The following is a 72,089-nucleotide window of genomic DNA, read 5'->3' on the forward strand; positions in this document are numbered from 1 at the left end:
ATTAAAGAGGAATACCAAATGAAAGATGAGTAGGTACTAGTTGATATTGTGTGAATTTGTCTATATGATAAGCAGGAGAAAAAATGAGAAGTTGAGAGTAAGCAAACAAGAGAGAGCAAGTCCAACCCACAGCTAGAATAGTATTAGGGGAAATAAAGTAAATGTTCTCTGACCACTGGATTATCAAATGTTGCCTTTGTGCCTACTAAAATAAATATGTATGGTGAAAATCAGAACTATATTCTAATTGTTCTGAATATTTGTTTGGGGGACTCAGGATTTTTTTTCTTTTCTCCTTCCCATCTTTGGAGAAGATATGAATTTGAATTTGAGCATTTTTCCATCTTATAACAGTGATCATCCATTTAGTATGCATTAGAATTCCTAGGATTGGTTCATAAAATTAGCAATTAAAAATACAATATCAAAGCTTGGTATCTGTATCTCACCCCTCTATCACAGATAGGAGTCTGGGATCTCAGGATCTCAGTTTTGAAGCCAGCTCAAGCAGAAAGTCTGTGAGACTCTTTTCTTGAATTAACCAGTAAAAAGTCAAAAATGGCTAGGTCTTAAGTAGTCGAGTATCAGCTTTAAGAGAAAAAGCTAAAGGAGAGCACCCAGGCGCTGAGTTCATGCTCCAGGACTGGCAAATACAAAAAAGTGTTAAGCTAAATTTAAACATGAAATAGGCTGTAATTATTCTGAATATTTCAAGAAACGGACATATTAAAATTATTTTTTCTCTGAAATTCAAATTTATCTGTGTATTCTATATTTTATCTGGCCACCCAACCTAGGAATTTGTTAAAAGTGTACTGTTTCTATTTCTTGTTTATTTGGGTTTTTTTTTTGGGGGGGGGGTCCGGTCATGGGGCCTGAACTCTGGGCTTGGGTGCTGTCCCTCAGCTCTTCAGCTCAAGGCTAGCGCTCTACCACTTGAGCCACAGCACCACTTCCAGCTTTTTTCTTTCTGCTTATGTGCTGCTGAGGAATCAAACCCATGGCCTCATGCATGCAAGGCAAGCGCTCTACCACTGAGCCACCTTCCCAGCCCCATACTGTTTCTATTTCTGTATTCTAATTCTAACATGGGTTTGAAATGGAGCCTTGAGATACTCTAGATGATTCACTGTAATATGTTCTTAAACCTCTAAAACTATGTTAATAAAACTTGGAAAATGCAGAATGGGGAATGAAAGATTTCAGGAGCACAAGAATAAACCCAGGGAAATAAAAGGGTTAAATGAATAGCTGTAGTGATCTAAAGATCTGTTGAAGAGCCTCATCTTTGATTGCCAGCAGAAATAGCCTTATTGAGTCCCCCAACTGTGCCATTTTGTCCTCTCAACAACCACAAGAGGAAGCTAACTCATCATCTCCATCTCTCTAGAAAAGTTAAAAGTCAGGATTATTCAACTTGTCCAAAGCCATAAAAGGAAATTAGGATTTGATCCAAGACCAATAATTATTTTCAATGCCAATGTTATTTTGAACCAATCTTAGGCAACAACAGTTGGTTTGAAGAATTTTGCCAATACATTTTTTTACCCCATTTTAGCTTTCCAAAGGTTTTCAGGTTAATTAAACTAATGGTCAAGGATTTGCCATACACCTTCTGAAAAGTGCTCAAAGACTTATTTTTAAATACATAAAGTATCTCAGAGACCACTCTTATGTATATAATCATTAGCAAAGATATATACATATATTTGAAAAAATAAAAATATTGGCAGCTCAAAAAGTTGCATAACCTCTTAAAAAGGGCTCTGTTTAATGAAAGCATTTTTGCCTCAGCCAAACCCTTATCTTGAAGGAGTGCACACCAAGAGATTCTCCTTTGGAAAATAGATTGGGGCTGGGAAGATGGCTCAGTGGTAGAGCGCTTGCCTTGCATGCCTGAGGCCCTGGGTTCGATTCCTCAGCACCACATAAGCAAAAAGAAAAAAGCCGGAGTGGCGCTGTGGCTCAAGTGGTAGAGCGCTAGCCTTGAGCTGAAGAGCTGAGGGACAGCGCCCAGGCCCAGAGTTCAGGCCCCATGACCGGACCCCCCCCCAAAAAAAACAAAACAAACAAAAAATAGATGTACAGGCTTCTCCCTGGATGACCAAGACAGCTGAATATGCTCTGGAAAGGATGCTGGGTGAGGCCACTACGTGCATATAACAGAGGAAGTGGATGAAGCCTATTAGAAAAAAACTAAAAAATAAATTAAAATTGCTGATGATTTGTAGAGCTGGCAAAAAATAACAATGAACATGAATCACAATTTGAATATTAGTCGGATAATGTGTTGAATTAGTGGATAATTAGTTGAGTCGGATAATGTGTTGAATTAGTGGATAATTAATTGAATATGTGGCAAAGTATGTGATTATTCAAAGTATCCTCTGCCTTTCTCTGGATTGTCTTTTCACGTGTTCTTCCTTATGAGAGGAGACCATGTGACTTGTTTTGACCAATGAATGGTTGGACAGAAATGTCTTAAGGAGGGGCTTTCTATTCAGTCCGAATCCCAAGAAGAGGGCTGCAATAAGCACATGGTGTCACCAAGAAAGTCTTTTTGATTTTATGTCACTAACATTTCAGTGACTTTTTTTTTTACTATGGAAATGTTTGCATTACACTCTATAAATTTCAGAATTGACAAAGGTTGGAGAACTCATTCCTCTCTCCCCACCCTGAAGGAATGAATTCCCTACACTGGAAATGTTCAAACACAACTACAAGACCACTTTGGATCTCATCAAAACAAAAATGAGTGGAGAAGTAAGTGTCAATCTTGGCTGAGTATTTGAACCTTCATCTTTCCAGATATGAGATACTATGCTATTAATAGGTGGTAAAGCCAGGTACAAAATGAGCAAGGCCAACTTTACATATCCATGCTTCCAGTGGTGACATTAGAGTAGATTAACTCAATTTGTGGTTGCTGAAACTGAAGGCTAATGTGTTAGTGTTTGAAAACAAGCTTCTGGAATGTAACTAAAGGGAGAATTAAATATTTATATGGTATGAGATTAACCACTAAAGACTTTCAGGGGCACTTTAGAACACAAGAATTGCTGGAGAGGGTGTAAGTCAGTCACTATCGTGAGCTTCTCCCCTGGAACGATACTAAATGTAGAGAGACAATGCCAGATAACATTATTCTTGGCAAGAGACCTGCGATCACATGTTCACAGTAATATCTTACTGTGAACCAGGTCAGTGCACCCAAGGTAGGACAAACACCCAGTGGTCACTCTCAATTTTTTTCCCTTCTCTGTTTATATTTTTCATAATCTCAGGCTTTTCCTCTTCTCTTCTAACCTTTTGTTTACCTTTGACTTTTTAATTTTATCTGTCTTCATAATCTTAATTCTGCTGAGGATATATTCAGTGGTTAGGTGATGCTTAGCTCATGTGAGACCCTGAGTTCAATTTCCAGGACATACACCAAAAAAAAATGTCAGAGATGATCTTGTTGCTACCTACCTATTTACCAAATTCACCAAGGAAAATATTAGAAATATAAAAGGGTCAAATGCAAAAGAACATAAGGTTTTTCTCTTATGAAATTATTTACTCAGTACATAGTATTGAGTGTGTAGGCAAGTAGGTCTTTGGGAAAAAAGAGAATTTGTCCAAAGTTTAGCTTCATGGCTGAAGGTCTTGGGTGATCTGAAACAAATTACTTTGCCTCTTAGTGTTTTGTTCCCTCATTCCTTGTGTGTGTGTGTGTGTGTGTGTGTGTGTGTGAGAGAGAGAGAGAGAGAGAGAGAGAGAGAGAGAAAGAGAGAGAGAATGAGAGAGAGAGGGAGAGAGAGACAGACAGACAGAGAGACAGACAGAGACAGAGAGAAAGAGAGAGAGAGGGAGAGAGAGAGAGAGAGGGAGAGAGAGAGAGAGAGAGAGTGTCCTGGGGCTTGAATTAAGGGCCTGAGCACTGTCCATGAGCATTTTTTGCACTTTATTGCTTGAGCCACAGAGAGCCACTTCTGGTTTTTGGGTGGTTAATTGAAGATGAGAGTCTTATGTACTTTTCCTGTCCAAGCTAGATTTAAACCGTGATCTTCAGACCTCAGCTTCCTGTGTAGCTGGGATTACAAATGTGATCTACCAGTGTCTGGTGATTTCTTCAGTCTTAAAGGTATTAACCATCTAGCTTGGTTATTGGGAAGATTAAAGAAAGTAGAATATGCTACATTAGTAATACATAACAGAAGCCAGGTAACAGATCAAAATTAATTATATAACACTTGATTTCTCTTTGGATTTTATTTACAACTTCATCTCACCTTAAGTAGATTAGAAGCTCAACTACCAACTTTCTGTTGGGAGTTATCAGTCTACAATTTTGGGTGGGGGGTTACAGGAAAGTATAAAAGATGCCCTATGGTATGGAAGCAAAACCTACTCCCAGGCATATTCTGTATTTCTTTTAATTTCTTTTCATCTATATTATATCTTATGGATGAAAGTACTTGCATCCCTTAAATTACAATGCTGAGCCCCTAACCCCCAATGTAATAGTATTTGAATGTAGGATCTTTGAGAGATGATTAGGTTCAGATTAACAGTGGAGAATGGGAACTTCTTTATGGGATTGTTTTCTTTATAACAGAGGAAGAAAAACAAGAGTACATTCTCAGCAATCATGTGAAAACACAGCAAGAAGGACTTTGAAAATTAAGAAGAGGACTTTCACCAGACATGGAATTGGTTAGTACCTTGATCCTGGATTTCCTATCTTTTAGAACTCTGAGAAAACGTTTTCTGTTACTCAAGCTGCTCCATTGGTGATATATTGCTATAGGAGCCTGGGTTGACCAAGAATATGTTTATGTGTAGACACTTTCCAGTTTTGTATAACACCTGTCATATCAATGCAACAGAGTGAAATCTGGGACCCTTGGAGTTGATATATAGCATTTGTAGTGTCAAAATTTTTTGTTTTGACCTAAGTCCTGTATATAAGAAAGAGAATAGACACAATCCCAGTCTTTAAAATAGTTACATTTGAGGTGAATTAGAGCATTTTAAGAAAACATCTTTATTTTTCTTTCTGCTTTCTACCAAGTATATCCATTCCCCTGTCTTTGCCAAAATGACTTAAGAATTTATTTGAATTGTCAGTATACCCATCCTTGGTGATGTCTCACAATAGGCTAAGTCAATCACAAGAACCTTGTTTCTTGCTTTCCCAGTCTCCTTTGAAATTTGTAGTGGCTTTGAGATGTACCCATCGCTAAGGGTACTTGTGGGAAAGCTTTTACACATCTGACAAGAAGAGAGAGATATGGCAAGCAGCCTTTCTTTCCTTTTCTCCTAGCTTGATCATGCAAGAATGATACATTGAAGACAATAAAGTAGAAATATAAAAAAGATTATATTTCTGAAATTACTGAACAAAAGGCAGCAACCCCATATTTCAGAATTGTTACATTAGGTGGGGAAAAAAACCTCTCTTTAAGTCACTCTTAGTCAATTTTGGGTGTAAATTTCAGCCAAATATAATCCTAACAAATATCAGATAAGAGGATATGCATAGCAGAATTGCTGCTACTGTAAAATTTCAGGACATGAAAACAGGAGGTGAAATATCATTGGCATGGAAACAATAGAAAAAGAAAGCTTCTCTAGAAGCTTTCTTGCATAAGCATACATTTATTTAAGCAAAACAACATCCTCACATTGCTAAGAAATAGCGATGAGTGGATTCACCCAAGAGTGGATAGTAGCGTTTAATAGGGCAATAATTAAATCTTCAACATTTAGAATATCCTTAAACTAGATATATTAGGGAAAATAAAATCTGCTTTTTAATTTTGTAAAAAGAAGGAATATAGAGTAGCTACATTAAAAAACAAAACATTCTGTAATGCTAGGTGTGTTTGGTTATCTGATGATGAAAAATGTTATTTTGGCAAATTTTTACAGTAAATATTAGTGAAATTGTATTGTCAACATAATTTTACTGTCTCTCCATTTGTCAATATATGTGTTGAGGTGTTTAAGGGAAAACATGCATCAGTATAGTCCATTTAAATGTTTTTACATTTAATTGCAGTCTGATTTCTCATTTCTAACTAATCCCTCCCATCTAGTTATGTGAACTTGATTTGTCCTTGGAATGCTTTGTGTACTGATAATTTCTACTGAGACACTTTATTTCAAGATTAATTCCATGATCTTTTTGTCTCTCGTTTTGTTGTTATTATAAGGGCGATACAGTGGGGTTAAGGTTATACAAGTCAGGTAATGAGTACATTTCTTTTGGGACAATGTCACCTCTTTCTTCACTCTCTTCCAGATTTTTCCCTCCCATCTCCACCCATCAACTGTATAGTTCATTTTCAACATGATAGCTAGTGAGTACCTTTGCTGCATTTGTTTACCTTTTATCCCTCTTTGTTTGTTTTTTAAGTTTACATTTCAAAATCTATATTAAAAAAAACCTTTAATATAAGCAGCTCTCATAGGGAATTTTAGTTGGAGGGGCAATGTTAGGTAGTAAAAATAGATAAATAGATAGATTATGGAAAAATAGACAGAGTGATGTAGATACATTGTATATTATACATTATACTATATTAGATATATGATGTATACTTGATATCTACTATCTATCCATGTATGTATCTTTGTAGAATCTTTTAGATTGGGCTTCTATATTTTTAATGCTTATTTGTTCATTATAGAGCTTTGCAGTTCAAACACCCTTTGCTATATGCATAGAAATCAGAGCTGAATTCAGATCTGTGTAGTCACAGCATCATTTTTGATTGTGCAGCTAATAATTAATGTGTATATGTGTTTCCTTTCTGAAATTGTTCAGAATTCTATCGTGGACTGGCACCTTAAATAATCAAATAGAAATGGTGATTGATTAATTATTAACATAGTTCTGAGGTTTGAACCCAGAGTCTCTTACATTATGGTAAATACAGGCTCTACCACTGAGATTTAGCTTCCAAACAACAATTTTAACAGTATTGAGGGAAGTTTTCTTTATTAGAAACCATTGTTGGGAAAATGTTTTCATCTGTGAACATTCTTAATGAAATTCAGGTACATTAAATTAATCTTTGAAAATGTATTATTTAAAGGCAGATTTAAAATGCTAGTATAAACAAATTATCCTGAAATAAATGTTTACTTTTAGAATACGGATGACAGTACAGGACTAGAAAAGGTGTTGGGGATGTACACAAGTATATGTAAATGTATTAACCAAGACATTGTATTTGGAGGAAAGAAATCAAATGATGTAATTTCTTAGAAAGGCCAATTCACAGTCCAACAAAATGGGTACTTAATAAATGGGGGGTGAGGTCACAGGGAGAGGGGTAGATAAAGGGAGAGAGGAAGGGGAAATGCAGCCATAAAATTTAATATCCTACAGATTTAAGAAACTTGGGGTGGGGAAGGGAGGGATGTGGAGAATGATGAAATGGGTGACATTGATCAAGATGTACTGTATTCATAAACTGCTTTTGTGAATGGCAACTTCTTTGTACAACTATTAAAGTGAGGAGGAGGAGGAAGAGGAGGGGGAAGAGGAGGGGGAAGAGAAGGAGGAGGAGGGGTGGAGTAGGACGATGACGAGGAGGACGAGGACAAGGAGGAAGAAGAATAATTATTACAGTATGGAAGACAAAAACCAATGCACCAAATTCTGAATTTTTGTTCCTTTTTCATATAAATATACTTCTCAGGCTCAGGGAATATTAGTCTTTTTTTCTCCCCATCATCCTAGAACAGTTATGTGGAAGTGACATAGATTGGTCTCGTTGGCTCTAATATAAATGTTATTAAGTAAATAATGCTACTTGTTGCTTTAAAATCTATAGTGGCTTCCCCTACCCCCAACACACACACCCACACACACACACACACACACACACACACACACACACACACACACACTGTCTATTTATCACAGATTCCTCACTTTACCACCTGAGTATGCTTTATACAAACTCTGTCCTGTCAAAATCAGAATTCAACAGATTGTATGTAAAACCTATCTAAAACCTATCTAAAGCTTTTTATCTATAGGACGTGCCTACTGCAAAATCCTGACTACTTCATCCTTCTCCTAAAGATTCATAGTATCATCTTTTCAGAGATTCATCCCTTCAGCCAAGAGGGTTTCTACCTATGTACATCAATATAGTCTGTCTCTGATAACACATATGCTTCTGATTGTGTTTACATGCATGCCTTATTCCCCAGTAAACACTATAAGGCCCCTGGGGAAGAGGAATAATAAATGAGACCTGGCACTACTTGCCCATGGCAAAGTGAACATGAGGGAAGCTCATTTGGAGTCACATATGTAAGTGTTGCTTATTTCTTAGAGATCCCAGATGTGAGGACAAGGCACTAATAGAATATACTTCCTATGAGAGTTGCACAGGGTGATTAAGGACACAGTTTCTTACATCAGTCCATGTGGGGTAAATTCTCACTCTGCTGGTCAATGGATTCATAATCTTGAGTAAGTCACATAATTTTCTGAGCCTGTACTCCTCCTCTGTAGCATGATATTAATATTATCTATTTCTGGAGCATTTTTTGAAAATTAAATCAGATAAAGCATATAAAATACTTAGTATCCATAAAAATTTTCATTAATATTCACTCAATATTATTATTTGAGTTTAAGGTCTTTGATTCTTTAATGGCTGATATGCTTGCTTTGCAATATTTGATTATAGATTAGAAAGCATGGTTTACCCGAGTAGCTCTCCAAAAGCAAAGGAATAACAATGACCAAATAATTAGAACCCAATATATTTACTTAGAAAACTTCTGTGATTCTCCATTTAATTTGCAATAGATATGTTTGTATTCATATTATTTAATATTCAATAAACTCCTTATTAAGTTAGTAGCAATGGTTGCTTACAAATGTCTCTGGTTACTTATTCAGTATGCATGTAGTATATGAATGCATGCACAGTCCTACTGAAAGGAACACAAAATGAAACACCCAAGCCACTATATCTTAATTGCAGGATAGGATAGACCATTAGGCACACACATACTAATCAGCAGAGCACAAGAATTAATAGGATACCACTCAAGAAACTTTCAAGATTATATTAGCATTTGCTCAATTCTAATTTACATGATTTGGGGCTCTTATAACATTGAGAAGGTTTGAAAAAATAATATGTTTACAAAAAGGAAGTATAATAGACACCCTTATTTTTTGTATTTTGCAAATGTTTTTTTAAAGAACAACTCATTCTTGTTAGCCTGCATTGATTAAAGAAATTTTATTAGATAAAAATGAAAAGTGTGTGCTTCTGGTGATATTGTACCCAGAGGACTTTAAGTAAAGCCTAAGGCTTTAGAGTATTTGAAATATACCCAACAGGCAGCTCATGAGTCTTTTTCAACTTCAAGTATGCAATTTTGTTAAAAGAGAATAAAAGTACCAAAAATTTTATGGGGTGATATACAGACATACATGCAGATAGATATTTAGATAGATATAGATATAGATATTTAAGCTATTATATACATAATATATCTATATATTTAAACTATTCTCCATTGTTCCATTACGGGTGATTTTTAGGAGTTACAGTTGAAGAAGTACAGTCCATCCCTGAAATTGGTTTCTTGCATAGCACATTACTAAATGTCACCAATCAGCCCTTGAATGTATTTAGAAGACCAATGACCAAGATTGAAATGGAGTGATGCCTATAAAATGAAGACATCAACAGTATAATAACAGCAAATGAAAGATAAATGCATTTGTTTTTCCATCTGTTAAGATACAACCAAAACATTCTTCCCATTTTTCCCTTATTTTGTTTCCTGGCAACAAATGACAAAAATTCCCAATCAACCACAACTTTCACAATTCTTGTTTCTGTGAGAAAGTACCTATAATGCTGTTATTTAGATTTCTGGTATATAAAATCTTTTCAAAATTTTGTTCACATACACATGTGTATGTAGGTGTGTGGTTGTAATAAATTAATAAATAGGCCATTAAAATCATAAGAATGTTTTATATAACCATACTGGAAAACAACTGAGCAATATCTAGTGATATTGCTATAATTCAGCAATTTCATTCCTTGTTATTTTATCCAAGAAAATCTCTTTCATATGCTCTTTTACCAGAAGGCAAGCATAGCATTATTCTTAACAGTACAGTTTGTAATATCTCTCACTTGCATGCACCTGGTAAATTTCTAAATTTCTAAATGCTCATCAAAAGCAGAATGTGCACTGTATTTGGTGACATATAACTATAATTGCAATACTATGGAGGCTGAGACAGAGGATATTGATTTTTGAAGCAGCGTGGGCAGCAGACACCTTGTCTTAAAGACTAAAACAGCAACAACAACAACAAAAAGAGCATGATATATAAACACAAGATGGTGTACAAAATAAATAATCACAGTCACATACCACAACATATATAAATCTTGTGTACATAATGTTGAATTTTAAAAATCAGGAAATGAACGCTGGATGCTGGTGACTCATAACTAGTAATACTGTCTACTCAAGAAGCTGAGATGTGAAGACCACAGTTCAAAGCCAGCCTGGGCAGAAAGTCCATGAGACTTTTTTCTCCAATTAGCCATCAAAAAGCCAGAAATGGAGCTGTAGTTCAAGTGGTAGAGTACTAGCTTTGAGCAAAAAAGTTCAGGGACAGCACCCAGACCCTGACTTCAAGCCCCAGAACCAATAAAAACAAACAAAAATTGAATAATAAAACGTTGCTAATACACTACATTTGATTAATACACAAAAATTTAAAAAATGTACAGAGCTAACCAGTATATAAATGTATGTGGAAAAAAGGAAAGCAAGAGAATGATTACAACACAACTCAGAATTAAGAGTTAATAGTAATGAGAATTGCTCACAGGACATAAAAAAATCTTTTACTTTCAGTAGGCCATAGATTTGTAGATTTCCATTGCATTACAATTCTTAGTATATTGTATGTATTGAATAAATGTTCCTTTTGAAACTGCTCAATATTTGGCAAAAACAATAGGAGGGGAACTAAGCAATCACTATAACATCTAAGCAAAATATTTAAAAAGTAATGCATCTTTGAATGACCTGAGAAATCATTTCCTCATTTCTATGATATTATGACAGTATTTAATTGCTGTGAAGAAAACCAGCCAAAGACAGGATTGTAAAACTAGTAAGTCCAGTTCATTTTGGTCCAGAATGCTGTGAAAGGTCAAATTCCATAAAATATGGTGACAGGTTTTCCCAGATGTTTTGTTTTTTAACAGTCTTTAGCAGTGAAAAGCTATTTTGAAATCTCATGAAAATTTTGTAGAAACATTTCTATATACAGGGATCCTTTTCCTAATTTGATCTATTATATTATGGGATAATTTTTATATTAGATTCTTAGAGAATCAAAGGCCATCTTCTGAATTCCACATATCTAGGAGTTCTGTATGCGTTCCAATACAAATTATAAAAGTCACCATTCCATCCGTACATGAATTAGCTTTATCACAATTTCTCATTTCACAGTTTTGTTTCTGTTCTGAGACTAATTAAGAATAATTGGTCCAAACCTTTTTACTCCCAATATTTATATATTATTTTAAAGAAAGATCCTTATTATAACAATCTATTTGAATTTTTTATTTAAATTTTTCTAGTTATAACTTCGTGTACAAAATTATGCTATTAAATATCATGAAATATTATATTGAAGCATTTTATGCCTTACAATACCACATACTGCTTTCTTATATACTTATTTCAAGATACAATCAGCTGGGAGCCGGTGGCTCACGCCTATAATCCTCGCTACTCAGGAGGCTGAGATCTGAGGATCATGGTTCAAAGTCAGCCCAGGCAGAAAAAGCTCTGAGATTTCTTATCTCCAATAAACTACTCAGAAAACTGGAAGTGGCACTATGGCTCCAAGTGGTAGAGTGCTTGCCTTGAGCTGAAGAGCTGAAGGACAGCACCCAGGCCCAGAGTTCAAGCCCCATGTTCCACCAAAAAAAGAAAGAAAGAAAGAAAGAAAATGAAAAAAGATACAATCATGTTTACAATCCTCGTTATCCTTTATTTATACTATTTACACCACTACAAAACGTAATACATAATATTTTTTTGGTGTTGAGGATCAAATCCAGGGCCTTGCACATTCCAGACAAGTGCTCTATTACTGAGTTATGTCCCCTGCCCGTAAGTTACATTTGGATACTGAAATGAATGAACATGATCCTATTGTTAAATGGAACATTGTACTCATATAGTTTTTTTACTCCCTTTAATTCCTCTGAGTTGTCTAGACATTAACATGTTTTTCAAAGTTTTTGTTGTAGAAATCAGTGGTTTTACATAGGATCTGTTTCATAGCATCTTATAATTAAAGGACTTTCTATATGGAACACAATTAGCAATTTTCATTTACTATGTTAAATGCATTGCAAAATTTATATGCAAAATCAAAACCTTTTAATTGCCCATAAAATATAAATGACATAGCAAGTGTGAAAAGAGAAATTGTCAATGAATATCTAAGAATGAAGTACAGATGACAATTCATCTACTCATGGATTCGAGGGAAAATTACAACTTCTGTCATACAGCTTGTAGTGTATGATATTTTAGCTGGACACATCTGTTTTCACATTCCAGCTCTGCTAGCTGTGCATCTTTGAGCTTGTCACTGAGTTTCCTCACTTGAAGAATCACACAGACGTGTTGTGGAGACTAAATGAGGTGATGTAAGAATCATTCCTGGCACAGCGTTAGTGCTCAGTGAATATTCTTGCCTCACATCACAGATCTAAGTAGGAAATGATTTTTTTCTCAGAATCTGAGCTCATGAAAAAGTATTACAACCCTCTTCCTGATTGTCTAAATCTCTTTAAAGAGACACACTGAAGACCTCGGGATATTTTCCCTGTGGTTTCCCCCACTTTTAGATTTGTTTTATCCACTTGTCTTTTTTATCTTCAGAGTTTAGAACAAGAGAGAAAAACAACATATTTAGAGAATATAAAAGGGCACATGGAAGAGGGAGATGGAAGTATCAAGAATGCATCACCGTCATCATCATCATCATCATCACAAAGTTTATATGAGAGATGAGTGGAAATGACAATGCTATCATGAAGTTTTCAAGATAACAGAGGAAAACCCAGTATTGAGGCCAAATGTTCAACATGTATTTCTTTGGTACTGATTTTCCATTTATCACTAAGGGAGGCCTCAGAGTGGGTACTAGTTTCTGAAGGCAAAACTGCATATAAAAATCTTAATATGTTATTACTTTCTATGCTTATACCTATGATCAATTTATCTAATTCTATTGCAGCAATTGGAAATAATTAAATCTTGGTAAAAATGAGGGATTTGTTCTATCACTTTAGGATGTAACTACACTCCAAAGATCCTCCCTAGAGCAAAGTATGCAATGAGATTGATGGGATGTATTTCATAAATACACTGGTGGCAATTGGGACCATACTGCATTCTGGTTCTAATGGTAGGCCTTCTAATCACAGCCTAGATAGTTTTTGTTGTTTGGTGAGCATGTATTGTGTGTGTGTGTGTGTGTGTGTGAGAGAGAGAGAGAGAGAGAGAGAGACAGAGACAGAGACAGAGAGACAGAGAGACAGAGACAGAGACAGACAGAGAGAGAGACGAGAGACAGAGAGAGAGAGAGAGAATGGGCAGGCTGGAGGGGCGGGGACCAGTAATGAAACTCAGGGCCTTGTACATGCTAGCAAAGAGTTGAAGATAATAATGAGCTCTATTCTAACCTGCCTAATTTATTTCAATTTTGTGTATCACACAAGTGTAAATTTTCTCAATTCTCTCTGCTTTATCTGGAACACTATTGTCTTTTTTTCTGTAAAGAGCCACCCAATAAATATCTTAGGCTTTATAGAGTAAGAAGTCTCTGTCACCACTACTCATCGCTGCCACTGTCATATCAAAGCAGGCATAGTCAATAGGCTAATGAAAGGGTGTGAATCTCTTCGAATAAAACTTAGTTTACAAAAATGTGAATCTAAACTATTTTCCCTGCATTAGACCATGTATTTGGAGTTTACTCTGGCTGCTGCTGGATTATTCAAGATCTACCTGCCTCGAGATCCCATTTAGAAATATTCTTAGCACTGGGCAAAGAGTTCTACTTCTTGCCAGAGTAGGAAATATATGACTAAATTCTGTTTGGATCTAGGTGAACCCGTACAGTATGAGGTTAAGGGTCAAAATCGCTTTACTCCACATTTGGTGTTTATGAATAGTGACTATGTAATATGATTCCAAAATTGTGAGAGATTACATGATTCTTCTCTTACCACCAGGCTTAACTCTAACTCTCTTCTCTTTCTCCATTCTGTAAACTGTAATCAACATTTTTGAGATAGGAATTGAAACCCAGTTCTAATTTAAAATATAATATTTTTCCAAGAACATCATGTTTTGTGTATGTTTTATGCACAGTGCTATAAGGATTAGACCTTTAAAATTCTAATAAATCAAAATTTTTATCTCAAAAGTTTCCACTATATCAACTAGAAAGGAACATGAGGTACACAAATGTAACAAGTACACAAGTGCTAATGTTTGTGAGTTGCAGCAATTAAATGTAATAGTTTAAAAGTCCCCTCAACACTTAGAAGCTTATATCATAAGAAATTGCTCTTTCTCTTGACTTTGTGGATTGCTCAGGTAGCTCATGTATATGCCTAGATTTTTCTCCAGGTTGCCCTCAGCTGGCAGTTGACTCTGCTCTGAGCTCCACACATCATCTGTCTCTCTCTCCATATGTCCTTTCATCCTCAAGGATGACCATCTCCACTGCAGGGGCAGGACAGTAACATGTGAAAAATTATCTCTGAGGTTTAGAATTCACATAATATCATAGCTATGATACTGGGTAGGTCAAAGCAAATTTCACAAACACAAGAGTTGAAAAGTAAAAAAATAAGCAACGGTGCCTCCAGGTATAAGGAACCAGCAAAAATCATACTGCAGAAGTACCTACTTACACAAGTGAGGGGAACTAGAGGGCAATTTTGTTTGCCAGTCTCTCTCGTGTCTCTTTTTTTCTTTCCTTTCATTCCTTCCTTCTTTCCCATGCTCCCTCCTTCTCCCTCTCTCCCTTACTCCCTCTCTCTCATTTGATCCTTCCTTCCTTCCTTCCTTATTGCCTGCCTGCCTTCCTTTCTTCCTTCCTTCCTTAGTTCCTTCCTTCATTCCTTCTCTCTCTCCCTCCCTCCTTCCCTCCCTCTTTCCCTCCTTCCTTCCTTCCCTCCCTCCCTCCTCTTCCTTCCTTCCTTTCTTCTTTCTTCTTTCCTTCCTTCTTCTTTTTATCACTCTTTCTGTCCCACAGCTATCTGAAGATAGCTGACTACTAGTGGATGGGGTTGATACCTTACTGAACATGGGATAGTTAGGTTGTGCCCTACATAAGAGGATTTAATAAAAGAGAAAATGGGACTGGAAAATAACCTAACTTCTATTTAGCTATTCCTATGCCCTGGAGGGAATTTGCTTTAGGTAGGAGGAAAGAGTCATGAATTTGTTAAACCCTGCACCAATAGGCTGTCTTTGCCTAATGGTGACATTTTTTAATTTATGCAAACCCCTAGATAGGTCTGTCTGAACATCATCTTTCTGTGAATCAAGTACACATGGTATTGTGATATAGGCTAAGAATCTGCCCAGAATTTGCAAAAATTAGATGTTTCTCCAGGCATAATTCCTCTACTTCTGGTATATACCCTGGAATGAAATCGCATTGCTTCAACTTTGGGTGAGGGAAAATGTGTCCCAAAGATTTCCCCAGGCCTGGAGAACATATTGCTTGTGGATGATTCCCTTGTCTGTATTCTTCTTCTTCTTTAACAAGTTCTAAGCTCTTTACCTCCTTTCCTACTGTCCACATGCACTTTTATATCATCCACCAACACTCTCAGAAATAAAGAACATTGTTATAAGTATTTTGAGATAAAGTCTGCCACAAAATTGTTTTCATTAGCAAACTTTGGAAGTGATCTGCACTGTCCAACAATAACGATGAGGTTAAATGCAACTACAGCCAGTTAAACTAATGTTGTGAAAGGATTTATTGTCATGGAAAGAAATATTGAGTAGAAAATTTGCTACAACACATGTGCCCTTAATGATATCTTCTTTTTACAAACCTGCTTCTGTTTCTTTTTGTATTTACTATTTTACTTCCCCAATTTTTCAAGGCAGTATATTTAATAGGAAGAGTCAGAAGGACTGGCAGTATGGCTCAATGGTTAGAATGACTGCCTGGTAGGTGAAAGGACCTGGTTAAATCATACACCAACACAAAGTATGGGGATGGGAGTTATAGGTAAGCAGCCCTGAATTTTATCCCAAGAAACACACACACACACACACACACACACACACACACACTCTCTCTCTCTCTCTCTCTCTCTCTCTCTCTCTCTCTCTCTCTCTCTCTCTCACAGTGGGGGAGAAAGGGAGGGAACTAATTGTTTAGAAGAGTCTAGTAGTATTGATCCATATCGATATGAGTAACTTTTGAGTATTCCAAAGCTGGCTTGTCTTTTTTTCCAAAATGTTTTCTGTAATGATTATGAATTGTTTTGCAATAATTAATTTTTATAGAAAAGGCGATTAATCTAGGAACAAGTATGAGTCAAGAGTACCTGGAACAGGTCTCAGAGGTCTCCATCATGTAAGACCATTACCATATTTTCCCAAAAATATCCTTCAGTGCCACTGTAAGAATTTAGAGCTCAATAGATAAAATATTAGTCTGACTCAGCATGGCATTTCTTTTTGCTTTTATGTTAATGCTTAAAAGCTTGAAACTCTGCACTCTATTCAATACATTTCATCAAATATTTATTGAGCACCTACTATGTACCAAGCATCAAGGATACAAAATTAACAAGATGCAATTCTGTGTCAATTTAAGTCAATAAACATCCTCATAGGAATGTCAGTCACTTTGAAAATCTGGGGTGGCTCTTCAGGTAATGACAAAAAGAAAACTATACATAAAACAGTGCCCTCAAATTTCAGTAATCTACTTATGTTCATACTGTTTTAACAAACACAAACCAGGATTTTGCTATATTATTATCTTTAAAAGCATGCATATAGGGGCTGGGAAGGTGGCTCAGTGGTAGAGCGCTTGCCTTGCATGCATGAGGCTCTGGGTTCGATTCCTCAGCACCACACAAGCAAAAAGAAAAAAGCCGGAAGTGGCGCTGTGGCTCAAGTGGTAGAGTGCTAGCCTTGAGCTGAAGAGCTGAGGGACAGCGCCCAGGTCCAGAGTTCAGGCCCCACAACTGGACCCAAAAAAATAAAAAAAATAGAAATAAAAATAAAAGCATGCATATATGTGGTACTTCAGTAAGGCATCACACTATTCTTCCCCCCCTCCTCCTAGTCCTCCTCCTCCTCCTCCTCCTCCTTTATCAGTTGTAAGGCTTAAAACTCTGGGCCTGGACACTGTCCCTCAGCTCTTCAGCTCAAGGCTAGCGCTCTACTGCTTGCGCCACAGCACCACTTCCAGTTTTCTGGTAGTTTACTAGAGAAGATTCTCACAGACTTTTTTCCCAGTCTGGCGTTGAACCATGATCCTCAGATCTCAGCTTACTGAGTAACTAGGATTACAGGCCTGAGCCACCAGCACCCGGTAGCACTATTCGTCTTTTGAATCATTCACCTTTCAATTTTTAAAAATTTCTTTTGGTGAAAATTGTTTCAATCTGTTTGGCCTTTGAGCCAAAATCTCTGTTTGAGACATCCTAGCTAGGATCTCATGAAGCAAAATTGTTTATAAAAGTCTAAATCTGGGCATATGTTTTCAACAAAAGTTGCTAAGCCCTGCTTAAGCAGCAATTAAATAATTAACAGACAAAAAAAATACCTTAAGTCAGATTTACTCAATCTGCACAATTTTGCTTATTCTTTCATATGTGTGTAGGGGGTGGGGGTGGGATTTAAGTCCAAAGTGAAGAAAGTTGCAGCAGTGTAAGTTACTTTGCTTTGCACAGTAACCTGTGAAATAGATAGGTCAATTTTGGTAGCTATAAAATCATATCCCTGAAATTCTCAATCCATTACTTATACTTGCTATAGATTATTTCTCCATGCAATGTGTCACTTCTAATTTACTCAAGACTATGTTTGTTCATTTTTTCATGATAGTTGGTAGGGATGATATTGAATACCTACTAAATGCTGGGGATAACAGAGGTGGCTACACAATTATTATTGTTTCAGATCAATACAAATGAGCATTGTGTAGCTAATTGTGTGTGTTTGAATACACAAGTATGAGGGGTGGGAGAGACCCTTCCTTCCTGCCATAAAATCTGCCCAATTTTTTTAACTTCACTGCCATTATATGCCAACCACTTAGCATTAAGATGGGCTTATTTCAAGAACCATAAATACACTAAGACCCTTATTTATTTATTTATTTATTTTTTGTCAGTCGTGGGGCTTGAACTCTGGGCTTGTGTGCTGTCCCTGTGCTCTTCAGCTCAAGGTGAGCGCTCTACTGCTTGAGCCACAGTGCCACTTCTGGTTTTCTAGTGGGTTTTTATTGGAGGTAAGAGTCTCACGGACTTTCCTGCCCCAGCTGGCTTTGAACTGCAATCCTCATATCTCAGCCTCCTGATTATCTAGGATTACAGGTGTGAGCCAGTGGCGCCCGGCAAACCCCTAAATTTTATTTTGTGATGAAATGCTAATTTTACTTCTAAAAAGCAAATTGTATATTTTATAGTTGTGAATACAGTGCATCTGTATTAGCTTTAGGGCATTAAATGTTTCAGAATAACAACAACAAAAAAAAGATTTGTTGGGCCTGCAGCATTTTAATCCTATTGTGAAGTCAAAGAACTCGTTATTTTTAATTTTTCTTTCAGAATGGTATGAAATAACAGTACAAGTCATGGGTGAAACAGTACATGTAACACCAGATTCAGAAATACTGTGCTCCTTAGTTAAATTATCTGAGCCCATTGCAATGTTGACAGCCAATTTGTTAGTAACTCCTGGCTGGCTATCTTCATGTTTTTGTTCTGTTCCCTCCCCATGCAGCACTTTGGTCCTACTTGCTCACTCTCAGCCTTTTTGTAGGTCTGCTCCAGCTTTCCTTCTCTGTTGTTACTTGATGTCACTGCTGTCACTGCATCTCAGTTCCTGGAGTCCAGATTGGTGCTCAATTTCTATCTGCTTTGTCCTAGCTGTCAGTAAAAATTGTTGCCCTTCACCTATGAGCAACTTCAAGATTCTGACAATCTTTGGCTCCTGCCTCATTCAGGAATGGGTGGCACACAGCTAAAGGATGCAGACTTCATTGTAGAGTTAGGATTTCTCCCAAATTCCTTAAAGTTCAGTAATAAATTCCACTAAAGGCAAACAGTAAAAGAAAAAAAGTTGCAAACTAAAAAAAAAAAAGAAAAAGAAAAAGTTCTCAGTCCTGGTTGTAAAGTTAAACAATACTAATGAGAATGAATGTGTAATGTAAACATGTGTAATGTTTACAAATGTGTGTATTCATACAGACACACAGATATGGCTGCTTTCTGGACCGTTTTTGGAGAGTAGGGCAGGGCAGGAAGAATGAGCTTAAAAATTGCTTTTAGGTGCTAATATTAAAATGTCACAAAGGTTCCTGATACACTAGAAAGAAGCATAACATGTAAAAGAGAATTACCTAAGTAAGGTTTCAAAACTAATTGTATATGTTGACACGTAAAATAGCGCTGTGGATGCTAAAACCAAGGTTGTAGACTCTACAAGAAATGTACTACTGAGATACCTGTTGTTCTTTCGCTAATGAGTATTTATGCCTTTCTTTTAGGTGACACATAAAACTGGTAAATCAGTAAACAAGCACCCTCACCGTCAAAATGTAGGCAAAAAGCCACAGATAATCTTTGCAGACAAAACCTGTCACTGTGTCATTAAACATGCTACCCCCCCCCCCCAAAGTCTTTTTAACTGATTTTTCATTTGCATCCCTATGCACCTTTGAGATTTAAAAAAACCCAAATCACCGAGTTCATAGAAATGTATAAAGACAATTTTGAGTCCGGATTTGGGGTGGGCCAGTGTCACAGCTGTAGAAGGAAGGCTGAAACAGGAAACTGTAAATATCACAGAGGGAACGATGTTTAAAATTATCTTAAATACAGTGGCGAAACCCATCATCTTCTTAAGAGTCTCGTGTTCTCACCTTTCCAGAATAGAGGCTCAGCTTTTAAACAAATCGACAGTACAAACAAGCCCTCTCCAGGAAACCGCAGCCTCTTTCCAAACAAGGACAGCGGGGGTTCTCCCTGGGGTGGCAGCTTTGGGATAGTAATCCAGGAAAGAGGAGGCGCTCCCCAATTTGGGGGTGCACCGTCAAGCACCAGCCCTACTTTGGAAGGGAGAAGCTCCTCCTTTGGACGTGAGGCGCCCCTGCCAGAGCTGGCTCTTACAGAAACGGAAACCACTAGCCTTGCCCGAGTGAGTCAAGTGATGAAATCAAGACTACCAGGGGAGGAAGCCACCCGCCTAACTAGCGACAGAAGCTGCAGAACCCTGCCGAGGAAACCACACAAGCCGACAGTTGCTGTCCCCACGAAGCGATCCTGGGGACAGGGCACTCTTTCATTCTGACAAACCCAAGAGAAAGGAAATTAGTGCTGGGGGGGGGGGGGGGAAATCAAGGTCGGTTTCCCCAAGGACCCAGACTGTGTTCCGGGTACTAGGTGGGTGATCACCGCCGCCAGGTCAGGGCGGGCTTCCTCACGCGCACTCGGGCTGGTAGGCAGGAGTCGGGCGGGACCCGGCAGCGCCGCGCACCGCGGAGCGCAGGGCCGCGCGGCCGCAGCGCTCGGCCGGGACGGCGCTCGGCCGGCCCCGTGTGTGTGTGCGTGTGTGTGTGTGCGCGCGCGCGCGCGCGCGGGGTCTCCGCGGCTCACCTGGAGCGCTCAGGTAGGACTTGGGCGGGGCCGGAGGCTGGCGCGCAGGCGCGGGACGGGGGCCTCGCCCCTGCCGACGTCGCCGGCAGCAGCTCACCTGGGAGACTCCCAGAGGAAGCGGAGCCTCAGTTCGGCCTCTCCTGGCAACGCAGGAGGCCCAGCGGGAAGGCAGGAGGCGGTGGCGGAGGAGGAGCTCGACTGAGCCCGCAACTGTAGCGACAGCAACCGGAGTCGCCCGCCGCCACCTGCACCTGGCGCCCGGCCCACGTCCAAGCGTCCGGCCGCCCTGCCCTGCCCACCTGCCGGGTAAGTCGACGGGCCAGCGCCGAGGCCGGGGACTCGGGGAGGGGAACCCGGAGCCCCGTCCGAGGGGGCGGCGGGACGGCCGCCGGGCTTCACGTGGTGGGCACCGCGCTGCGGTCCGGCGACCGGTTGGAGAAGGTCTCGAGAGAGGGGGTTTCAGTTGCCCTCGTCGGTGGAGGGCGAAAGGGGCGCCCGGGGCCGGGTGTGGGGGGCAGGAGGTGGGCACACAGGTCTCCCCTCTCTCCGGGGGGGGGGGTCTCCTCATTGGCTCTGCGGAGTGGCTCCAGACAGAAGATCCGGACTGGGGCACCAGCGCTGGCGGCCCGGGCACGTCTCGGGGCGCTGGCGGAGGGTAGTGGTGTCGGTGAGGGGCAGCCGGACGGGGCGGCCGGGGTCGGGGCGGGACGGGGCGGCCGGGGTCGGGGCGGGACGGGGCGGCCGGGGTCGGGGCGGGACGGGGCGGCCGGGGTCGGGGCGGGACGGGGCGGCCGGGGTCGGGGGGGGGGGGGGCGGCGGCCGCCTTGGCGCTTGGGCTTTGCAGGTGGCTCGTCTCCTCCCTGCCCGGTGCCCGACGGGGCCCAAAGCCGCGACCAAAAGCTCTGCCAGGCAACTTTCCCAGCCGGACCCCCAGACAGTCCTAGGCTGGAAACCGCGGCGTCCGGAGCCATTGAAATGGTTTCCGACTGGTTTGGAGAGGGGCTCTGTGGTCGGGAGGCGGACACCCCACTTTCTCTCTCTCTCTTTTGACTCTGGACGCTTTTTTTTCCCGGGTGCACGCCCTCCCCCGCCCCAAGCCACAGCAGCGCCCGCTTTCCAGTTCGATTGGGAAGACTTGGGCTCTTCCTGGCTGGAGGAAGTCCGGCTGCCACGCACCAACCGCACGGCGCCTCCTTGGACCTGTTGACTTAAGGACCAGTCCACCGCGCCTATGGTTTGCCTGTGGCAGATGACTCAAAGGTTCAAAAGAAAGAAAAAAAAATACTTTTTTTTTTTTTTCAGGATCCTGCCACGTCTGAACCTGGGCGTGCCAGGCCCAAATTCCTCTCCTGCCTAATTAGACTTTTCTAAAGCATGAGCATTGAGGCTAGAGGATTGGCGCTGGCCTTACACTTCTAGTTCCTTTTTTTTTTCAAAATCATCAAAGAACTATTTTCTGGTTTGGGAACCCCATCAAAGTTACCCGTTGTTCTCTTTTTTTTTTTTTCCTTCTGATTTTTTAAAGACATGTTAATGTAACTTAACATGTTAAATTAACATACATTGCTACTGGAGTTACACTCCGCCATGAGAGCATTTAAAATCAGATTCGATTGTTGAAAGTCACACAACTGCTACGGTTGAATTTGAAAACTTCTGGCTGTGAGGGAGGGAGTATGACATCTGCGCTTTTATTATGTAATTTTTCTTCCAGTTTGTGGCTAACATATATGAGATTCAGTCCTCACCCTACAATTTTCTTTAAATTTAACTTTTGCTATTAATAACAGAAGTCTACCACGCATATTAAACATTCTCAGCAGTTTATTTGTACCAAGACTCTTCCTATTGATATTATTTTAAGCAACCTTTTACATCAACATTCTAATAATAAATACTAATTCCACTCCCTGTGTTGAGTTCTCTTTCCTAATTTCTAAAACATATTTTAAATTGTACATTTAACTTAAAATGGCTTCAATGGCTTAAGCAATTATATGCTTTTAAGAAAGTGTAACTAAAATTTAAAATATTCAAAACAGCCACAATGTAACAGGACATAATTAAATTCAGCCAGGACTTTTCTGCTTTTCTCAAAAGAGTCTTACCTAGCCTTACCAGCCCAATTCATCATTAAATACTGTCTTAAAATTACAGTCAGTGTCGTTCCCATAATTTTGAATATTAATCTTCATTTGTTATTGGACACGTGTTGTCAGATTATCTTTACCCTTACTTTCAGGGAGAGTTGTAAGATGTTCTAATTGACTAATTAGCAATGGGCTTCAATTTCTATCTATAAAATAGGAGAAACATGATTCCCTGCATTATGATAATGAGGACTTAAAAAATTAGATTGTTTCCTAACCCCAGCATTTTCTGCTCCCTCCTGCTGTGTATGCCCAGCCAGTTTATCCCAGGTTATAACACAAGGAAGCTGAGAGGGGTTCTCTGCCTTCAGTGCACCCTACAAGTTAGTGTGAAAGATAGCATCATTATTCTAGTGTCTTGTTTCAGGACTCCTGTATCATTATATTTCACCACCCACATTCACACTTATCAAGATGCTTATCTTTATCCTTTCATGTAGCTTGTAAGGCCTTTGTAATTATAGAATGGTCCGTTGTTCTCTGTCCAGCTCTGATTTACCCTAATTCCTACTTGTCCAAGGGATGCCTGGCTCTGTAGAGACGCAACTAGGCCATCATATTCTTCCTGGGATGGTGGATCACATGGATATTTAAGAACATGCCACATGCCTTAAGATTTTAAATCCTTTATGGGTATTTCAGAGCCACAGTTATTTTTTGAGCCAATTTGGGCAGCATTATTTAGTTTTCTCATCTTTTATTATATTGGCTTAAAATATATTTTATGAGGCATTGCCCCAATGTCTCCCGTCCATTTGTAATAGTCTAGATTTTGGGTTTCAAAAAATGTTTTAAAAACTAGGTTTTTCAAAAGAATTTTTACCCTGAAATCCTCAGTCCAAAAAAAAAAAAAAAAATGCATTCTATGCCTCAACACTTTGGACTAAAGTGTATGTGTATACATATGAAACAAGTTTCACAAAATAATATTTAACATTAATAAATGATGGTTTATTTTAAAAAAAATTGATCTCAATGAATTAGCTTGACTTGATGACAACTCATAAGCTAGATTCTAGAATGTAGAAATGGTACCCATTTTTCTATAATTAGCTCATTGCCTCTTCCATATGTGCTTATATACACACACAAAAAATAGTTTTTCACAAAATTATATTGGAATCCCAATTAAGCATTTGTTGGAAGGTTTGAGGCTCTAAGAACTTGGTACTAGATTAAACCTCTAAACATTAGGAACCACATGAAATCTCATTGTACATTATTGTATTTTAAATGGGCTCTCAGCATGCTCTAGTGCATAATGGGACAGGAAAGTCTAGAAATGTTTTGTGAGAGGATTTTTTATGGTAATGAAGGTTTGAAAGAGAGAAATAATTATCACACCCACACCTATTTTTATTCTCTGTTTTATGGCTGACTTATCATTCTGAGTGAAGACTGAAACAATTATTAGAGAATACATAACTTCATTATTTTGTTTATAGTCTATTAAATGTTATATTTTAATCTTTACTGTGAAATATGTAAAAGATATGAATTATAGGGATCATCCCCCTAAAAAAAAAAAACCCTTAGATTAAGAAATGATATTAGATCCCTGAATAACTTGTAGAAATTTAATCTTGGAAGCCCTGATTGGATAATTAAGCTTTCCATAAAAGTTGTAAGTTTCAACCTGCTTTGACATTTGCAGTGGAAGGAATTTTTCTCCTAAAGAAAATATTACATATTTAATATTCCCAACTGATTAATACCTGAATCATCTTCAGATAAATTTAGTCCTCTGATATGTAGAGCACAAAATTTCTTATCTTTTATGACTCTGTCTAAAAGCTGAACAAAAGGAAAACTGCTATTCTCAATTACCTGTCCAATTGTGCATCTGGTTGGTTTCATAATAATTAGTGTTATATAATTTGAGTAATTTTAACATAATTAATGTACTGCCAATGGCAACATTGAATTCAGATCAGCTGTAGCAATGCAAGAGACAAAAGTGCACTAATAGGGCTGGGAAGGTGGCTCAGTGGTAGAGTGCTTGCCTTGCATGCACGAGGCCCTGGGTTCTATTCCTCAGCACCACATAAGCAAAAAGAAAAAAGCCGGAAGTGGCGCTGTAGCTCAAGTGGTACAGCTCTAGCCTTGAGCTGAAAACCTGAAGGACAGCGCCCACGCCCAGAGTTCAGGCTCCACGACCAGACCCCCCCCTAAAAAAAAATGCACTAATATGTGGTGAAGCAAAGAGAAGTAGGACTAAGTTCCAGCTCATTAATGACTATTGACAATTAGATGAAACTTCCTTGAGTCATTCTCTGAATTGGACTTGTGTGTCTGGCATTAGAGCATTTCCCCGAGCATATCTTTTTCCTGTTCTTGTTTCAATTTCAAGCTGTCCACACTAATTTGCTTATCTGTTTGACTGCCTACTGAGCATCTTTCAGTTGTCATAATAACTGAAGATTAATATGTGTATAAACCAGGACCTTCATTGCCTCACAAACCTCTACTTTCTCTATTATGTCTATAGATATTAGTGCATTTACCATATCTTATCCATAATTCCAAAATCAGCTTCTGAAATCCAAAAACACATGACTTATTTGTTAGGAAAACATGAATGAACTGTCAGGATGCTATCATTGATGGCATGTCTCACACTGCAGAAATATTCCAGAATAGTGTGATTACATAATGCCACCCCAGGCCCTATGGAGGTAACAGTGTTATATTGGGTGTATGAACTATGTCATCTTGGTTAAAATCTAAAATGTTCTGAATTTTTTTATATATTCCGCTCTAATAACAGAGGAATAGAACCACTACCCAGTGTCATGCCAGAAAGTTAGAGGTCATTTTAACTCTTAGCCTCCACAATAACTCTGATCTGAACATTTCTGGCCCTACAAAATTCATATGTTGAAATCTAGTGCCCACGGTGTTGGTCCTAAGAGGTGACAGCTTTTGGGAGCTACGTATGAGGTTATCATGAGGCTTCTGCCCTTAGGAAGCCTAAGAGGATTTATTAGGCTTTTTTTTTGTCCCTTCTACCACCATTTGTAGGAGGTGCTGGTTATGAGGAATGGGCTGCACAAGGCATTGAGTCAAACAATGCCTTGACCCAGGACTTCCCAGCCTCCAGACTGTGAACAGTAAGTAATTTCTGTTTATGAATTACTCAGCCCAAAGTGTTTTGGTATAACCAGCCCAAGCAGACTAACATGGCAACTCTCAGAACACTGAATCTGCTTAACATTTTACACCTTTTTCCCCAACCTACCACCACCTCCTCAAATTCCTCTACCACTTATGCTCCCCTAATTCAAGGTCTAATAAGCCCTTGAGAGCCACCACCATTGCCTTCTATTTGATATTTCATTGATGTCTTGTCTTCCCTAGTTCCATGCAGAACCCTAAAGTGATGAGTTTTGTAAGACTTTTGTAAGACACTGGAATTACCCTCCTGTCTGCATAAAATCACTCCTTGCTCACAGTACAGAACCCACAGCCTTTAAAAGTTTTCCACCACTGTCTAATTCTATATTTATAGTTTATAAGCCAAAAATGTATATCCCAACAATGGATTTCATTGCTTTTCCTGTGAGCTTTGCTCTTGCTCTCCTCTCACTGCTGAGAGGGCCTTCCTTTTCTCTTTTTTTCTCCATAATACTTAAGACTCAATTTCCTTCATGTAGGAAATTGGACCCCCTATCTACCTCCACATTCTCCCCAGATAGGCAAGATATCTTGTGCATGTTTCTGTCAAGCATTTTATGTGTGTCATGTAAATATAGTCTGCTTCAGCACCTGTCTGGGTATACATGTGCACACACACACACACACACACACATATATATATATATATATACATATATATATATATGTATACATACATACATATTTGATAGATTATTTGCAAGACATACAATAATTTTCTTCAAGTCTAATGTGGGATAGAAATTAGAAGAGTTACAGAGCACTTGCCTATTATGCAACAAGCCTTGGACTTGATCACTAGAGCCAAAAGTAAATACTGAATAAATAAAAGTTCCACACGAGGGAAAGGGTTTTGGAAATGACCTAAGAAACTTCATTTTACAGTATTTAAGCCTATTTAATGTGGATTGCTATTGTTTCTACCTCATTGCTTTGAATCCCATGCTATTTGGAGGCCTTTTGGTTCATTTTCAAGGTCTGGGTCTAGAAGTGATCAAAAGGTCACCCAGCTTTTGTTACCACCAGTGAGGACACTGTGAGGAGCTGAAGGAGAGCAGTCTTTACTTATAATTTGATTTTGGTTAGACTAAACTAAACAAAAACAAATAAAAAAGAAAATAAGGCAAATGGTGTTTTATTTTTTTTCCAAATTTGTGGCCAGTCGTTGGCCAAGCTGTTTGAATTTTGCCTCCTAAATAAATCTTTTTGAAATCCATATATTTTCTCTATCAGATTACCTTGATGTATATGTGAGTTTGTGGTACCAGGACTTGAACTCAGGGCCTGCTATTCTCTCTCAGCTTTTCTGTTCTACCCCTTCATTCCAGTATTTTGTTGGTTAATTGGAGATGGAGTCTCCTATACTTTTCTGGACAGGCTGATTTTGAGCTGTGAACCTCCTTGTCTCAGCTTCCTGAATAGCTGAGATGATGGATGGGAACCTCCTAGGCCCAGCTTTTTGCTTCGACTTTTGTAATGACCTCTATCTATCTGGATTATTTCTGATTTCTTTCTGGTGGCCCCTTGCATTACACCTAGAGTGATATTTTTCAAAATATTAAAGGTCATGATAATCCTTGCTGAAAGCCTGTCACACCCTTAGGATAAGGCTCACCTCTTCACATGGCCTAAGGGCTTGGCATGAGTCAGCTACCCAGGTAAACCAACCTGATCATTACTGGGTGGTGGCTTTACCAGTCTTTTTAATTTTTATGGCTATGTTCTTCTTGCCTCTAGGTCTTTGCCAAGTGCCATCATTCTCCCTACCTGTAATATGCTCTGCCTTCCCTTTTAGTTCACATTAAACCTTCTGGTCCCAATCTCAGCTACCATATATTTAGTGTTATAATAATTGAAATTCATCTTCAGTCTCTCCCCACAGTTTCCAGGCCCAGCCATGGATGTGAGTGAAAATTATAGCCTGAAGGTATAAGTACTTATATGCATCACCCTTTAAAATTAAAGTTTCCTTTAAGGCAAGCAGACTTCAATATACAGATCATAGGTTTTTGTTATTTATATAGGGTTTGGTTATTTGGAGGTATTTTATTGAGTTATAGTACATATTTATTGTCCAAATAAGTATTGATCATTATTATTTTACCCTTTTTGCTTTTAGTTCAGTTTAACCAAATTATATTCTTTAAGTAAAAGCTATCCTCTTTTATGTTTGGTGTGTCAGGTGTATTTTGAGCATTTTGCATATGTTAATTCAGACAAGGTACTATTGTTTTTGTTTTATAGATAAGAAAATTGAGTGATTAAGTAATTTGATTTCATCTGCAAGGTTAATGAAATCACAGAGCCTAGGTTCAAATCCAAGGAAGTCTGATTAATAATACTGTGCTCTGTCCCACTTACATATAGATAAAATAAAATAGATTTTCAACAACAACAACAATTCATTGCACTTGGTCCCTTTCTGTTATCTCCCCAGTATTGCTGCCTACAAGAGACAACTTTAATCTGTTGCTTCTACTGTTTACCTTTTGACATAATATGCTGTACTGCTGTGTCTTAATCTATCAACATTTGGCATGTCTATTGACCTCCCATGATGATAGACCAATATTAATCTCTCTCTCATGCATAGCCCTTTCTTTTTTCAGACTTAACATGCCAGTATAATGCTAATATTCTTCTTTTTGCATTGTGGTATTTGCTATGGTTACATAAATATTGTTTATCAAATAGCCAAACAATCACATTATTGTAGATAATATTTATATGTGATTTTAACACTCGTCTTTAGTGGTCTGCATTGCTTGGGTTCAAGTGATCTTCCCAAATAGCTGAGACTGCAGTCATCTATCACCATGCCAGGGTTAGACATTTTTTGATGTTAAAGTTAATAATTCATTCAAGAGAAACAGCTTGCCTGAGAGTATAATATCCATGTTCTCTAACATCTCGTTTTTACCTGCTATAATCTATCAGATGTTTTGGGCTCCAGTTTGGATTGTCGCTCTGCTCCGTGGCTTATGCTGGGGATTTTCCTTTGTTGTTACCTCTGATTGAGTTTCTGTTCTTCCCATTATATGACTTTCTTTATTTACTCCTGCATTTGTATGTGATGCATCCTGAGAAATGGCTTATGGAATTATGAAATTTGCATTATTGAATGTAGGAAAATCTTTATCTTATCGATAAACATTTTTTTCTGGTGCATTCTAATAATTACTCTATTCTTGGGGCTCACATTTTTTGAAAGTGAAGAGGAATAAATGATGGGTCTTTTCTTTGTGGGTTGAGCCCTGATGCCCAGTTTCCCTTCCAGGACAGAGAGTACTTCATGAGCTAGTCCTTTTCAACAAGTTCAGAATCCTTAATACACACTATATCCTAGCAACCTCCCCTACTCCAAGTCAATTATGTGCTAAGTTCAGATAACTCTGCTCACAAATCTCTTTTGTAAGCTTCCATCTCCCTTTTACTTATTTCTTGCCTTCATAGTCTCTGCATTACCTCCAGCCTGCTATCAATCCTTCTCTCCATCCTCTAACTCCCTATTCAGCACAGCTTTCAAGGATTATCATTCTAACTTTTAGTTTTAGTTAGGTCGTCACCTTGCTTAAAATCCATCAAGCCTCTCCCTTTTGCTTGAAGAATTACTTATAACTCCCACAGAATTAGATATCCCTCCCTGCCCTATTTGAAGCTTGGCATTCAGCATATCTCTAATAGGCTTCAATGTATGTGGAAACTGACTGCAGGTTCCTGATGAAAATTGCCCTACTCAAAGTTGGATGTGGAAAAAAACTAAAGGTTTATTTCCATCTTAAACTTATGTAATGAAGGAATAAGCTCTTCATTCCTTAGCCATAAAAAGTGGGTAATGCAGGAATACAGAAGTAGTTGGAGAAGCCGGAGGATATTTAGTGTTTCAAATTAACCATTTTAGATAGAAAAGTACGACAAAAGTAATTTTATGTTATAACTTATTTGTGATATACTCAGTTTTATTGTTTTACTTCTAAAGAGATAGTAGAGAAGGTGTAAATATAGGGAAATTTTTACTGTTAAAACTGAAGTCTGTAAGCTTTCTGTTATTTTCTGGTTGCTGGGATTTTGAACTCAGGAACTTATGCTCTGTTTTGCTCACTTGCTCAGCTGCTACTCTGCTATATGATGTATGCCTCCAGCCCGGCTTTTTGCTAGTTATTATGGACATAGAGTCTCTTGAACTTTTCTACTTGGTCTGGCTTCAAACCTTGATCCCTCTGAATTTTAGCCTCCTGAGTAGCTAGGATTACAGACATGAGCCACTGGTGCCTGGCTGCCTTTTAGAATTTCTAGAGTTGGTGTTGGAAACATATACAGCTCACTGGCTATTTCCTAAAACAAAAAAAGTATTAGCATATATTAATTGGACAAAGCTATTTCATTGTGATATATATGTATGTCCACGTAATGTCCATCCATCAAATTTATCCCTTCTACTACTCTTTCTTATCCACCCTTGTCCATATACCCACACTTTTACAGTTTCAATGGATTTCCTTATGCTGGTTGTTAAAATGGTGGTACTGGGGCTTGAACTCAGGGTATCATTTCTTACTTAGAGCATTAGCACTTTTTCTAATGCCTCTGCTTCTGGCATTTTTATGGTTAACTGAAGATAAGAGTCTTTCACATTTGTCTGCCTGGGCTGGCTTCTAACCTCTATTCAGATCAAAACCTCCTGAGTAGCTAGGCTGGTAGGCATGAGTCACCAGCACCTGTAAGTGGCTATTTTTATAAACAAAGTTCAATTAGAATACACCTATATTAATTCATTTATATATTATCAGTGTCATATGTAGAATAGCTATAGAATTAAGTCATTACAATAAAAACCATATAGCTAGCATAGGGGAAAAGAATTGCAGACTGCCTCTTTTCTGAGAGTTTGCGGACTTTTTCTACAGGGCAGTTGAAGTTGAGGGGTGCAAATAGAGCTGTAGATAGGTGAATGAAAACTAATAGTCTCTGAGCAAATAATCTCACCCCTTAGTTTCCTTACTTCCCCATTTGTTAATCTTCTTGGAACTTAGATGAGAGCATGAATGAACTGAAATGGACTTCTACTTATGAATCTGAGTTTATATATTGAGGGTATCTTCATGCCCATCCTCTAACAGCAGTTTGTAAGAAAGGCCCAGCCAACATTCCTTTCTCTAAGGTATTGGAAAATGCATTAGTGAAAGGCACCCTTGCTTCTGTGAAGACATGTTGTAGGTCATTGAGATTGGCTTCCTGATTTCAGAGGAGATAATGGGATCCCGTAGTAGCAGAGGCCAAGTAGAAGTAAGCACTTAACCACTAAACAAAACATAGGTACTTCCTCCATAATGGAAAGGAGAGACACAGAGCTATCAGAAAGCATTGGCTTACAGATGTTTCTGGTATGAGATAATGTCTTTGAGAGACTCTTCTCCTCATGGCACTTAATGAATGATATAGGCAGTACTACAGTATTACTTATATAAGAGCAAAAATTCTAGCTCTATTAGCAAAAAAAAAAAAAAAGATTTTACTTGTTACAGACAAGTCACAGTCTCACTGAGTTTTCAGACTTGTGTGAGTTTGCAGATCCACAGCACTTCCCCCAAACGAGCCAGCCATTTGCTAGAGACTGCACTTTGCAGAAAAAGAAGTACTCATATGCTTTCCCAGGATTCCCAGATATCACAGTGGCAATTTATAGTGTTCAAGTAAGAGAGCGAGACTCACAGTGGGCCCAGGTGATCTGCAAATCAACTCTGTGTTTATGTCTCCACTTAATGTACAATTGAAAAGGGTAGACAACTGGAAAAAAAATCTCTGCAATGTCTCTCAAGTGAGGATCCTGTGAATGGGAAGTCAGAGGTAACTGTAAGTCAGAGGTAATACTGGCAGTCTTTTGAAATAAAACTTTTGAAATAAAACTTGTTCTATTTGTAAGATCCCCATTTAATTCACCTTTTTGACCTGTGCAGAAGTTAGGTACATCTTAGAAAATGACTATGGACTATCATAAACTTAATCATTGAGGGATTTCAAATGTAGTTGCCGAGCTAGAGATAATTGTTTATTGTTGTTGTTGTTTTGGTCTGTCATGGGGCTTGAACTCTGGACATGGGCACTGTCCCTCAGCTCTTCAGCTCAAGGCGAGTGCTCTACCACTTGAGCCACAGCACCACTTCCTGTTTTCTGGTGGTTTATTGGAGATAAGAGTCTCAGGACTTTCCTGCACAGGCTGGCTTTGAACCAAGATCCTCAGATCTCAGCCTCCTGAGTAGCTTGGATTACAGGCGTGAGCCATCGGCACCCAGCTAATAATTGTTTTTTAACCAAAGTACAGAGCCCCTGGCAGTTGCTATGTAGCTACTTGGCTAATGCCTTTTCTTCTGTGCTAGTTTACAAGTACCACCAAAAGCAGTTTGTTTCATCTCTCAGAGTCCATGTCTTCCTCATAATTGAGGCATTTTTTGGAGTCATGGTGTCCATGGAAGAATGCAGAACAATCCAATTTGAAATAGTATAAGAGCTAAGTTCTGCCTGTTCATTCAACTTCAGACTTCCCTCCAAATGCCAGAGAGTCCATTCTAGATCTTGAGAGTTTCTTATTTTTAATTTAGTGATAACTTTGGAAGAGAGGCTGAATAAAATGCCAAAGCTAATTTTCACTGATATGACATGTCCTTTAAAGTTTGTTTAAGAAACAAGTGTTTTTTTTCTTTCTTGATATTGTTTCTAACATATTTATAAGGTCATTGTTTTGTTGCTTTGTATGTCCCTCCCCCACAGTATAATCCCTGTTTTCACTGTATTCGGTGTTGGTATAATTTGGGGAGGGGAAGGGAAAAAAAGCAAATTGTTGAAATAGGGATACAGGTGGACCCATTGCAGCAATGAGATGTACAAAATGCTATGTTGAAAAATGAACTTTACAACTTTGTCTGGGGTGGAGGGAAGGGGGGGGGCGGGGAGAGGAGGGAGAGTGTAGTCGTGGAGATGGGAGGGCAGGGATGGTAGGGGTGGTAGGGGAAAAACAAAGGAGGAGGCAACAATGCTTGATAAGAAATGTATTTATTACCTTGCTCATGTCATTATAACTCCTCTGTACGGTATTTTCACAATAAAAAAAACTTATTTAAAAAAAAAGAATCAAGGGCAACAGGCATTTCTCTTCCTTTCTCCTTGCAAATTATTTGGCTATGGTTTGTGATTATGTGAGACTCTTTCACATTATATTTTTTTAAGCATCATGAAAAAAATCAGCCTCTCTTTGATTTGAGTTGTCATTAATGTCAGTACTTTTTTTTCTTTTCTGTTCTTTTGTTTGTGGTAGTTCATATTTGGGTTTCAACCTAGAGACACTTCAAGTAAAGCTGATGCATTTTCCTTTTGCTATTAGATTTTGTATTTGTTTGTGCAGTTGAAAAGAGTTGATAGGTGACAGTGAATTCAATATTCTTGATTTTCTTACTGAGTAAGTAAGTTTCGTCAGGATTCACAGGTACTAACTACCATGTGAGCATATCTGAGAGAATACTGAACACTCACTGGGCAAAGTTACTTTGTTATCTCACTTTGGTTAGCTGGAGTCTACAAGTTAAGGGTAAACTATCTAAAAAGGTCACTACATATGGATGGTTGGCAATGCATATTAGCATTGCTTCCTATGAATCCCTCCTTTTTATAACCTACTGAATAAAGTTCTTTGACTCTCCAGTTATCACATTAAGATACTCTTTTATAAAACTTGAAATATATATTAAAATGTATTTTATGCATATCATATGGTATGTATTACCAGAGATAACAAAAGTATTATTTTACTGGAGAGAAATCCTTAATTTTTTTGTAATCCCAATAGATTGTAGCTAATTATAACAATTATTTTCTTCCAGAATTATAATTTCCTTGAGGGAAGCAAGAGTTAAGTGTAAGACTGCATTGTTGATGCCTTCTATTCAGTTGTTGGTTAAATGAATGTATTTTATGGTGCCTGCAGAAAAGAATAGCTACTAATACCATTTATCATTTCTATTTGTAGGTATTGCTATTTAAAGAAAACTTCTTGCCAGCCAATCTATGATAAAATACATAAATAACAGAGGAAATCATAACTGTTATTTATCAAATAACAAGGATTTAATGTCAGAATGGCTCACCTAAGGCGATTAGTAAAATTGCATATTAAAAGACATTACCATAAAAAGTTCTGGAGGCTTGGTGCAGTAATTTTCTTCTTTATAATAGTCTTAATTTTAATGCAAAGAGAAGTAAGTGTCCAATATTCCCAGGAGGAATCAAAGATGGAAAGAAACATGAAAAACAAAAACAAGATGTTTGACTTAATGCTAGAAGCTGTAAACAATATTAAAGATGCCATGCCAAAAATGCAAATAGGAGCACCTGTCAGGCAAAGCATTGATGTCGGCGAGAGACCCTGTCTGCAAGGATATTACACAGCAGCAGAACTGAAACCAGCTCTTGACCGCCCGCCTCAGGATCCTAATGCCCCTGGTGCTTCTGGCAAACCATACAAGACAACTAATTTAAGTCCTGAAGAGCAAAAGGAGAAAGAACGCGGGGAAAGAAAACACTGCTTTAATGCTTTTGCAAGTGATAGGATTTCTTTACACCGAGATCTTGGACCTGACACTCGACCTCCTGAGTATGTTGAAGAATATTCCTTGTTTACTGTTTATCAGTAGGATTTTTTCAGGGAAGAGTCATTAATTAAGCAAATGGCTTGTTCTTTAGCCACTCGAAGGTAACACACACACACACACACACACACACACACACAAAACTTCAGCAATACTGTTTAGTCTGTAATCTGTCCTGTTTACTTCCTATATTTTGAGGCTAAATGCCCATATCTCTGCTTGGAGAAGCAGTACAGACATTTAAAGTTATCTGAATTTCTAGGTGTGGTGTGTACACACAAGAAAATCCTTTATTCATAAATGCTATAATTTCTTCATCTATTTAGGAGGAAATATTAGACAGTCTTTATGGAAAATGTAGGAGGTGGAAGTTATTTTTATTCCTTTGTATTGCTATATAATAGAAATGTTAAAAAAAAGTGACAAGACTTTGGAACTACTAGGTATTTTATGGGTTATAAACTACTTCACAGACTTTGTGATTTTGTCAATGCATAATTATCTTTCAGAATGCCCTATGTTCTGTAACCTTTCTTTTAAGGGGGAATATTGTTGGAATGTTGACATTAGTGTTTCCACTATTACTCCCCAGAGTTTTGCTGATCAAATTCTCATGTCTATAGAATTGGCTTCCTTTAGCTATCAAGAAGCTAATATTCCTTATTATTGAGTCACTTTCTTTCACATTTGTATCAAGTCTACAATATTTGATTAATTCCTTCGGGTTTGCTGATACCTTTTCTGTGTCTTTAATCATTTTGTTATCTGTAAAGTATTGTTTAAATGCTGCATTTGAATTGCAAAGGGTAAAATTAATTCTAGCACACTCTAGCCATCAGGATAGGCACACAGTAAGCAAGCAATGCCAAAACATTTATCTGATTACAGCTGATTAATTTGGTTGTGAACCTGCAGATAAGAATTTTTGTGAACTGATTTACTGCTTTACTCAGAGTTTCCTTGATTTATGATTGTGAATACCTGCTCCAGTATATAGTCAGTGTGGAAGTTGTATACATTAAAATTCTGTAACTTTAATCTTTGTGTTCCAAGATTAAAGTTATTCATCATTATTAAGTGAATGTATAATAAAAGCAAATGATTGAAAATATATATTAGCCATTCAGCTAAAATAATGTATATATAATATGTAATATATATAATCTAGTTGTTTTATCAGGGCACAGTATAATTTCTTTATTACCTCAATAGATTCAAATCCAATGCTGTATATAACTAATTCACCAGCAGTCATAATTTTTATTCTTTGAAGTAACAATTTCTTTCAGCTCATAATGAGCTGTAATATTTTTCAGTATTATAAATTATTAAGTGAAGATCAGCTAAGTATATTAACAACATTTTTGGTCACAACATTTTTTGGCTACAGGTACAGCTAAGTGTATTAACAATATTTTCTGTTTAGAATTAAAATTGTGTGTATTTACTTATTTCTAAGTAGTGTTTGTGAAGACTGTATTGAAGGATTGTTTTTTATTTTGAGTATAACCTATATCAACAACAGTTTCTGAAAAATTGCTAGTCTGTTCCCATGTTTATTAGACACAAGGATCTAGTTTCTATAGAGACAAGTGATCATGTGACTGATGGTTTGAGCAAGCTTCTGCATTTCAAATTTTGTGAATGGTTTGATTAGAAGTCACCAGTCACTGTAGCAAATTATTTTAATTGCACTGCTTTGGGTGACATAAAATGATTTTATAACATAACTTCAACAAGTTAATGGTTTCAAGATGGAGTTTATGAAGTCATAGGGTGAAATTTTGTCCCTTTTACCCTCACTTTGTCAGGATTAATTAGTAACTAGTATCACTAGATCAGTGAAGCAAATAAAGCCTAGCTTAAATTGAGGGATATCCTTGCACAATGCACGTGATAACATTTTATTAATGTTATTAGTGTTATTTCTGTACAGCTTTATATTCTGCATTTAAAAATTTTTCTAACTCTTGTCTAGTATTGCATTAATTACATTGAAAATTAGTTAATTTTTATTTAAATATCAAAATTCTCTTCCCTAAGAGGTAAGACAGAAGTCTTACCACAGTGGCGGTGGTGTTTCTCCTCTCCCTACTCTTCTATCATTTCTCTCCCTCTTTGCTGCTGAATCCACTTTTTCCTCCTTTTTTTTTTTTAAGAAGGAATTACACTATTGAGTTTTTCAGCAGTTTTTATATATAGTTTATGTTGGTTTATAAACCTTTCTATATTGGAAATATGAACTTATATTTATGTTTTTTTTTAATTATGATTCAAGGGTATAGATAAACATCTTGTGTTTGAGTTTTAGTTTTACCTTAGTAGTTTCTCTAAAATTCAATTTAGAATAAACAATTTGCTTTTACTCTAAAAAATGAGGAAGAATGTAATGACTTGCTTCTGACCATGCATTGATACTGTGCTTTGAAATTATAAAGACCAGAGAGCAAAATCACTTTCACTAGACTCACCCTTCTCTTTGCTGCCTCCATGATATTGACACATTATTTTCATCCTTAAGCCCCAAATTCCTTTTTAATTACTATAAATATTCCTCCCTAAAGACCCTCTCTTAGTAAAGGATACCAATATTTCCATTAAAATATTGTTATAAAAATAATTAATGAGAGAATGTGTGATCCTTTCTAGCATGGCTTTCCCAGGTTCCCACTGTCACACTGCGGGCTGCCATCTTTCAGTCCGCTGTCCACTGGTCTGTTGATCCTGGAAAGCAATTCAAGTGTGTTGGACTTTTATCTCTATGGGTGAATGATTTACTTCCCTATCCTTGCATTTGTGAAACAATGTTTCATTGTTCACACACTGTATTTATAGTGTGGGAGGATCTGACTTGATGGGGAAAAACTCATAGTTTGTTAGTCAAAATTGTATAGCCATTTATGATATGCAAGTGACTTTGAAGATATAGCTATACAGTTGTTTTATTTGTCTGTCCTTTCCATAGACCACATTTTTTTTTTGTCCAAGTGTTTCAGATTTCTCTCTTCATATACCTCAATCCAGCAGGCTACTCTGATTCTACTGAGCCAGATAGTTTTCTTAGAAGAAGACATTGTTGTAACAATGACTTCAAAATCAGATAATAACAAATGAGTCTAGCTAATGCATGCACATACCACTAATCAGCTAAGAATTATCTCCCTGTTTCCCATTTGCCTTGTTATACCTGGTGACAGATACACAGGACTTGTAACATGGACTTAGATCTATATTTTAAACTTGTAAGTATTTCTTGTTAAATAGAATTTTTTTAAAAAATACTAGGTCTTAATAAGATAGTAGAATACATTATTGAACAAAAACATCTTAAATATACATAAAACTGATAAATATTTGCCAGATGATATCATAGTAATTTAAATTATGTTAAACATCCCATTTGATTCTTTATATAGATTAAATGTCTAAATAATATTAGGTAATACTTAAGAAATGTAAATACTTAGAAAAGTAAAGTAATTTCTTTGAAAGTAATTAACAGTATAATTTAAATTGCAAATAAAATAGATGGTTTTAGCAAGAAAAAAGAATATTTTGTATTCTAGTAGTGACCAAGATTTTCCATTCTTACATGTTGACTGACAGAGGTGATTTTTTTTTTTCATTTTAAATGTTATTTGTTTCTGAAATCACACTGTTGAAGAAACTTACACTAACGTATTGTAATCCATACCAATGGGCATGGTCTCTAGGTGAACAATCTTGTAAAAACTTATTCTGATGTATTTATGCTTATACACCATTAAGAGTATTTCATGTAGAAAGAAACCTATTTATTGTAATTTTTGGAGATAAAGATAAATCATGAAAATTTTAGCAATGGCATACTGTGCAATAAAATAAGAAAAGTGATAACTCTTCTGCTTTTTTGGCCTTTCCTAGATGTATTGAGCAAAAATTTAAGCGCTGCCCTCCCCTGCCTACCACCAGTGTCATTATCGTTTTTCACAATGAAGCATGGTCCACCCTGCTTAGAACTGTCCACAGCGTACTCTATTCTTCACCTGCAATACTGCTGAAGGAAATCATTTTGGTGGATGATGCTAGTGTAGATGGTAAGAAAGCACATGCCTTGTCAGATTTTGAATAGTTTGGATGCAACTGGGTATGGTGGCACATTCCTGTCATCCCAGCGTTGAGGAAGATGTGGAGACAGGATGATCATCAAATGGGAGTATCGCCTCAGATACATAGCAAGATGCTGTCTTGCTAGAAATAGTATGGTTGATATATAATGAGCGAAAGTAAAATCCAAAGATATCCATATGCAAATGTTTTGTACCATAAAAAGCTATGAAATGCCATTGCTTATAACTCTGCAGTTCTCACTTCTTATTCTGAGACACAGTGGTTAACAGCCTGGCTTCCAGCCTGGAGACAAGCTGCCTTAGCTTGAATCCTGGTCAAGAATTTGGTCAAGTTGTTCTTTTTTTTAAAATTTATTTTTATTGTAAAGATACTGTACAGAGGGGTTACAGTTACATGAGCAAGGTAATAATGAGTCCGTTTCCTATTGAGCATTGTTACACCCTCCTTTGTTTTCCCCCTATCATCCCTTTCCTCCCCTGGTCAAGTTCTTTTGCCTCTTTGTCTTGTAAGCTGTATTGGTAAAATGGAGGATAATTTAACATTTAATCAAATCTATTTTAAGATATATCATTATTTTATCAATCACTATAAGAACATCCCACAAGCAATTAAACCAATGTGTCATTGATTATTAAAAAACATCCAATTGTATAGCTCAGAATTGAGCAAATATTGAAATAGTACACAACTCGCAGGGTGGCTTAGAACAACCAATGACCTAAGATAAATGACATCAATTTCTTACTAAATCATGTAGATAACTAGTGAAGATCAGAAAAGAATCCCTATGTTGTTTTATTTTGACTTTGATTTTTTTTTTCTTTTTATTGCCATGCTAAGGATTGAGCCTAGGGCCTTGTGCATGCTAGGCAAGCATCATATCACTATTGTATTAATGTACCATGATGGACACAAAAATATTGTACTAATATTTTTTAAACATTCCAGCATTGTTTTCAAAATTAGCAGAATTCCTTAATGCATTTAAGCTTAAAAGTCTATACCAGATACCAAGTTGTACCTTTTAAACTTGAATCATAAGGCTACTCTACAAGTACTCTAATTTTCTAAGTTACAGGTACCAAACAGATGACCTTCAATCATTACAGAATATATTCCCAAATGAATGAACGCAAAATTGGAACCAGATTGCCCAAAGCCCGATCACAGCCCCAGCACTGATTAGCTATCGCTTCATAAATAAAATGGAAAGAACATCTTTTGACCAAATCCAAAGCAATATTTGTTGTTGTATACAGTATTCCCTTATGTATATGAGCAAGAGGAAGCATGCCTGTTAGGTGATCATCCACCCATTGTAGGATGTATCTAGATTCTAGACACAGTAATAATGTAAAATGAAGATTTTAACCTGATATATGTGATATTGGTACATAAGAGTAAAAATATTTCCATGGTTTCACAGATATTCTGAGTAAAGTGAACATGGGTTCTCAAGATCAAGAAACAGTCAGGTAGAATAAAGTTGCTTAACTCCATAGGTTTTTGACCTGAATATAAAGTGAGAAAATTTTATAACTTAAGTCTTCTGGATTCAGGTCATATGTGATAAGCAGATAGCCCTGGAGGACCTCTCTAATTCCATCACTGGGGATGCTGGGCTACCTCAACAAGAAAAGGTCACAGACTATAGATCCCTGATTTACATCTGTAATACACCTATGCAGGGTATTTCCATTTAATTGTAATTAGCCAATTTACTGTTAATGTGCCCTAGTTTGTTCTTATTCTTTCTATCTAGTTGGACGCACTTGGATTTTAAGGGATGTCTGGCTAAGTTCTACACTCCATTATGTGTTTTACCTTAACAACAACAACAAACTACTGTACCTCACAGATCTTTTCTTCTTTCATTTTGAATGCTTTCTCTCAGAAGGATTTTTATGTGGTTTGGTCTTCTAAGTAGGAAAGATAATAGGGGAGATAATAGGGACATGGTAAATGTATTCCCAGATGGCCTTCAGTTGATGATGCGATTTTTATTTATAAGAACACAAACAAAATTAAAGAACTAAAGGAAGCTGGTGCCAGTAACTCATGCTTGTAATCCTAGATACTCAGGAGGCTGAGATCTGAGGATTGCAGTTTGAAAACAGCTTGGACAGGAAAGACAGTGACTTTTTCTTTCTTTACAAAAGTTTTATCAAGACAAACATAGATACTTTGGGCATATATGTACAATACACATGAAATTTATATGTGGTCATATATAGATTATGACATTTTAAAAGTTTGGTTGTTTTTTTTTTTTCAATATCTTTGTCAGTGAAACTTAATGTGTGCATTGGTCTTAGGGCTTGAAGTCTGGGCCTGAGCACTTACCCTGAGCTGATATTGCCCAAGGCTAGTGTTCTACCACTTGAGCAGCAGCCTTTTTTGGTTAATTGGAGAAAAGAGTCACATGGACTTTCCTGCCCAGGCTGGCTTTGAACCATGATCCTCAGTCTAAGCCTCTTGAGCTAGATTTACAGGCACCAGCCACCAGTGCTGGGCAAAAAGTGAAAGTGGAGCTGTGTCTCAAGTGTTAGACTACTAGCCTTCAGCTCAAGGACAGCATTCTGAACCACCAGTGGATACAGCACACACACACACACACACACACACACACACACACACACACACACACACGAATCAATGAAAATCAGAATGGAAAGAGGTACTTATTCACATATTCACAATCTTCCTGTTTAACCATTTTTATTTTGTTCATTTCCTTCCATAACCACTGTTCAAATACGTTTAATTATGTCAAAGACATCCCATTTTAAATACTGACCTTTACACATCTTACTGTTATTAGTCCATGTATTATACTGTCAAAGACAGACAGACAGGTACAAAGAGAGAGGGAGCTGGGAGGGAGAGTATGTGTGTGGGTGTGTGTTAGTATCAGGGCTTGAACTCTGGGCTTGGGCACTGTCCCTTTAGAATTTTTTGCTCAAGGCTAGTGCTCTTATCACTTGAGCCAAAGCTCTACTTCTGGCTTTTCCGTGGTTAATTGAGGATAAGAATCTCTTGGACTTTTCTGTTCTGGTTGACCTCAAATCTTGCTCCTCAGATCTCAGATTCCTAAGTACCTAGGATTATAGAAGTGAGCCACTGGCACCTGCTCAAAGCATTATTTTTTTTTTTGGGTGGGGGGGGGGGGGTCCGGTCATGGGGCCTGAACTCTGGGCCTGGGTGCTATCCTTCAGCTCTTCAGTTCAAGGCTAGCACTCTACCACTTGAGCCACAGCGCCACTTCCGGCTTTTTTCTTTTTGCTTATGTGGTACTGAGGAATCGAACCCAGGGCCTCAGGCATGCAAGGCAAATGCTCTACCACTGAGCCACCTTCCCAGCCCCTCAAAGCATTATTTTTAATGATGGATTAGACACCTTTTACTTAAACATTTATCTTGTACTTAAATCACATATTTTCAATAGCAAAAGAGCATTAGAACTTCTCTAAGGATGTGAGTATTTTCTTCTAACTCTTTACATCACTTGACAGTAAACTTAGAGCCTTCAGTTTTCTTTTGTGACAGATTCTCACATTTTAGCCCAAGCTGGCCTTTGACTGGTTCTCCTCCAGTTTCAAATGTCCACATATTGGAATTGCCTGGCCATTGGAGCTGTTTTCTTAATGAAAGCCGTCCTTTCATACTGTTGTAATCTACTGAATTGAATCCATTGAAGAGCTATCCAGGGAGTAGCCACAGTGCTCTTGCTATAAAGGAAACTGAGGTAGATGTAATCCCCAACTCCAATCTGTTTAGGGATAATGCAGCTTAAGTAGGTAGTCATATTTCTACAAAACGGTTACAACCTGGTGTTAGTATTCTTGCACAACAGTGTTTTACTATCTCCATCTTACAGATAAGAAGAGCAGCACAGGTAAGCACCTGGCTGAAGTAACACTAACAATAGTGTTGCATCAATGGAGCCCTGTATATCCCATCTCCTGTGGCTTTGTGTGCTTCCAAAAAAACAGTGGAAATGGAAACAAATTTGGAGGGAAGACAAGAATGTGTAGCCTATATCAAACGTTTTATGTAAAACATGTTTTAATAAATTAAAGCAATGAGAAGGGGTATTGACAAAGTAACTTCATTTTTTAAAAAATCCAGTAAGACTTTTAAAACTTTACATCTTAAAGCAGAAGATTTTGCGATTATCTATTGAATGATAATATTGCATGTCTTTAAGAGAACCATTTCTGATGTACTTAGAAGAGTCTGAAAAGTTAAGAGTACTTCTCAGAGACAATAGTTTTCAGACAGATTTATTTTTCAGTACAGTTTGTTCCTGGCACCTTATCTCCTCTATGAGTGCTTTAAATAATTAATTCTTCAGTGTGAATTACTGGTGAACAAATCAAAACAAACAAACCCACCCACACAATGCCAGATAGAGCCACAACTCAGCTCCTCTTGGTTCTGAAATGTGATAGAAGCAATCTACTGCAGGGCCTTACTAATTTTCTCCATATTTCCAAATTTACTTGAGGCTCTGGGCTCAAGAAAGTCACTTAAATTTCACCTATATACTCAGCAAGAATTGGAGAATTCAACAGTGACTGTGGATGATGGTACACATCTGTAATCCCAGCACTCGGCATGTTACAGCAGTAGGATGGCAAGTTGTCAAAGCCAGCCTGGGATACTTCATGGTGACCAGGACAGCCAGGGCTACACAGCAAGACCATGTTTGTTTAAAACAGAAAAAAGCAAGACATAGACTTAAGAAATTGTTTTAAAATATGAATAGAACCTTATTTTATAAACGGGTTTTTCTTTTTATTTCCACCTCAATTTTTGTTTATTATGCAGCTAATCCAAATTAGAATGTTATATATATGAAAGCATATACCCATTGCTACGGTTTTAGTTATTTTAACCTCCTGATTCACATGCTTTCTTTTGCTTCCATATTTTTAGTGGACATAAGTCTGTCTGTAGACTCCAAAGTATTAAGCAATTTTCTGTTGACATTGTAACAATGGACCCAAAGTGCTTTCTTTGTACCTTTCCTACTTGCCTTTTTCTTGACATTTTGGTCTTAAGTTATCTTGACCACTACGTAAATATCAGACAATCCTTTTGATGATAATTGGCATTTTGTCATTAGGATATCTAGTCTTAAACACCATCTTGAAAATTGTTGAATAGCTATGTGGGCCAGATTCCATTTCTTTTACTCCCATAGTACACAGACCTGACAAGATATTTTCTTAACGCCTGGGTTCCTCTCTACTTCAATCTCTCACTCCCAAACACATACGTTTATTGACAGGAAGCACCTAAGATTAGTGTGTGTTATAATGTTTATGTGTTGTAGCAATTACAACTTGGATATGTCGACCTTTTCCCCATAATGATTTAAAATAAGCATTTTCATATCACTGTGGGAAAATATGTTAACCACTGAACACTTTGGAGGGGTCACACATTGTATGGTTTCATTGACTCCTATGAATCAAGATAAGTTTAGAAAGAGTTAATCCTGATTTTCTTTCCTTACAGAGTACTTACATGAAAAACTTGAGGAATATATAAAACAATTTGCCATAGTCAAAATAGTCAGACAAAAAGAAAGGAAAGGTCTGATCACTGCACGGTTGCTAGGAGCAGCGGTAGCAACAGCTGAAACGCTCACATTCTTAGATGCCCACTGTAAGTATGCAACCGTAAGTAGTCTAATGTTCCCTCCCTACCCCCTTAATTTAAAATTGATCCATCGTCCATTTTAAAGGAAAAAACGTCACCTGAACTTTAGAATTGCTTCACTTCTTCTTGGAGCAGAGTTTATCTTCATAGAAAATTTTTTCCTAACTCTGCTTAATCTTGCTTTATCTTTTATTGTTATTACTTTAAGTAGTTGTACAAAGAAGTTACCATTCAACAAAGCAGTTTATCAGTACAATACTTCTTGATCAGTGCATCCCCTTTGAACATTCTTGCTTTAGTTTTTGAAACTACACTTGTCACAAGGAACCTTGAGGAAATCCTCCCTTTTCAAGTTCCATTGTACAACATTGCAACTGTGGTTAATAATTTATAACACACTTAAAAATTGCTAAGAGTAGATTTTAAATGTTCTTGCACATATGAAATGATATATATAGGAATGAACTTGATTGTGGGAAATCATTTCAGATGCATACATCTATCAGAACATTACAATGTATAGCATAATGATATAGAGAGATTTTTGCCTACCATAACTCAATAACATTAAAAAAATCACAGCTATATATCCATTCAACAGGAAACAAGTTAATTATCATTTTTCTGTGATCTGCTAGCTACCCGAGTAACTAAAAAGAGCTCTCAGTGCCCTAATGTATATATACACATATATTTTTTTCAGTGAATTAATGTAATTCTGGTTTTCACAGGCGAGTGTTTCTATGGTTGGTTAGAACCTTTGCTGGCCAGAATAGCTGAGAACTACACAGCCGTTGTGAGTCCAGATATTGCATCCATAGATCTGAACACATTTGAATTCAACAAGCCTTCTCCATATGGAAGTAACCACAATCGTGGGAACTTTGACTGGAGCCTTTCTTTTGGCTGGGAAGCGCTTCCTGATCACGAGAAGCACAGAAGGAAAGATGAAACCTACCCAATCAAGTAAGACAAATGGCTCTTAGTCTTAATTCATACCACAACATTGTATGCTGAATATGTGCGTGCTTTTTTTTTTTTTTTGCATTTTGTTTTTGCTGTGGTTCTCTCTTATGTAATTCTTACAGTGAAAACAAGGAGAACAAATACATATCCTAAAAAGAAAGAATAGGAAAGTAATTAGGCACCTGCATATGCTATGGTCGGCTATAGAGTAAAATTAGGTGGGCTCGTACATCTTCTTAAATCATTATTTGAGAATCCTAAGGCATGGTTAAAAATAATCTGAAAGAGGACACATGACTATTTATATACCCCCAAAGCTTGGCTTCAAAGATGACATTTTAAAGGTTTTTAAGTTAATCTTTAAAATTTTTAAGTTATGATATCTTGTTAGCATGGAGAGTTTATGTGTTTCTTTCAGCTATTTTACCTTGTATAGCTATTATAACCATTTTACAATGGATTATTTTTCAGAACTCCTACTTTTGCAGGAGGACTTTTTTCCATATCAAAAGAATATTTTGAACATATTGGAAGTTATGATGAAGAAATGGAAATCTGGGGAGGTGAAAACATAGAAATGTCATTCAGAGTAAGTTGTGGTGATAAATATAGCACACTTGTTAAACAGTGAATTGTAGTGTTCTAATTGGCTGGTATCGATCATTATAGATCTGTGGAGTTTTTTGGTACTGCCTAAAATTTAATTGCTGAAAATTTGGAAATAAGAATAGTTCCTTTCACATTGTAACTTGATGTATTTGTTCATCATTGGCAAAGTAACAGAAGGAATTAAACTCCTGTGTTCAGGCAGTAACACCAATTAATAGACTATAGCTACTGAATTCCAGCCAAGATAAATATCATTAAACCTGGTACTTCAGGAAATAAGTTGATTATCAAGGCAGTCCGTATGGAAAAAAATTTCAAAGGACATTGGACTTAACTGATTGGATGAAATGAGTGGTTCCAGTTTTTTTAATCTATAAATAATAAAAGCTATTATGTAAACAAAGGCTCTAGATAATTTCTATCCATTTTGTATTTCATGAGTTTATTTTTTTAAATACGTTTTTTTATTGTAAAAGTACTGTACAGAGGGGTTACAGTTACATGAGCAAGGTAATGAGTACATTTCTCAGCAAGCATTGTTGCCTCCTCCTTTGTTTTTCTCCTACCATCGCTTCCCTCCCACCTCCACAACTACACTCTCCCCGCTCCCTGCCTAAATTGTAAAGTTCATTTTTCAACATAGTGTCTTGTACATCTCATTGTTACAATGGGTCAACCTATATCCCTATTTAAGCATTTTGTTTTTTCCCTTCCCTTTCCCAAGCTAGAGATGTGTATGTACAAGATGCAGGGCACTGACATCAAATACAGTGAAAACGGGTTATACCATGGGGGAGGAACATACAAAGAAACAAAGAAATCACATGGTACATTATAAATATGTTAGAAACAATAGCAAGAGGGAAAAAACCACTTGTGTCCCTATCTTGGGGTTCATTTCACTTAACATCATCTTATCTGGTCATATATTTATCCCTTAGAGTTTTTATCCCTTACCATAAATTGTAGTAGAAAAAATAAACTAAGTTAGAAAATTTAAATTTTCAACTCTGGCTCCATTAAACTTGGACAACAATTATCTTAACCAGGTTTGAACTACTTAAGGGCAGGATCTTGATTTATTCACTTTAATAATACTTTGTTAAGTAGTAGTAGTAGTAGTAGCAGCAGCAGCAGTCGTTTGTTAAATAAAACATACCATTGAGATTTCTCATTTATTTAAAGAATAAAAAAGTTGATTGATCACTTATCTGAATACTAGCATATACTACTAATTATGACTTCCTTTCAGACTTTTGCTTAGTTATTATTTATGTCAGAATCACTTTTTAACACATTTAAGTAAGAAGGTATCAGTTCACAATTTAGCATTTTACTTACAATTAGATTGAATGAGTATTTAAACTTTCTAAACAGGCATGCATTTTTTTTAGTAATGATCAACAATTCAAACTTTTAATAGATTGTAGATTTGTAATAATGGCTATCTGGAATTTTTTTCTTATATACCAAGTTGAGCACAGAGAATCTAGGTTCACTTATATCTAGAATGCTTATATATTCCTTAAAAGAGAATCATATGGATTAAGTGAAGTGACCATGTAAGTTGCATAAAATGGAAGTAAATGAACAAGAGCCTTTGGTCCTCTCTGTATGGAAGATTTACATAGTTGTTTGCAAAAGAAAAAAATCTTGGAATTCATTTTTATGAAAGATCCAATATACTTTGTTAACTTACTTTCTACAGGTTTGCTCTAGATGAATGTTTATAACCTCAGAAGAAGTCATGCTTTAAGTCTATGGAACTGAAGTTGAACTGGCAGGGAACAAGGGACTCTTTATGAATACATTGATACAATAAATCTCTTCTTTGTATTTTGTTTGATTAATATCTTAAAGGTGAACTTAAAAGCAGCACTTTGATTTCCCACAAATACTGTAAATTTAAACAAATATCATTAATTGTCAGGTTTGGCAGTGTGGTGGGCAGTTGGAGATTATGCCTTGCTCTGTTGTTGGACATGTTTTTCGCAGCAAAAGCCCTCATACCTTTCCAAAAGGCACTCAGGTGATCGCTCGCAACCAAGTTCGCCTTGCAGAAGTCTGGATGGACGACTACAAGGAAATATTTTACAGGAGAAACACAGATGCAGCAAAAATTGTTAAACAAGTAAGTTAGAGCTAAATTATTAATTTACTATTAAAAGATGTACCAAGTTCACATCTCCTTATTCTTGAGTCACCTAAAATACAGAGCATTCAAATATTTACTTTTAAAGCAAAAGTTGCTGTTGTTTCTTAGTTCTTAAAATGTGTAACTTAATGGATGCCAGGTTTCTCCCTTGAGAGGAAAAATTAACTAAACAGTCTTTTAAGCATTCAGGCTTTCCATTTGATCTTGTCCCTTTCCATATGAAAGATACTTTGTATGACTGCTTTAAAAAAAATTTCTTTTTACTCAAGATAAAATGAAGTAGAACTGCTCATACACACACACACACACACACACACACACACACACACACACACATCTTACTATCTTTAAGTAGTTACATGAAGGAGTTGCCAATTAACAAAGCAGTTAATGAGTATAATGCATCTTGATCAATGTCACATTCTCATCCATTCTTCCCCATCCCCCTAATTTTGTAAGATATACGTGAAATTCTTTTTTTATTAATAAGTTTTTTAATTGTGAAAAATACCATACAGAGGGGTTACAATTCCATGAGCAAGGTAATGAGTACATTTCTTATCAAGCATTGCTGCCTCCTCCTTTGTTTCCCCTTCCCATCCCTGCCCTACCATCTCCCCTCTGCACCCCCCTCCACCAAAGTTGTAAGCACCCCCCTCCACCAAAGTTGTAAGTTTGTTTTTCGACATAACGTCTTATACATCTCATTGTTGCAATGGGTCCACCTGGATCCCTATTTAAACAATTTATTTTTTCCCTTCCCCTCCCAAAATTATACTAACATCAAATACTGTGAAAACAGGGGTTATACTATGGGGGAGGGACGTACAAAGCAACAAAGAAATCATCTTATAAATATTACACGCGGGGCTGGGAAGGTGGCTCAGTGGTAGAGCGCTTGCCTTGCATGTCTGAGGCCCTGGGTTCGGTTCCTCAGCACTCCATATGCAAAAAGAAAAAAGCCGGAAGTGGTGCTGTAGCTCAAGTGGTAGAGCGGTAGCCTTGAGCTGAAGAGCTGAGGGACAGCGCCCGGCCCAGAGTTCAGGCCCCATGACCGGACCCCCCCCGCAAAAAATAATAATACATGCAATTCTTGATTGCTTTCTTCCCTTCTCTTCATTTGTTTGCTGCTTTCCCCTTGACCCCACCCCACTCCTTTCAAATATCTGTTTCCTGGTTTTTTATTAACTTTGTCTTGCTAAAGAATTATGCTATTTGGAGGGTAGGAAATGTACTCATTACCTTGCTCATATAACTGTAACCCCTCTGTACAGCATTTTTATAACAAAAAAAATACAAAAAAAGGAATTATGCTATTTGAGTTTGCCCTTGAATCTACCTTATTCCAGTTCATATATTTATATATACATACATACCACCTAATGTATTTACTTACAAGTTTATAAGCTAAATCTAGCTTCCACATATAAGGAAATACATCTGTTGTCTTTCTGAGCCTGACTTACTTCATTTAATATAATTTTTCCCAGGCCTTTCCATTTCTCTAAAAATGTGCAATATCATTCTTTCCAATGGATGAGTAAAGTTCCATTGTGTATATATACCACATTCTCTTGATCAAGCAATCAGAGCCTGTCACCAATCAGAACACATCAACACTTTTATCTCAGAAATAACTGCTTTTTTTTTCAATGTAGGTTCCAAGTAGCTTTTTGAACTGGATGTAGAGACAAGGACTTGATGTGCATGAGAATGAGCCAGAAGTATTAACATTTCCTTCCCTTTCTTTTGCTTTTTTCCCTTTCTTTTCATTTCCTTTTTCTTTCTTTTCTCTAAGTCCTAGTTCCACTAATCATTGGAGATACTGCTTTGGCAAAGCCCCTTTAGGAATAAAATTGGACAACACTATCTTTGTACAATAGCTACCAGGTAGCTGGGTGTGGAGTATGCTGTACGTGGCTTTCCTTTCTTCCTCTCTGCCTTGAGAAGAATATGTCCTATCTCTCTCTGGAATAGCTGTAAAGTGAGGAAGTAATAAGTGTTAACAAAAACATGATGTTACTACTAACCTCTCCTAGATAGCCTCTACACCTTTACACCATATTATCCTGACAATGTATTACAAGTGAGTTGTGTTGTATGTGGAAAACTAACAAAATAACAGCTTAAGAATGGGTTTCACAAAGGCACAATGCATATGTGCCTCATTTGTATAAAATTATATGTATGTGTGTGAACTCTAAGATATAGAAACAAGAGATCTCTTTTTATTATTATTGTTTCAGTTTTCTGTCTGTATTTGGCAGGTGTAGGGTACAGAACTTGAGGGGGAAAAAGGTGAAAAAGTGCATCACTGCATAGTGTTTAAATTGTACTATGCAACTCTTTGGTGGAGATGGGAAGGAGGGACTGGGAGAGAATAAGGGAAGGGAAGATAGCATATAAAAGGAAATGTACTCATCATCTGACTCATGTAACTGTAATCCCTCAGTACATCTCCTTTATAATAACAATAAATAAAATGAAATAAAATAAAAAAGAATGGGATTCATTTAATGTGGCCAAGTTATTTACAAAAAATAAATAATGCTAATTCAGGCGGGTAGGAAGGAATGATACTGGCAGTCCAGCGCACCAGCATTTTGACTTGCACAGTGAAGACATATCTGCTTACCGATCTCCATATTTTCTTTGGTCTTTAGTGTCTTCCTGTGATATGTCAGTAAGATACAAATAGAAAGCATTACTTTGGGTAGATTACTATCTGTGTGCCCAAAACCACTAAGACAATTTGGGCAGATATGGTACTGCACAAGAGCACTTGGCAAGACAGGCAAGAATGTTCTAAATGGACCTACCACTCTGTTTGTGACCCACAGAGACAAGTGATCCATCCAGCCAGTCTTGGTTCTTACCATAGGGCACAGTGCACTTAAAAATGCATTATATGACCAGAAATCCTTAAGAGTCATTCAAACAAACAAACAAACAAACCTGAGCTGAAAGCATTGAAGCTGACATAAAAAATATTTTCCTTGGTTGAACTTACAAGTTTTTTTTTCATACATTTACCTATCAAATATAATTTGTCCCTAAAAGTTTACCTGTAAACAAAGCATCTTTCTAGTTTAATCATTTAAGAATCATTTACCTTGCCCTTTAAAATAAAAGAAAATAAAATGCAATTCACTCAAGATTTCCTCTTTCTACTCAAGATGTAGTTGGGAATCTTGTTACAAGGAAGTTTCTAAATTGCAAAAGAATTATTCTTAACTGTGCTGGGATTTTTTCTTCTGTTTTTTTTTTGGGGGGGGGGGTCCGGTTGTGGAGCCTAAACTCTGGGCCTGGGCACTGTACCTCAGCTCTTCAGCTCAAGGCTAGTGCTCTACCACTTGAGCCATAGTGCCACTTCCAGCTTTTTTCTTTTTGCTTATGTGGTGCTGGGGAATTGAACCCAGGGCCTCATGCATGCAAGGCAAGTGCTCTACCACTGAGCCACCTTTCCAGCCCCTTTTCTTCTGTTTTTGACAGTACTGAAGTTTAAAGTCAGGGCCTTCTGCTTACTATACTGATGCTGTATTATTTGAGCAATGTCCCTAGTCATTATTTGGTCATTTTTTCAGTCTTGCATTTTTTTGCCCAGGTGGCCTCACACTCTGATCCTCCATAATTGGGATGCCAGGTGCATACCATCTCATCCTGCTTGTTAATTGAGGTGATATGTCTTTTAACTTTATTTCCAGGCTCTCCTTAAACCAATTCTCCCAGTCTCCAGTCTCCACCTCCCAAGTACTTTGGGTTACAGATTTGAATTACCATGTCAGCTGTGCAGACTTGGAGTGGTTGGTTTTGCAGTCTAGACTAAGAAGAAACATAAATTGCAAAGTTGTTGGCAATTTCAGACTACCTTAAAGTACAAAGTGAAGATTCATTCTGTGTTCACAGGTTTCTATAGGGAGCTTTGTCCTGTGGGAAAAGTGTTGTGGCACAAATAACAAATAAAATAATATCTGTTCAGCACTACAGTGTTACTTGATTCTCTGAACCCAGAAATGAACAGGCATTTCTGAATGGGTGGTTGATAGAGCTGAACTGCATCGTGCATTTTGACCTAGAATTTATTTTTCAAGATCCAAATACAAGTATTAGTCTTTGAACTATTTTCTGTTTTGATTAAGGATCCCTTCCTTTCTCATCTTCCTCTAGAAATCATTTGGTGACCTTTCAAAAAGGTTTGAAATAAAAAAGCGCCTTCAATGTAAAAACTTTACGTGGTATCTGCACACTGTTTACCCAGAAGTGTATGTGCCAGACCTGAATCCTGTTATTTCTGGATTTGTGAGTATTTCCTGTTCCTTTTCTTCACTTGATATATGCCTTGCCACCAACATTTTGTGTGGTTCAGGAAAAATTGCTGGAATATTTTTTGCTTTGTTGCTTTTGAGATTTTTACATTACTAGTCTTAACATTTATTACTTTACTGGTATTAATTGAATATAAACTACATAGTTTAAAATGGTTTCATAATTGGACTTTTAATGTAGATAAAAAGTGTTGGTCAGCCTCTCTGTCTGGATGTTGGAGAAAACAATCAAGGAGGTAAACCACTGATTTTGTACACGTGCCATGGACTTGGGGGAAACCAGGTGAGTGTGCACACTACATAGAAACCCTCCCTTCTCCTTAGCAGGTGACTGACACAAGTAAAATAGTGCATGTTTCCCTGAAGCCCCAACTCAGCTCTATGCCCAGCTATTCTGGTATGTGAATCATGTTTACACAGAGCTTGGCAATCACCGTCCAAGTTGTAAGGTTTATATTCTGGCTCTAAAAATAATGCTGCTTACCCATTCAATAGAAAGGAAAATGAGACAACTTTCAAAAAGGATCTCTTCTGTATTTCATGGATGTTCGCATGTTACTATTGGTATGGTAACTTTATAAGATTATATCTGAGGACCGTATTGAATTGAATTTAATAGCAAATTGCATCTCCTGTTAACACAAACAGAGCTGCCATTTTTACTTCCTTTTGTGGGCCAAGATATTACATAAGTATTCTTCCTGTCCCCCAACAGTATATGTTCTTGATTCTTCACTGGTGGTGTCTGACTTGTGGACACTATTTTACCAGTTAAGCCCCAAATGCCCAATGTTATTATCTAGCCCAATCTGGGTGGACAATGTAATCAATATTACGTTTCAGGGTATTCCCTTCCTTTCCTTCCATTCACAAGATAAAAATAGTAATACTGATTATAAAGAAAAACAAAGCATATCAGGATATGCTATTAGTGGTTGGGGGTAAGGGATTATTTTCCAAGATTCAAGAGGACATTTCTTAGAGTAGAGGTCTAAATGAGAGAGGGGGAGCAGTACTCCCGGAAAAGAATATCTTAAGTGGCTGGGTGGGGGAGAGGGGAGGGAAGGGCAGGGGCGGGGAAATCTAACCAGGTGCCTAGGGACAGATTCATGCAGACCAGAAAGCCAGGGTGGTCCAGGAAGAGTGGTCAGGCAAGGAGGGGTAGGAAATGAGTCACAGACTGTGATAAGGGACCTAGTCATAGAGGGCTTTGCAGGCCTCATTAAGGTACTTGGATTTAATTCTGAGTTTGACAGAAGCCATCTGAAGATTTTGATCAGGAGAATAATGTAGTCTGGTTTATATTTGAAACTGAATCTGGCTTCTGTCACCTTAACATGCCATTTTGGTTTATATCCTTTAAATTTTCAAACAAATGCCACATTTCAACTTCTTTGTAAATTTTAATTCCTTGAGTGCCAAAATGTTGAGGTTGCATGTAATTTGAACATTTTCTCATGCTCTCTTCTGTTTTGATCATGAAACTATAATTTCATAGCATGTAACTCAATTATAGCAGTTTTGTGTTTGCAAAATAACAATTATTTGGGTTATGTGGTTAAATTGGATGATATTCTGATACAATAATCCTTAAGCCATTCTAACAATGCTTAGCTTCTTTTACTCTCTGCCAAGGTATTTGTCCTGGTTTTGAGTTACAGTTGGTCCAGCATTCTGCTGACCTGGATTATTACAAAAAATCTGTTCCTAAAATGTTTTCAGCTATTTTCCATTTCTTCTAAGGTCCATTTTAATGACTTTTTATTAGCACACATTAATAATTCAAGACAGTTTCATTGTGATCATTCCATAGAAATATAATTCTGTACTTTGAAGAAATTCACTCCTCTATTATAATCCCTCCTCAAATTTTTCCCTTTTTTGACAGTGTTTAATGAGCTTTATTACACTATATTTATGTATGTGTGTATGTGTATATATATATATATGTATATATACATCTATACTCATACATATACTATATATATCCCATATGCTACACATTCATGCATACTCTATACATGTATATATGTATAACTTCAATCTTCAAATTCCCCCTGAGGATCCTCTGTTTCCCCCTTCTACTAATCTCCTTCAAACAGTTTTCTTCTTAAACTCATGATTCATCATCATCATCATTGTTGTTATCATCATCATCATCACCACCATCATTTTTAATCTATATTCCACACGGAAGAGGTAACATTTGATATGTCACTTTTTGATATTGGTTTATCTTGCTCAAAGTGAAAATCTACAGTTCCATCCATTTTTCTGCAAATGATATCATTTCATTATCCTTTATAGATAAATTAGTACACATATATAATTTTCTTTATTCATGAATTGATTGTTGAGCACCAGGCTGATTACACAGCTTGGTTATTGTGAGCAAAGCTGCTATACTAATTTACTTTCCTTCAGATAGGGTCATAAGGCAGGTCTATTTTTAAGTCTTGACAGAACCTCCTTACCGATTCCTTAGTGGTTGCACCATTTTACATTTCCAGGGAGTATATCAAGGTTTCTTTTCCCCACATCCTCTCCAGCATTTGTTATTTGTTTTCTTGATGATTGTTATTCTGACTGGGGTGAGATAGAATCTCAGCATTAATTTTGGTTTGTATTTATTTTGTGAGTAAGGATGTTGAATATTTCTCTATGTAATTATTAGCTATTTGCACTTCTGAGAACTAGCTGAGCTATGTATTTGTCTCTTTATTAATTGTATTCTTTACTTTCTTAATGTTCAATTTTCCAAGCTCTTTGTATATGCTGGATATCATCCTTTATTCTGTCAGTGGAAATTGGCTTCCACTCCATGGGTTATCCCTTCACTCTGGTTTTCTTTGATATGCAGCTTTTAATCTGATGTAATCCCATTGGTCAATTCTTGATATTATCTTGGGCAATTAGAGTTCTCCTCAAAAAGTAATTGCCTATACCTAGAACTTGAGATTTTTATCTCAAGATTTATCTGCCTGGGCGGTCTCTGAATTGAGATCCTCAGATCTCAGCCTTTTAAGTGGCTAGGATTATAGACATGAGCCATTGTATTATTTGGCTAAAATAAATATGTTTATTTCTCAATGAGTGGTTGACTTATTTTGTAACGGAATATACAGGTGCTTTTGTCATTAACAACCTTCTTTTTTCTGTAGTACTTTGAATACTCTGCTCACCGTGAAATCCGGCATAATATCCAGAAAGAATTGTGTCTTCATGCTGCTCCAGGCCCTCTCCAGCTGAAGCCATGTGCCTATAAGGGTCAAAAGACAATTGTTGCTGAAGAACAGATATGGGACATCCAGAAGGTAACTAAATGCAGTTAATTTACTCAAAATGCTTAACTGAAAAAAAAAATACATGAAATATAGTATTTCAGTATGTTCCACCAGGATTTCTCTGCCTTTATTATTAAGTTTATTAATATATAAATATATATATATATATCACCAACATAAAAGGAGACTTTATGATTTAAGTACCTCTAGGAATCATATAATCATATTTACTTCTTTAGAGCCCATTTATGCAGCTCAAGTAAGTCTATGAATTATTAGTAATAATTGCTCTTTTTAAACTATGCAGGGGTTTTTACATTGCTTTTATATGACTCTTGCAAAAAAAAAGTCATATTTTTCTTCTTGCAGAGGGAAGAAAGTGTATGTTTTTGCATAGTCATTAATTCTTCTTCCTCTATTTTGTTTTTTTCCCATGAAACTAAAGTTGAGAAAATACATGACAGATCACTTGTGTGTGTATGTGTAAAAACAATAATATATGTTTTATTATATATATATAGTATATGGTAGGTTATATGTATAATGTGTAATGTTTTATAATATATAAACATTATATGTAATGCTTTTATTATCTTTAAGAAGTTGTACAAAGAATTTCAATTCAGTATGTCATTTTGTGAGTACATTTTGGTCAGTATCACCCCTTCCTTCATTTTCCTACATCTGTTTCACCCCCACCCATACTGGCAATTATTTGGTTCCATTTTCACATATGTATGTTTAATATCATGATGATATCCATCTGTCCTTCCTCTGTCTATTTGTCTGATCTCTTCCCTTGTGACCTCTCCACTTCCTGGCAACATGTTTCAGCTAATCACTTGGTTTTAAGCAAATGTTTTAAGGTTTAATCAGTTCTTCCCTATAAATTGTTTTGTGAAATACTGAAATATTGTAAGACTAGCCTGTATGATTTATGATTATTTTTAAAGAGATTGTTAAATATGTTAAGGGAATGTTTCTTGCTTGAGAACTTTGATTGATCTTACTCTATATATCTCTTTTTTTGTCTAATTCTTTATGTAATTGAACAGTAGTCATGTAAATGATGGTGTTTACTGACATTTTACCCAATGTATTAGGTCTTAAGAAGATTAAAAGATAAAAATACTTGTTATGCATGTTTCTCTTTTGCTTCAATGAGATTGTAAGGTCCTTTTCCATACATATTTGTTAACCAAGAGTCCTGAAGCTTACTGTTTGCCTTCTTTTATTCTAGGATCAACTTCTGTATAATCCATCCTTAAAACTGTGCCTTTCAGCAACTGGAGAACATCCCAACTTGGTGTCATGCAATCCTTCAGACCTACTCCAAAAATGGATTTTTAGCCAAAATGATTAAGTGTTTCTTAAAATTAAGGAGTTTGAAAATGAGATATTGTTTCTCATAAAACTGTGACTAAGCATACACTGTACTTTCCAAAATTATGCAAAAGCAGCTAATTGTAACTTATTCCAAGTGCATTTTTCTTATTTATATCTAAAAATGTCTATGTAGCACTATGTGGCACTGCTGCAAAAATCATAGACATTTCTGTCTTGAAGCACAATAACTAGTGTACCAAAGATGATTCCAAAATGTCCAGATGTAAGAGAAGAAATGTTTACAGAGTGATGAAAATAATTTCCCTAGTAAGGTGATACCTGTGTTTTTTATAATGCAATTGATATACATAGCTACATTTACATGCTCATAATTTAAAATATCTTCCCTAGGTTGGGGGGTAAGGGGAAAGGGAGGAGAAAGATTTGATACTGTATTTTTTTAACGACATAGAAGTGTATCAATAATGGTCATACATTGGCCTTTGTGCACAAACCAGGAAATTTTTATAGACTTAGAATTTATTATTTTTAAATGCAGGTAAACTTCTTCTTTGTCTTCTGTTTACTTGTCTGTCAAATTTTTCTTGAAGCATGAAGTTGAAGAAGAAGAAGAGGAGTATTTTTAACACTTAAATTTATTGACAAATTTTAAAATACTTTTTCATCTGAAACCCACTTCACTAGATGCCCTTCAGTCTTCCCTGAATGGCTTTTTCTAAGTGACTATCCTGTGTGTTTTCCCAGAGTGATTAAAAAGAAACGATTTATAAATTATTATCTATTAATAAGGGGTCCTTTTCTTTCCTAATAGTCTTTTTTTCTTACCAAAATTCACTAATCTTGAGTGTTTGTGATATTGAATTTACAAATGCAGAATACTTGACTCGATTCTAAATTTTATTTGTTACTGATTATCTTTGTCATGGATTTTTTCTCATCAAAAAGGCCTTATTTTTACATTTGTGGAAAACACAATAAAAGAATCCTAAACAACTTGTAACTGCTTGTTTAAATTTTCTTCCTGTTTAGGATAAACTCTGTAATTGAATGTAGTTGGGGAAACATGTATTTCATGTACTGGCTTACTAATCACTTACACGTAGAGCCATAGATTCTTGAACAAATTTCTGATAACTTTCCTTAAGTATCTGATAGAGGTTACTTTTTTAAATCATATTTTGTTAGGAGGCTTACCAATTTTTTCTTTTTGGTCCTTTTATATATAAATGCCTTGTGTAATTATTCCAGAAATAAAATAAAATGGACTTCATTATTTTAAACTTGAATTCTAAATTGTACAAAGAAAGCAGTTTTGATTATTGCCTCCATCTAATTGTATATGACTTTAAAATTTGATTAAGAATCCCGCATTCCCAACTGATTACTTTGCCAACATTTGTTTACATTCAACTAACATTTATTTTGTGTCTGACTTTGTATTAAGTTATGCTGAGCTCAATAAGACTTGTCAGTGCCTTTGAGCTGTGTTTCATGAAATAGATCAACAATGCTGAAATAGAGCATGCCAGAAAGATGTATATTTTATAGTGCCAATGACACTTCAATTAATAAGTAAAAATATTTCTCTATTTTATAGCTAATAATATATATCATTAAAAACATAAGCAGTCACTTATATGTGCAATTTTTGTTTTTTAACTTGTTACACTGATGTAAACATCTATGAGGACCTGATTCTTTTAAAGCATGATATATATATATAGAGAGAGAGAGAGAGAGACATATATGTATATATATGTATGTGTGCATGTATATATATGCATATATATATATCCAGATATATGTCTTAAATGAGCTTAAGCAATGTGTGTTTAATAAAACAAAACCAGTTCTAGTATCCTTTATAAGATCACATTTATCATACCATGACCCAAGTGAAATCTGTTCAGATTCCATTGACTATCGTTGAGTTAAATGCATCCACAGGAAATTCTTCCTTACCTGACTGGCAATCTTAGGTTGTTACTCAAGTGTCGTATCAATAATTTAATTAAGGATTGTCCCTTTTGGGGTGGGTGGTACCTTTTTAAACTCTGAGTTTTGGAGTAATGCTGTTAGCTATTTGTGTGAGCTGGCTGTCTTCCACCTGAGTGATTTGCATGTACTCAAGTGTGAAATTGTGGTGCTCTTGCTCAATTGAAAGTTGCCAGGGCAAATGATGTAGTAGCTCCAGAAGACCTGGCATGCTGCCTTCATACCAGAGGACCAAGTTTTCGGAACTCTGCCTGCAAGCATACTAGGTTCTACCCAAATGCACAGTCACGCTGAAAACTGAAATACAACCACACAATGAGCCATAGGGGAAAATGAGCTCTACCCTAAAATTGCCAAACTAAATTATTAAAATTACTATGCAGTGATGGTGAACTTTAAGTCCCAGAGAAGGTTCTTCATAGACAAGTAAGCACTATGCAGACCATTGATACACAAAACAAAAAGGTAGAGAGCTACTATTTCTGTTAAAGAAGAAAAAGGCAAATCCCTAAAAGCAATGCTAAGACATGGATGGATAAGAACTGTAAAATTACCAAAAACAATGTAAAACGACTCTGCCTGCAAAGTTCATAATTCACTTTGAAGATTACAAAACAAAGTATCTTAAAATATTTAAGATCTTAATCTTCAGCATGGCTTGTTCAGGCATATTCAGAAACTTTGCATATTCAGAAGGCCAGTTGGCCCTAACAGTGTATCTGTGAAAATAAATATGAACACAAGTATAGGTGTTTATATGTATGCATGTCTGTGCATATATTCACTTAAAATATTTGATGGAGATCTTTTTGAGCATTTTCATTTCACTACTTTCTTCATATTGTCAACCATCAACCCAGTTTCTATAGTGAAGAGATATCTCCTGCACACACAGCCTTTTATGGTTTAGATCTGAAATGTCCACCGAAAGCCCAGTGTTAAATGCTTAATCACTGGCCTGTGGCAAAATTGGAAGATAAAGAGACATTTAGGAGACAGATCTTAGTGGAAGAAAGGTCCTGGGGCTGTACCTGACCTTGGTTTCTCTATCTCTCTGTCTCCGTTTCTGTCTCCTTGCTGTTTTTCTCTGTGTTGCTGTTTCCCTGCATCTCTCATCATTTGTCTCTCAGTTTTTCTGTCTCCTCTTTTCTTTTCTGCCTTCTGCTCTCTGCTTTTGCTCTTCCTATTTCCTAGATTTTATGTCTTCAAATTTCTTGACTTTCTCTTTTTGGAGGAGTACATCAGTACATTTCTGTGGAAGGACTCAAGGTGAGTACGTTTTTTGAGCTATATCTGAATATATCCTATTCATATATAAAAGTTTAGGTGAGAATAGATTTCTAGGCTGGAAATCATTTTTAATAAAGATTTTAAATCATCTTTAATTTTAAATTGCAATAGCCACTGAAAATGTCAATGCATTTTTATGGTACTGGAATTTAAACTCAGGATTTCAAAGGTGTTGATCTGGCATTCTATCACTTGAGCCACACACCCCAGGCTTGTAATCTTAACATTTTCCTCTGAGAATACTTAAGAATTTTTATTTACCCTTGAAATTTTCTCAGAAGTCTCATATTACTCTGGGTTTCAGTTCTGAGAAATTTTATAATTTATTTATTTTTGTCAGCCGTGGGGCTTGAACTCAGTCAGGGCCTAGGCACTGTCCCTGAGCTTTCTTCACTCAAGACTAGTACTCTACCACTTTGAGCCACAGTGCCACTTCTGGTTTTCTAATGGCTAATTGGAGATGAGCGTCTCATGGACTTTCCTGCCTGGGCTGGCTTTGGACCATGATCCTTAGATCTCAGCCTCCTGAGTAGCTAGGATTACAGGAATGAGCCACTGGTGTCCAGCTTCAAATATTCTTTTTTTTTTTTAATTTTATTTTATTGTAAAGATGCTTTACAGAGGGTTTACAGTTACATGAATAAGGTAATGAGTAGTACAATTCTTGTCCAACATTGTTACCTACTCTTTTGTTTTTCTCCCACTATCCCTTCCTTCCCTGCCCCCAAGTTGTAAAGTTCATTTTTGACATAGTGTCCTGTGAGTATCATTGTTGCAATGGGTCATCCTTTATCCTTGTCTCAGCATTTTGTTATTCCCCTTTCCTTCCCCAAATCAGATAAATGTATATACAAGATGCAGGGTACCAGAATCAAAGTGATTTCCAGGGATAAACCAATGGAAAAAAATAAATTAAGAAAGAACTATATACAGTACATGGAAACAACAGGTTTGGGTTTTTGTGGGGGGGGGGGGGGGGAGTTGGTTGGTGACCTTGTCGCCAGTTTCAAATATTTCTTAATTGCATCTCTTTTGGATTTTTTTTCTAGAAATCTTGTTATATCAGCTCCCTGATATATAGATCCTTTTGGGAAGTTTACTGTTGCCACTGTCTATTTTGAAGTAGAAAATAGAGCATTCTCTACTTACACTTTAAGCCTTGACCTGTGATTTTCTATCATTTGGCTCATTCTCTAAATGTGAGCCACTATATTATTTTATGAATGTAACTTTTTTTTATCTTTCCAAGAATATTAATGGCTTGTTAATTGTTTTAAAGTTTCTACCTATGTTCAATTCTGTTTTCTCCATTGTGACTTTTTTTTTTCTATTGGTTTTACCCTCGGAATTTCATAATGAATGCTTTGCTCAAATATCTGATGATCCATCTCTGTGTCTAATAAAAGAGCATCGTGTCCTTTCTGGAAAGCTCAGTGGTGTGAAAGGGCTTGTTGATTCTGTTCTTTTCTGTGGGGTGCTCTGATTGAGGCCTTGGGAAGTATGATGACAGGTTACCTCCTTTTCTTTCTTTTTGTTTCTACTATTTCTTTTTCTGGTCCTGGGGCTTGAACTCAGGGCCTGGGCTCTTTCCCTGAGCCTCTTTGTTCTCAAGGCTAGCAATCTTCCACTTGAGCCACAGCACCACTTTCAGCTTTTTTGAGTGGTTTATTGGAGATAAGAGCCTCATGGACTTTTCTGCCTGGTCTGGCTTTGAACCATGATCCTTAGATCTTAGCCTCCTAGGCATGAAACACTGGAGTTCCCTGTTCTTTCTTGCTTTGGATTTGTGGATTTTTTTCACCCTATAAGCTCACTGATTTCATAGGATTTAGAAACAGAACAGAAGGAACACAGAGTAGAATCTACTATTCTTTTCATCACCCGTTTCCATCCACGTTGAGTGCGGCATTTATAACAACTGGAAAGCCTTTAAAATTGGGAAGTGCTCTCCTCTCATATCTATGATGGGGTAAACTTCTGTGTCTCTCTAGTTCATTATAGTAGCCCGTGTAAGCTTCAGATGATCTCTTCACTCTTGTTGAGCAAATTCCTCCAGTTGTTGTTTCTATAGTAATGAGATAAATTCTCAAACCAAGACCTTATTGCTCCTTGTTTTAATCTTGTACTGGCTTTCAGCTATTCTCCAAATAACATTCACACACCTCGCTGTAGCCTTCATGACCTCCATGACCCTGTCAGCCTTGCCTCTTGTCTCCTCTCAGGCCACATTTTCTCTGCAGTTTCTACCTTTATTTGTGTCAGATGTTACGTTGCTTCTTGCTTCCCCTCCTGTACTCTGAATCCTAAATAAAAGCATCCTTTCCTCCTTCCATTTTTTATTTAGCTCAGTAACACAGCTTCAAAAGAGACTGCTGTTGATAGAGGAACCAAATCACCAGATTTATTCCTTTGTTATATTGACTACTACCTGAAATGATTGTCAAATTTTATGTGTGTCTTTTGTCTCACCCAAAAGACATCTCAATGAAGGCAAGATAATGAAGCCCATGTCACATGATGATTCAGGTAGACTTAACCAGAGTTAATTTCTGTTGCTGGAAATAAGAACTGTGATGGGTGGAATAATAAAATTGCAAATGCATTCTACCACAGAGTCACAGAAACAATGCTTGTCCTAGTTAACAAGATGTTATAAGAAGTTAGTCTCCTTTAATACAAAAGATATCAAAAAGTATTTTATACTTAATGCTTTAAAGCATAAGACCCACTAGAAAACATTAGAATTCTCATTCACACAGTGGATGACAGGTTAGTTCCCTGAATATGAACATTTTTTGTATGGATGCTAGTATTAAAGAGAATGAAGAGGGGAAATGAGAAAGACAGAAAGAGAGGGAGGAATTGAGAAAAATAAAAATGGTTTAGCTTGACAAATGATCAACTTTAACAACATCTTGATAAAAAAATTATTGCAATATATGCATTATTTCATCAAAGTGCAATATGACAGAGACCACAGGCATCTTTACAAAATTCTATAGTGTGAGAATAATAGAACCAAAAAGTACAAGTTCACATAGCACACAATAACTTTATGCAACTCATTACCCAAAGGACATATGGGAAAGGAAATCTTGCATTACTATCAAGCAGACCTTGTAAATCTGAGGGCTGAGAACCCTCAGTCAATAAGGACAAGTGGGATGTTTCCCTCATCTCCATACTTCAGAGCAGTGCCCACAGATGCCACATTTCCTTGACTACTGTATCAGTCATGGAGACCATGCTCATTTGATATTAGTAATGAAAGTATTTACTTCTAGCTAACTCTATTGTGACTACAAGGTGTTCCCTACAAGGGACCAGAACCTTTATGCTGCCAAGGGCTATTTGGATATCATAACATCATTTTTGATCCCTACAAAATTCTTAACATAGGCAGATGGGCCACAGGTAGAACATAAGAAGCATATGTTATGTACCAAATGATTTTGAGGGCTTCATATACACCACAAGCTGGATGTTTTCAGCCTACCATTGTGTGAATGAGGAGAGAAATCTAGTGCTTTCCAGTGGGTCTTATGCTTTAAAGCATTAAGTATAAAATACTTTTTGATACCTTTTGTATAAAAGGAGACTAACTTTTTATATCATCTTGTTAACTAGGGCAAGCATTGTTTTTGTGACTCTGTGTTAGAATGCGTTTGTAATTTTATTTTTCCATCCATCGCAGTTCTTATTTCCAGCAACAGAAATTAACTCTGGTTGATTTAAGTGGAAAGGAGTTTGTTGACAGGATATTGAATGATTATGGATATTTTGTGACCCTTTGGGGAAGAATTAAGGAAAATATTACGGAAAGCAAAGTACAAAGCTTTGAAGCTAAGATTATGCTGTAAAACTTCACTGGTCAGGATCCTGTTTTGACTGCCATTAAATACCAAATCCTGCTCCTTCTCTCGACACTGGCATGGCCAGCCTTTATTCTCCTGACATTGGCATCACCAGCTGTAGATACTGGCTACTGCATCATAATCCTTGCCATACCACCAACACTCTGGGCCATCTATAACCAGATCATTGTAGTTGCTGCTGCTATGGCTGCCATAATGAATTTCCACTGCCTGCAACTTTTCTCACTAGCTTTCAGTTGAATATCCAGGAGAATAACCATTCTCCAAGCAGATTGAGCCTACTCATGTGCCCTACCTACTAGACAGTGGAGCCTAGGAAAGTAAGTGCATGGCTTTGAAGTTTCTACATTTTAAGTTGAGTGTTTCACAGGCTGTAAAATTAATAGGAAGTTGAGATATCTTTAACAAATCATTTTATCATGAACCCCAAAATTTATAGAGTGTAATTTGTAAATATTTGTAATTTGTAAATATTTAAATGATTATACCTGTCCTTTTACACAGTCATATTGTAGGTACTTCCTCACCTTATTTTTGCTTCTCAATTAGGTCCCAGGTATGCTTTTTAACTTTGTATTCCTCAGATTTAGATACTATATTAGTCTGTTTATTGTCACTGTAACAAAATACCTGAGGCTAGGTATTTTATAAGCAAAAGAGACTTGTTTGGCTCACAGTTTTGGTGGCTGAAAGCCCATGATCAAGTGGCCCTAAGGGTTCCTCCTCTAGTGAGGCTTTATAGCTGGGTCACAAAATTGCAGAAGAGAGCCTACAATGACACAGGAAGCCTGGGAAGGACTCAGGAATTGGGCAGGTAATAACTTTCATGAGAACCAGGTTATTGAGAACAGCATTAATCCTTTCCAACTCTTTAAGGAGTTGAATGTTTTCCAGTAGGAACCTCTTCCTAAAGGTTCTATCACCTCTCTATTCTGCCACACTGAGGACTAGTCTTGTTTTTAATATGTATTTTTTATTGTAATGATACTATACAGAAGGGTTACAGTTACGTGAATAAGGTCATGAGTCCATTTCCTGAATCTCTGGAGGATAAGCTACATCTGAACCACAGGAAATGATACATTCCTAACTTACTTCCTCCCTGCAATAACTTATTTTCTGTTCATTCACTCATTTATATTTATAGTGAGGTTTGGACTCAGAGTATCGCTAGACAGGGACTCTGTTGCTGAGCCATGTCTCAGCCCCCTTTTATTCTGTGCTGGTTATTCTTACTGTCTGCTGGGGAGTATCTCTGGATCAAGAGCTGCCTATTTTCATTTTCCTGTTATAATTCAGATGACAGCTATTCATCATACTTTTTGTTGTTGTAATAGAATCTCATGGACTTTTCTGTCCCAATCTCCCCATCTCAGCTTTGCAAAAAGCTATGATGATAGCCACTGAGCTGGCTATGGGCTAAGAAGAGATCTTACGAAGTTTTCTTCCTGGGCTGGCCTCAATTTGTAATCCTCCCCTTCTCAACCTCCCAAGTAATTAGGATTACAGACATGAGCTGCTGGCACCTATTTTTTTTATTATGGTATAATTCATATATAATAAAATGCATAGATCCTAACTGATGAATTTGATTTATAGTTGTCCTTATAACTGTCCAGCAGATCTAAATAGATCTGTCATACCAGATGGTATTCTTTTGTTTCCTGCCAGTTGAATTTTAACTCAGGAATTTTTCAAGCACTTCATGATTTCTGTCAGCATCTATTCATGCTTGTTAATCTTGTTTTACTAAAAGTGGAATCATATATTTTATATTTTAGTGTCTGGTTTAGGTTGTTCATTATGCATTCATGATTAATAAATGAGATTTTGTCTACTTGTAGACTTTCTTATAAGATGCTAGGTAATATTTCCTGTGTACATGCTCTGAAATATCACATTTTTAAAATCAATTTTCCACTGATGTATAAGTTGTTCCAATTTGACTTTGAATGTGTTTTCTATGAACATTTGTATGCAAATCATTTTATGAATACATTTTCATTGTTTTAACGTTAACCCCTAGGAATAAACTCATTGACTTCATATATGTTTAGCTTTTAAAAATAGTGCTAAAAATGTTCACAATAGCTAGGATATGGAAACAACCCAGATGCCCCACCACAGATGAATGGATACAAAAATTGTGGTATCTATACACAATGGAATATTATGCAGCCATTAGAAATGACAAAATAATGGCATTTGCAGGGAAATCGATGGAGCTAGAAGGAATCATGTTAAGCGAGGTAAGCGAGGAGCGAAGAGACAAATGGTATATGGTCTCCCTGATAAGTGGATGCTAAATCCAAAATGTTAGGTGATACGACAAAACTAACAGGACTTAAGAAACAAAGAACTCCCACTCATCTGGTTGAACCACTACTAAATATCCCCATGCTGCTGATCACATGTATGGTGTATAACATGTGAACACCGTTATATGTTATAGACTGTGATAGACAATTTGCTCCAGGAAAGTGAGAATGAACTTGTGACTTTAAATGAGCATCATTATTCCACAATACTATGAAATTCTGGAAATTATGTAATCACTTAATCACAATCAAAGAAAAAAAAAAGAACCTCGGGGAAGGTAGGGAGGGAAGGGATGGTAGGGGGAAAACAATGGAGGGGGTAACAATGTTCAAGAGGAAGTGTACTCATTACCTCACTCATGTAACTGTAACCCTCTGTATAGTATCTTTACAATAAAAAATAAATAAAATAAAATAAAATAGTGCTAAAGTTTGGATCTCTCTCTCTCTCTCTCTCTCTCTCTCTCTCTCTCTCTCTCTCTCTCTCTCTCTCTCTCTCTCCCCGTCTGCCAGTCTTTTGGTGGTACTGTGTTTAAATTCAGAGTTTTGTACTCTATTGCTTGAGCCAGTTCACTGCCCTGGTGAGATTTTGTTTGCTCGTTTGTGGCAGTGACATTCCTGTTGTAATGCATGAGAATTTGGAGTACTCAGTGGTTTCACATCCTTGCCAAAGGATGTACTGTGGTTTTGGTCTCAGGGTCTTGTATTTGCTAGGCAAATACTCTAGCACTTGCACCATATCCTCAGATATTTTGCTTTAGTTTATCTTTCAGTTTTGCTTTTATTCTGGACTGATCTCAGGTGGTGTTCCTCCTCTTTCCTCCTTCTCCCTAACTGGGATTATAGGTGTGTCCTGCTATACCCACTTAGTTCTTCTAGATAAGATTTCACTAACTGGGTTTTTTGTTGTTGTTGTTTTGTTTTCCTTCTTTTTTAATTTGGTGCGGGGATGGGCTGGCCTCAAACCTCTGTTCTACCTGTGCTTCCAAAGAAGTTTAGATTGCAGGTGTGAACTACTGCACCCAGCCTCAGAAGCTCTTATTTTTGACTGTGTAATTTGTCAGGTTTTGGCTTTTAATGACTGGTATGTTATATGTCTCTTGTAAGTGCTTGTCTTCCCCCACTTTGTGAAAATAATTTTTCTAGTTTGCTTCTAGAAGCTTTCTTGTCCTAGCTTTCAAATTCAATACTCTTATCTTAAAATTGCTTTAAATATGCAGTGATGCAGAATGTAACTGTTTACTTATTTCATTCCATAAAACTTTCATTGTTCCAACAGCATTTGGGTGCTTTCTTTCCCAAAGGAATTGTCTTGACACCCCTGTTTGAAGTCACTGTACTCTGTGTGTTTGTGTGTGTGTGTATGTGTGTGTTTCCACATGCTCACACACACACACACATGCATGCACATGCACATGCATGAGCTTTGAGCACCTATTTGCTAGCATACTATCAATTATTATCCATTTGCATGCTATCTTAATTACAATAGTTCAACAGGAGAGCTTTTGGTCTATGTAAATGGGTGTTTTTCTATTTAGCTAGATAACCAATAACATTCAGCAATGATTTGTAGAGTTTATAATTTTCACTTATCTTGTTAAAATTTTTTCTAAGTTATAATGCTTTTTGTTGCTATTATAAATAGTGACAGCATTCTTAGTGTTTTTAGTTTAATTTTTGGATTGTTTACTGTAAATACATAGAAAAATGCAATTAATTTTCACATATTGACCTCATATTTTGTGACCTCATGGAACTTACTTGTGGGAATTGTTAATGGATTCTTTAAGAACATATATATATATATGTGTGTGTGTGTGTGTGTGTGTGTGTGTGTGTGTGTGTGTGTATTTGTAATACATTTAAATGTATATTTACTTATGTATTATATAAAATCATTCTTCCTATGGATAAAAATACATTTTTTTTTTCGTTCTTGGGGCTTGAACTCTGGGCCTGGAGGCTGTCCCTCAGCTCTTCAGCTCAAGGCAAGTGCTCTACCATTTGAGCCACAGTGCCTCTTCCAGTTTTCTGGTGGTTTATTAGAAATAAGAGTTTCATGGACTTTCCTTCCCAGGCTGGCTTTGAGATCCTCAGATCTCAGCCTTCTAAGTAGCTAAGATTACAAGCGTGAGCCACCAGTGCCTGGCTTTGGTATTTTTTTCCTGCATGTTTTTTTCTGTTCTTGCCATGGTTCCCTGGTTAAAATACCCATTATAATATACATTTTATAGCTTTATTGATTTTATTAGCCAATACCTTGTTAGATGTTTTTATGTTATATCATAAGCAGTCAATATGGAACTTTCTTGTAGTGTTTTTGTCAGGTTTTACTATCAAGGTTATGATGGTTTTATAAAGCTATTTGGGAAGTTGTTTCAACTGCCTTCATCTGCTGTAAGGTATTATGATTTATGATTTACTCATGAAGCCATCTGTGTCTGGAATTTTTTATGAGAAAGTTAATTTAGGGCTTTTTATTCCAACTTTTCCTTTTGCATCCTCTTTCTCTATTTACTTCCTTTTCTTTATTTTCCCTTTTCTAAAAACAGTCTCGCTTCAAACGCTTGATCCCCCTTTGCTTTAGCCTCTCAAATGCTGATATTACAGTTTGCAATACCTTACCTCATCATTATGAGTTTTCTTTCATCAATTTTGGTAAATTGTATTTTCAAGGAATTTGTTTATCTGATGTAAGATATAAATTTATTTGCATAAATTTGTCTAAAATATCCCCTTGTCGTTGGGAAGGTTATTAGTGAAGTACCTGATATGCCTCATATAAATAGTACCTCTTTTATGCTACATGTTAATAATTTGTGTTTATTAAGTACATGTGCAAAGGGATTTCAATTCAACATGTCCAATTATAAGTAAAATGCATTTTGATCAATGTTACTCTTCTCTATTATTCTTCTTCTTTTTCTTCTAATTCCACCCTTCCCCTCAAGTCACCTGATTTCATTTTCACATATGTTCACTGGATATTATGAGAGTAGGTGCATAATTTGTATCAATGTTTTTGATTATGGGTGCTACATGCTCAGCAATGTTACTATTGTTTTCAAAGAACCAATTATTTGTCCATTTTCTATTTCATAGCATTCTCCTCTAAGTTTTATAATTTTTTTATTTGAGGGTTTGTTCTCTTTCTGTCTCTCTTACTCTTGCACTGTTTCTTTCTCTCTTTCTCTTTTTCATAGCTCTTTCATCTGGTTTCAAACTACCAATCCCCTATAATGTTTTAGCTCCTTTCCACAAATTATGATGTATTATGGTTTCTTTATCACCCAGTTCAAATAATTCTCCAATTTTCCTTTCATCCTATAAGTTCATTGTAAATTTGTTGATGTCTAAATAGTTTAAGGATAATCTTAATATTTTATTATGGAATTTTAGTTTAATTCTGTTGTGGGCAGATACCATAGTCTTTGTTATTTTTACCTTATGAAATTTGCTGAGACATTTCATGGCTTAGCATGTGGGCAGTTGTGTGTAGTGTTTCAAGTAGAATCAATGAAGAGTTCTATAAAACTGTGTGTCAATTGCTAATATTGTTCAAATCTTCTGTAGCACCTCTGGGTTGTTTTAGGGTGTATGTTTGTATCTAACTTTCCCCCTCTCAATCTATTGCTAGTCAAATGAGCTCTTCATTTCAAAACTAGGATTATTTATTTATTATTTTTGTTTTGTTTTGTTTTTCTGAGCACTGGTGGCTTAAGCCTATAATCCTAGCTACTCAGGAGGGCTGAGATCTAAGGATAATGGTTCTGAGCCAGCCCAGGCAGGAAACTCCAGGAGACTCTTAGCTCCAATTAACCACCAAAATGCCAAAAGTGAATCAGCCTGGGTAGAAAAATCCATGAGACTCCTATTTCCAATTAACAACCAAAAAGCTATGGCTTGAGTGGTAGAGCACTAACATGAAGCACAAAACCTCAAGATAGTACCCAGGCCTTGAGTTCAAGCTCAGGAACAGTACACAGATTCTCTCTCTCTCCTCTCTCTCTCTCTCTCTCTCTCTCTCTCTCTCTCTCTCTCTCTCTCACACACACACACACACACACACACACACAGTATTTTTTTATTTATAGCTTTTCATTTTGATCTTATTAAGGTTTCCATTCTTCTGCTGGACTTCTCAATTGTGCTGCTACATTTATTGTAGCTCTTTTCTTTCCAAGTCATAGCCACTATTTTTAATATATAAATCCTAAGTCTACCTCTATTGACTATGGTTGACAGTGTTGCTTTTCTTGCTTACTAATTTTTATACTGAGCGCTGTATATGAAAGAAAAGCAGATGCTGTTTTAATGAGTATTCACTCACAGAAAAGAGCCTGTACCTAACCAAGCTGCCAGATAGAGATTGGGCCCATTTTAACCTGCTCTTAAACTACATCTTAATTGTGACAACTTTAATTAAGATCTGGTTCTGGCCTGTATGAAAATAGTTTGAGGGAAGAATTAATGTCTTCCTTTCAGCAGAAAATAAAGTCTGGTCACTAGTACAATCTCAAACATCTTTGTAGGCGACCTCTGTCGCGTACCATGGCAGGGCTCTTTCTGATATAGCCTGTCTGTCCAACTCTTCAAGTCACCATGGTATCATATGATTGTCTCTATCATGCATTCCTCTTCCATGAACCTCCTGTGATACTTGTATTTGGTTTATACCAGTTTTCCTGTGGGGAGCTGGTGAAGGTAGAATGTACCTCAAAAGGTCATCTCTTCTTTTGCCTGCCCTATGCTGGGCTGATACTTAAGAAGGCTTCAGAGTACCTCAACTCGGCACTTGACTCAACTTCCAAACTTGTGTAATCAGTTGCTGAGAAGCCCTTGGAGAAACACCGGGTTCCATGTAACAGGAGGTCTATTTATCAGAGATCCAACATGCTCCTTATTTGGCCACAAAGCGTTAGACTATTGTCTACCATCTAAAGTACTGATATTGCTTTAATACATAATCACATTGATGGCCACAATTCTTCACTTCTTAACCTTGAGAATTATTTTCCTCTGCCAGTGTCTCCTGGGAGAAAGAAAGATTTCCAATTTGAGTAAAAGAATATATGTTTTCTGTCACAATCAGAAGTACAATGAATGATTTTAAAACTTTAAGGAACACATTGGAAGTTTCAAATTGCATCAGTGTTATAGTGCTGTGACTCTGTGATCTTTGAGGGCTGTGTATGAGGCTCTCATTGTATATTCATAAGCTT

General features: G+C 36.9%; 1 protein-coding gene across 3 annotated transcripts; it reads left to right on the top strand.

The window, feature by feature from the left end:
* The first annotated feature begins 21,009 nt into the window (after positions 1-21,009).
* Positions 21,010-59,022, top strand: Galnt3 (polypeptide N-acetylgalactosaminyltransferase 3). Of its 3 annotated transcripts, none has more exons than XM_042694215.1 (11): positions 21,010-21,266; positions 34,305-34,928; positions 38,827-38,999; positions 44,557-44,706; positions 45,432-45,666; positions 46,138-46,255; positions 48,206-48,406; positions 52,598-52,729; positions 52,937-53,038; positions 55,917-56,069; positions 57,280-59,022. In XM_042694215.1, exons 2-11 carry the CDS (start codon positions 34,414-34,416, stop codon positions 57,400-57,402), a joined length of 1,902 nt encoding a protein of 633 aa, XP_042550149.1. In that variant the 5' UTR covers positions 21,010-21,266; positions 34,305-34,413; the 3' UTR covers positions 57,403-59,022. The 3 variants fall into 3 exon arrangements, with proteins under 3 accessions (XP_042550149.1, XP_042550151.1, XP_042550150.1); XM_042694217.1 differs by lacking the exon at positions 21,010-21,266 and adding an exon at positions 23,385-23,433; XM_042694216.1 differs by lacking the exon at positions 21,010-21,266 and adding an exon at positions 26,151-26,220.
* Positions 59,023-72,089: the final 13,067 nt, after the last annotated feature.

The sequence above is a fragment of the Dipodomys spectabilis genome, unplaced genomic scaffold, assembly GCF_019054845.1.
Source record: "Dipodomys spectabilis isolate Male_0828 unplaced genomic scaffold, ASM1905484v1 ptg000174l, whole genome shotgun sequence".
Classification (NCBI taxonomy): Eukaryota; Metazoa; Chordata; class Mammalia; order Rodentia; family Heteromyidae; genus Dipodomys; species Dipodomys spectabilis.

What these genes read in the sequence shown, in the direction of transcription:
- Galnt3 (XM_042694215.1), top strand. Translation starts at nt 34,414, where the DNA reads ATGGCTCACCTAAGGCGATTAGTAAAATTGCATATTAAAAGACATTAC. An exon ending in ATGGACTTGGGGGAAACCAG is followed by an intron (nt 53,039 to 55,916) that starts GTGAGTGTGCAC and finishes TTTTTTCTGTAG; the next exon opens with TACTTTGAATACTCTGCTCA. An exon ending in AGATATGGGACATCCAGAAG is followed by an intron (nt 56,070 to 57,279) that starts GTAACTAAATGC and finishes CTTTTATTCTAG; the next exon opens with GATCAACTTCTGTATAATCC.